Source organism: Rhyacophila brunnea, unplaced genomic scaffold (genome assembly GCF_057557595.1).
Source record: "Rhyacophila brunnea isolate RB1 unplaced genomic scaffold, BYU_Rbru_1.0 scaffold_22, whole genome shotgun sequence".
NCBI classification, from domain to species: domain Eukaryota; kingdom Metazoa; phylum Arthropoda; class Insecta; order Trichoptera; family Rhyacophilidae; genus Rhyacophila; species Rhyacophila brunnea.
The window spans coordinates 7,464,147-7,536,235 of record NW_028232882.1 but is presented as its reverse complement, the minus strand read 5'-3'; the positions used below and the strand labels follow the sequence as shown (position 1 = coordinate 7,536,235).

Below are 72,089 nucleotides of genomic sequence, written 5' to 3'. Positions count from 1 at the left end.
AGATAGGAATGGGACGATTTGGCACCGCGAATTGGCCTCCGGCGATTGGCCTCCGGTAATTGGCTGCCGGCCCAATTGGACGCCGACCTAATTCCGAAAATGGCCGAAATGTTATTTTCATTCTAACATCTAACATTATTTTTAATATTTGTTGTAAATATAAATAAGTACCCATGTATAGACAATAAATTAATTGATTATGCACATCTTTAAGTTTTAGCGAGGGAAGAATTATTTTCTTTTAATAAACATCATAAGGCATAATAATTATTCTCAATCTATATTAAAAATGTGTCAAGCGCGAAATATATAAGTTACAACTACTGAGAAGATAGAAGCATATTAAACTGACTTGCTTATTTACTCCAACAAATCGTAACATACGTCTATTCCTTTGCGCATTTAATTCAACTGTGCGGCGTCCAATCCTCCCGGAGGCCAATTGGGTCGGCGTCGAATTGGGTCGGCGTCCAATTGGGCCGGCGTCCGATTGTACTGGCGGCCAATTACCGGAGGCCAGTTCGAGGTGCCAAATCGTCCTAGACCCGTTAAGATTCGTTATAAATAAAGCACACTAAACTTTGTCAGTCATACTTATGTTGCTTTCATTGAACTAAGAATATAATTTGCAGATGGTACTGGTTAGTTTTTAAAGTTCAAATAAACCCTGCCTAAACCAAACCATAATAGTTTAGGTGTGCTATGGGCGATCCAACAAAAAAGTGCATACTTTTCCAGTCATATTTATTTGTTTTCGTTGAATTAAGAATACATATTATTACAGATGGTGTTGATTAGTTTTTATCTAATGCATTAAGCTCTGTCTAACCAAACCATAATCTATAAATATCTATTTATAAAATATCTAAAATTATGCATGGTTTAATGCAATATTTTTAAACTATTATTCACAATTGCTTGGATTAGGCAAGATTTAATTGAATTTTAAAAACTATCAAATGCTATCTATACATTGAAGTCTTAGTTCAATGAAAACAAAATTCGTTTGACTGAAAAAGTTTAGATGGCAGATTTAATAGATATTAACAGATAGACAGTATTAATGGACAACGCACTCAGTGCAGTAGCTAGCTAGATTCGTGCATATCGACATTCGCACATGTATAGGTAGACGTCACGCAATATCCATCATGCAATATCTTGCATCGGAAATTTATAGCAATATCACCTTTATTGTAATGGCGTTAGAACAGTGTTTCTAGTGTCAATGTTCATTTGAGCGAATCCTTTCGATCCGAAACATTCGGCAGACCCGACAAAACATCGCTGTAGGATTGGTTTGCCGAATAGACCAAATGTCAAATGTTCAGGAGACGAAAAACAAATTTGATTATCCTATATTTAAATACATGAAAGTATTTAAATTGTTATTTTTACAGCATATGAATACTGTTTTTTTTATTACAAAGCAATTTAAAGAAAAGGATCGTTCTGGTCTATTTACATACAAAAAATCATTCTGCATTAAAAGGTCGATTTCGACAAAAACGGATATTCGACAAACCAATCCTATAGCGAAGAAAAAGCATCGAGAATTTATATCAATATCACCCTTATTGTAAATGGCGTTAGAACAGATTATGCCATTCGGCAGACCCGACAAAAAAGTGAGTTTCAATTTTATTTCCAGATGCTTCGTCCATATTAATGTCATTGGGAATGTAGCCCTCAGCGTGTTTAATGATCCGAGTGGCGCTTGGTTTTTATGGGGCGATCCAGGTCCTTATTTCAATGAGACGAAAATAAGAATGTACATATAACAATGCTCGGTATTATGGCGTATTACAAACTACCGGTGTATTTGCTAAAGGAAGAAAGTGAAACGAGAATCATCTGATAAGTTCACGTGACTGGTGTTAACTAGGTGAGTAAAATTAACACGTTGTCTAAATCAGTATAAGTGCGTGTAATCAGAGCCATGTTACAACAAATAATATCACGAGATTTCAAAGAAACAGGGCGTCGATTGACGTACTTTCAATTGGTGACAAATTAAGTTTTTCAATTTAAGCTTATTTAATCTTTAAGCAGAATTGAATTCATTTTCAGTTAATTCTGTTGTGTATGGAAAGCTATTTCAGAAAAATCCGTAAAAAGTAATAGGCTATTATCGGTTTCTAAAGGGGTGGTCCTAGCAACAAAATTATTAATATATACGTGCGTTACTATGGAAATCAAAATGAAATGTCAAAATGACATTTCAGTATTCTATATTTGTTTGCTTTTTTATTTACTTCATAATATCAAGTACAAGTTTGAGCATACTGAGCATAATAATTCAACAGAAAATTTAAAAACGTTATTTATAAAAAGTTCTTTCTATCTTGTAATTATTTATCTCATAAATCAATCACTGTTCTGGCAGATAACACTAATTCGAAAAAATGACATATTGAGTTAGTACCAAAATGTTCCTCATTTCTTTACCGTCTGAAAACCTTCTTAATAAATAAACAGTCTTTATTTTAAAGTCATCCTTTTTACGATTACTTAATAAACTCACATGATAGACCATTATTTCAAACATTTTAACAACTTCAAAGTCAAATTACTCAAAACTAGTATTCTCCAGTTAGTGTGTTCTGCCAGAGCAGAGACGATATGTAAACTTACTTGATTTGGTTTAAAACATTTACACACGATTGGGAGACTTACCTTCTAACCAAGTATAACGAAATGAAATCACGTGAATTTTAAAAACATATTATTGCACATTCACTTCGCGCCATTGTTTGCATTTGGCAACATTGGCGTCCAATCTTTATGGACTCGAGAGCTAATAATAATTTAACGTTACTTTGCATCTGTAATTTTCATTTCAACAGCACCCACAGCAGTGTTGCCATCTTTTTCTATGCTGATTATAGTACAAAGGCGTAAAAATTATAGTATTTCTAAAAAATATATAGTACAGGAACATTTTTCGTCTTGAATCCTTTAAAATTATAGTATTTTGGTATATTTGGCGTAAAATTATAGTATTTTACATTTTTCGCAGAATTAAAATTATAGTTTGTACTATAATTATAGTACGGTTGGCATCACTGACCCACAGTGAAGTTATGGTAGAACCTATAATTTTAAAGCTGTGAGTCACTGGTTTGAATCATGTGTGTGTTAGGCGTTAAGTCTAAAATCGCTACTTTTCAGGACAGCCAAAAGAAGATTAATTTATATGCCATTTTGTATGGAAACTCCAATGTGTTTATGTATGGAATTTAGTGATTAAGAGGTGTTGATTTGAGTTATCCTTTAAGACTTTGGGCGTCCTTAACTGGAGGGAAGCAGTTCTGGACAGACCTAGATGGAGACGGATAATGGAGGATGATAAAACCCACATAAGGTTGTAGCGCCAGGAAGAAGAATAATGTGAAGATATTCTAATATTTGTTTGATTCGTAGTATTCATATAAGGAAAGTCAAGCGTCGTGGGTCTCAGGTTCGAATCCTAAGTCTGGCAAGTACATAATATATTGTTTTTCAATTTGTGTATGTCAGAGTATTGACCTAATAGGTTGAGCAAGTGGCTGACATCCATTTCTCGTAAAAACATAATCTGTTAATACAAACCTCCACCCTGTGGAGGCCCATAATATGATCTTATTAGGATCGGACATAGTCGAAAAACATGTGATAAATTTGTACGAACATGGTTTATTGACAAATGTACAAATAGAATGGTGGTTAACGAGGGTATGTTTATTTTTCAGCTATTACGTCCAAGTAAAAAACTGTTTTTATGATTCTCACCTGGTTGAAGAACACCTGAAAATGGTTTCGCGATCTACCGATTGGACACTCGTATTCCAAGCCACAATATTGTGAAGTAACACATCCGAACAATATAACATAACGAAATTAACATGTCTAAGCCACTTGTAACGTGAAGATCTTATCTTTTCTTAAAATACCTACTAATCTTCCATTACTGGTTGTATAACAAAATAATGAATTGCAATATATGTTGTAGCTAATTGATCAGAATCTAAATTTGTGTGTAAGATTTATATGATAAATTATTTTTTAAGTGATTTACTACACGAAATAATTATATTAACTAAGATTGAGCAAATTTTGCATATTTTTAATAATATCTTCGTAAGTCAATATTTTTTTTAAATACTAAATATTGCAAAATTTTCTATATTTAATACATAAGTTGATTTAGGAATTAATTGGCAGGAACTATGTCATTATTTAATAGAAGATTTATATGCATATATTTGAATGGGTATGTTTTTATTTACGTATTATCAATGCCTTAAACATACCAAAAAAGTCGATGATTACGATTAATCTTAGGTAAAGATCTTTACAAGAATAGAATAAATTTAAAATGTTGAATTGGACTTTATTATAGTACAGTAAAGTGTATTTACTACTTATTTAATTGCCATTTTTACTACAGACCATCGGCAACAGTTTTGATTAGGGAATCCAATCCCGAGCCAAAATTTTGATCTCCGGATTTCGGGATTACAATTTGACGATCCCGAGATTGGCGTTTTTTTCGATAGTTAATATTTTTACCACAAGATATGTAGTTAATGTTTTTATAAGCTCGTATTTTTATTTGTCCGGTGGTCGTTTATCCAGTACAAATCTCGCAATTGATTTTAACTAACTTCCCGACTAGCTAGACATTTTAAACTTTTAAAATATATCAGAACACGATGCCAATGCATTCTTTTAATACTTTTAGCCATCTTTAAGTAGAATTGAATTCATTTTCAGTTAATTCTGTTTTGTATGAAAAGTTATTTTGGAAGAAATCCGTAATCCAATCCACTATTATTGGTTGCTAAGTGGGTGGTCCTAGCAACTAAATTATTAATATATACTTGCGTTACTATGGAAATCAAAATGACATTTCAGTATTTTATATTTGTTTGTTTTTTATTTATTTCATATCAAGTACAAGTTTGAGCAAATAGAGCATAATAATTCAACAGAAAATTTAAAAACGTTGTATATAAAAAGTTCTTTTTATCTTGTAATTATTTATTTTTATTTACCGTTCAAAAATGTTTAGTATGATTTATACTATTTAATACATTTAATGTTAATATTGCGTACGTTCAATCTTGGAAATACATGGGTTTAATGGAGTAAATAATAATTTAATATCAATAATAATGTGAAAGTTAAACAGTTCTTTTATTTATTTAAGAAAAGATAACATTCATAAAATTCGGCGTATAAACAAGTGCCTGCCAACACGTCCGTGGCACTGGCGGTTAGACGCCGTTAGCGTGCCAGAACGTCAGTGGCGTCTGGTTAAATGAACGAGTTGATTATTTTTCTGATGTTTTTACGATTGCGTATGACAACAAAAAATTGTTATTGATTATCTGTGAGTATCCGGCGATTCCCTCTGTGACATGGGCAGGTACACTTTACTAACATAAATATACAGACACTAATTGATTGTGGTTGATAAAAAAATCAATCCCGAAGGTTTCGGGACTATGTTTACTAATCCCGGGATTCGTAGGTATCGAAATTTATCCGGGATCCCGGGATTGGATTCCCTAGCTCCGATTATTTTTTCTTTCTGTCCGTTACTATTGTGCTATCCAAGTTTTGGTACGAAATTATTTTTTTTTTTTAATAAAATACACAGTTAACTTTTTGCAAATATATTTATTTAGATCGATATTTTGGTTTTTGCAATTGCACACGGAATAATATATCATTTAAATGACCACCCAGGCCATCTTGCAGCTCACGATCCGCGAACTCCATTTTTTGATGACTTTTTTACACATTTCGGGGTATAGCAGCTCTAAATGAAAATTTACCTTTTTACTGAAGATAATTTTCCGTGAAAAATTGCATGTTCTTTCAAGACCTAATCGACGAATCTGCGACACTCCCCTTGGTCCGTTGGCTTTAATTTTTACGTAAACCTGTTCTTATATGGGTGTTAACTGTATATAAAGGCATTTTTCCTTCTTAAAGTAATATTTTTTTGCAAAATTCGTCATAAAGAGCTGTATCAGAGGCAAAGATGATGTAATCTTCTTGGAATCGACATTTATGGCTCTTTGGCAACACATTTGCGTATAGCAGCAATATTGTGTGAACGGGCAAGAAAAACATAAATACAGATGTCAGGCAATTTACAACACTACCAGTTTCTTTAATATTTTTAATCAGCTTGCAAATACAGCCTTCAATTAGACGACAATTTCTTCCGAATTCTGACGTTAATTTTCGAAGTACGACCCTCGAAAACTTGCTATTTTATTATTTTTATTACAACGTTTTTCTTAGCTCGTATTCTTATTTGTCCGGTGGTTGTTTGTCCGGTACAAATCTTGTAATCGATTTTTAACTAACTTTCCGAATAGCTAGACATTTGAAACTTTTAGAATATTATATCAGAACACGGTGTCAATGCATTTTTTAATACTTTTAGCCATCTTTAAGTAGAATTCATTTCATTTTCACTTAATTCTGTTTTGCGTGAAAAGTAATTTCGGAAGAAATCCGTAAAAAGTAAAACTATTATTGGTTGCTAAGTGGGTCCTAGCAACTAAATTATTAATATTAATATATACGTGCATTACTATGGAAATCAATATGACATTTCAGTATTATTTCTATCAAGTACAAATTTTTTTAATCGTTTAAGTTAGTCAAGTCAAGTTTATATGATTCAACAGAAAATTTAAAAACGTCGTAAGTATATAAAAAGTTCTTTTTATCTTGTAAATATTCGTAGTATGATTGTACGATTTTTATGCGATGTGCAGTGGACAATTAATAGGAAACTTTCAAACGACAATATGTCAAAAAATACGCGCCAAATATTTGACAAGACTGTCAGATTCATACCACAAGTTAGATAACTCTGTATTTTTAAGAGTATTGAGCTGAAACCAGTCGAAGAATGTTGTACTTGCATGATCTACTTCTACCAGGGATCTCGCTAAAAATATCCCCTTGTTGACACTTCTCAAGATGTCACGTCACGTGGTCAAAGTATGATTGCTTAATTAACTATATTTTACTTAGCATATAAGGGAATGGGACAACTGGGCGACAGGACAATTAAGCGTCGCACTGTCAAATTAAATAAATAGACATTCATTACTTTTTTATACATAAAGTAGACGAGGAATTTTATCCACTATTTAATCGTTTTAATTCATTTTGCTCTTAATATAATGTTTTTTTTATTGCGGATTGAAAATTACCATGCCTGAGGCTTTATATAAAAGTGAAAATAACCCTCTTCTCACTGGAACAAACATATGCACAATTAAATCATTATCTACGTGTCCATATTTAAATTCTCACCAAGTATTAAATAATTATTTAAATATAAATATTAAATATATATTTTAATAGTACCTATTATAGTTCACGAGCGTCTATTTATTTTCGAAATTCATTCGATTGCGTGGCGCCCAGTTGTCCCGGCGCTAAATCATTCTAGACTTGCATATAAATAGAGTTGTGTTGGAATGGTTACAGTTAAGATTTCAAGCTTTCTTTTCCTTTTTCTTTTATTTTGTTAACTGTCAATTCATGGTGGAACTGCATTGTATTGTTGTTTTAATTTAATAAAACGCATTTTTTTTTTGTAGTAATTATTCCACTTTTCATCAATAAATTACGGAATTTGTTATTGGGGAGGTATTATTGGATGGATAATTTATGTACCTATTGTTATATTATTTCTGTCGTTTTGGATTTTGTTTGATAAATATTGTTTTAAAAAAAATGTATTCCGTTGAAAATGTCCCTCTGAGGCGGACAAAACCGGTCCTAATTTATTGATTAAAAGTGGAATAAGCTCAATTCAAGCTTTCTGATAAAACGAGTGTCGTTTGTGCTTAATGTAAAACCGCATCTGTACATTGGATCATATTGACGTAAAATAAAAAACATAAACACCATCAAACCACTCAAGGATGAAGTTTCCAGGATGTACAATTTATTTGCAAGTAAATCATATTTACCTTCATCTCTTTCAAGTTAATATTATACATAACCGGTTTGTTCTCGCAATATGTATTTAAAGAAACAAAAATAAAATCGATATAATATCATAATAACCGAGAGTTATATTAAACGGAAAAACAAATTTTAATTAAAGTCTTCAATAACAGTCAAAGATATTATTTTTATGTCTGATAAAATCACAATTTATTAAAAACGCCACAGTCAAGGTTTTAAGGATAAGTTTATTGCTACAAGATTAGATTAGCGTCCAGCGACAAAATACAAAGTATGTATTCAAGTACAACTTACTGATAATTTACATTACCTAAAAACAAAATAAAAATAGTGAACATACATAATTTGAAACCACCTCAGATATATATATACCTACTAAAAAAATGGAAACACCACACATTAAAAGTAAGACAGAATATCAGTGGCGAGGGGTGGAGGTAGGCTGTCAAAAAAATAAATTCGACATAAACAGTCAACACAAAACTTTGTCAGTCATACTTATTTTCATTGGATTGAGAATACAATTTGCATATTATGATGCTGGTTAGTTTATAAAATCCATCCAACTAAACCCTATCTAAACCAAACTATAGTACTTTATATATGTTATTAGTGATCCAACAAGAATAGTGCATACTTTTTCAGCCGTACTTATTTTGTTTTAGTTGAATTAAGAATATATTTTACAGATGGTGTGCCTGAATATACTTTATGTTTTGACTATTCATTTAAATTGATACATGTACTATCAAAATGTGGTAAGTATATACAGTGAAAACATTTCTGAATTTTAGAAAAGGAGTTTTAACTTTTGATCCAAATACCTCAGGATCCATTTTGATGGACTTGATCCATATTGTGAACCACATATATATATATATATATATATATATATATATATATATATGTTATGTAATATCTATAAGACTTAAGATGATGAAGAAACCCTTTTTGTGTAGAGATGGAACTTAAACGTATGCAAGTTACGGCAAAAATGAATGATTAATTTTCATACTCACTCTGAAAAGAAGAAGATAGCTTTATATAGTTTTATATAGAGAAGAATTTACAAATAAAACGTAGTTTATACGTCTTATATACGAGTACCATCCAAATTAATTATTATCATGCATACAATGACTTGGTGAATTATTAGGGGAATAGTAGAAAATACAATCCCAATAAAATAATATTATTGATTTATATATTAGTAGGTATGTACATTAATATGCTGTTATCACCATTTGCGATGATTTGGTATTATTTATTTATAATGTCCTCGGTAACATTATAATTATTATTTTACTTGTTTGTGTTATTATGGCATATTGAGATATAAACATACGGAGAAACGTAATTGATAACCACATGCACTTTGATAATAACATTAAAAAACAGTTGATCTTGTAGACATTACTATATCATCGAGCAATAATATTATTAAGAGCAATGCGGAGAAGACAAATATATACGTGAAGTTAGTAAGTTAAATTAAATAAACTATTAAGTACAAGTTTTTTCTATCGGCTTAGTTCTGGTTGAGTTGGAAACAGAGCGTTGGAGCGGACCCTTTTTTGGGTTGCTCCGCTCCGGGACCTAATACTTGCTCCGTCTCCGCTCCAGGGTCTGCTCTGCTCCAGATAAAAAGTTTTAATAAGTATTATATCAATACAAATGTTAAAAAAAATAAAAAATAAGTAGTTTTAAAATAATCGTCATTTTCATCATTAATTCTATTAAACAAAATCCGATAGCAAATCGTCTCTCATTGCTTGCCTTTTCTGTCAAAAAAGTGAGGTTATTTATCACTTGGCAGTGTTGCCATATTTTAAATAATTCATGTGTTGCAAAGTGTCAAAATATACTATTTTCATTGGATTTTAGGACAAAAATTTAATAATAAAAAAAACATCCGGAGCAGTGGAGCACTACAAATGTTCGGTGTTCCAGCTCCGCTCCTGCTCCGAGTAAAATCCCATTGCTCCAGTGCCCCGTGCTTCTGCTACGAGCTCCGCTCTAACGCTCTGGTTGGAATCACATCTTGGAGGATATTAAAAAATCGGTCCTCCTGGATACAATGATTATGTAACCCGGATAACACATCTAAACTCGTCTCAACTGCTCACTTCAATTATGTCGATATGATTTTGATAGTATTCACAAAATACACGTAACTTCATAAAAATAACAAAATGTCGCATCGGCATATGTGCCGAATTTAATTTTTTATTCGTGTCCGCCAGACGCGTGACGTCACTGTCCCGGAATGTACTCGCTTATGCGCACGGAAAACAGTTACAACATTGCGCCCGATTTTCATTTATGATCATATCCCAGTCGAGACGATTTTCATTGTGCGACCGGGCTAAAGTCACCTGGAGATTCATGGCGCAATAAATATAGGCCTCCACGGCGTGGATCTTGTATTAACCGATATTTTTACGAATAATAGTTGTTAACCATTCACTAAAACAGATAATATTTTAGTCAGCTTAAGGTCAGCACTTACCGAGATATGTCACTGTATAATGCTTAACGTCACTATTCTGTAATGTATACGACGTACCATTTGGTCTTAATGTATGTCATTCAGGAACAAGTTTTAAGGAAGTTTAAACAAAATTCTTTGATCACAGTGTCATTATTCGTTAGTCTTCGAGAGACAAAGCATCCGTTTTAGTTACTCTAACGAAACTAATCTTATTCAAAATGAAGTTTTTGTATTTGTTCTTATTTTTTGTAATGTGTTGCTTAGAAATAAATGCATTAAACAGACAACGTCGTCATTGGGACAGTAAGTGGTTTTACTATCTAGTATACGTTACTATCTATATAACGTCAATATTCTGTAATGTATACGACGTACCATTTGATCTTAATGTATGTCGGTCAGGAAGGGGTTCCGCGAGATTTTATAAAATATCTTAAGAGTTCCACCATACAAAAATGTTTGGGAATCTATGACATTCTATGGAAATCATTCTAATAAAATTTGTTTGAAGGATTTTGGGAAAAGATGTGTCAATTTACAATGCAAAAGATTATCCATATCAGACGTGTAAAATATTGTACATAATTCAAAAAAAAAAAAAAATTTACGTTAAGTAGAAGTAATTTATTAATAGGTATCTAATCTTAAAATTTATATTATTTAATTTAATGAATTAAAAAAAGGTAGTTGTGGGTATCGGCGGCTGGTCTAACATCATACAAGTGCACTGCACTGCTTGCATTGCTATGAAACATCGTTCAACATCGTAAATCATATTTTTTCTTTATAGGTTTTTAATATTATCGCTCACTTATTGTAATGCAAACCATAAACCGATGTGTTCATATTGCCAATAGGCAATAATACAGGCACCATGCACCGTATACGTCATTCGCACTGAAGTCATTTGCGCCCCGGCAATATATTATTTAGTTTAATTAAAATAAACCCAAAGCTTATTATGAACCACAGCTATTATAAAATAACTTAAACCATGCTAATCGTTTTAGCTATGCATATGTTCCAGAATATCGTGCGCTGACCGGGTAAAATGATATCATATTGGTCTGAGTAGAGAGCAATTACAGATTTGAACTATGGTTTGTTATTATAGACGCTGCAGCTTTTTGTTGACGCTCAAATTATGTTTAGTATCATATTTAGCAATCTCGTATGTAAAATGCCTGTAAAACTAAAAACAATAGAATTCATTATTTTCTAAATTTAAAATCGGTAAGAAATACAATGTCGGTAAGATATTTTGAGTTATGTGTAGGTACTCCAATTTAAATCAGTGAAGATAAAAATAATTTTGCTACCTACCGCATTTCTGGGAAATTAATATTTCCATATCCTGTGTGTTGACTAAACGCGAAATGATGTCGGTTATGTATAATATAGAAAATTATTAATTCATGATTTCTAGTGATAAACTAATAAATCTTAATACTATTTCACAAAGTGCAGTTTCATAATAATCATTATTCATACAGTGTACAAATTGCTAAAGATACCTAATGACTTATATAGAATAAGATGGCTTCCATTAAAAGTAAGAGGTATTTATCTACTATAAGAGATACAATCGTTTCTTAAAAGTAATCCAATAAAAATTTAAGTAACTCGCATCATGTTTTATTAAAAATATAAAATAAACATGTAATTTCCCAATTTTCAATAACGTTTTGTCAAATCAAAAACAACGCCGAATTGATTTCATTTTTCAATGAGGTGAGTTTCCAGCGCACCCTCAAAAATTACAATCCAAAATCTCACCGGCCGCCACTGGTTGTGGGACAGGATATATATCTAGGTACGAGGGTGGGTCAATAATTCCTTAGAAAAAAGCATTAAAACAGGTTTTATTTTTGTATTTTTTTTTTATTTCTCAACATAATTTCCTTGGAGCTCAATACACTTGGTTAGACGTTTCTCAATTTTTTTTAAACCGTCAGAAAAATAAGTTTTCGGAAGGTCCTCAAAATAAGCATTTGTCCGATCGATGACTTCTTCATTTGAAAAAAAACGTTGTCCACTTAGCCATTTTTTTAAGTTTGGGAAAAGGAAAAAGTCACTGGGGGCTAAATCTGGCGAATACGGTGGGTGGTCGACCAATTCGAACTTCAATTCTTCAATTTTAGCCATTGATCGTAAACATGTGTGAACACGGGCATTGTCCTGATGAAAGAGGATTTTTTTCCTGTTTAAATGAGGCCGTTTTTCTTCAATTTTGTTTTTTAGCTGGTCCAATAAAGATGCATAATAATCCCCTGTTATTGTTTTTCCTTTTTCCAAATAGTCAACGAAAATAATTTCACGTGCATCCCAAAATACAGTAGCCATAACCTTACCAGCTGATTTTACGGTTTTCGCCTTCTTTGGACATGGTTTGCCTTCGCAATCCACTGCTTTGACTGTTTTTTCGTCTCGGGAGTATAGTGGTGTATCCATGTTTCATCTACAGTCACAAAGCGACGAAAAAATTCATCCGGATTGCGTTGCATGAGCGACAACAGGGCTTTAGAGGCCACCACCCTATTGCGTTTATTGTCGACTGTGAGCAAACGCGGCACCCATCTTGCAGAAATATTTTTCATGCCCAATTTGTCATGTAAAATAGAAATGACACTACCTTTTGAGATCCCTGTATCCTCAATTATCTCACTCAACTTTAATCTTCGGTCACTTAACACCATATCGTGGATTTTATTGATCATTTCTGGTGTAGTCACCTCTACAGGACGTCCTGAGCGTGGTTCATCCTTTGTTGATGTACGACCACGTTTAAATTCATTTAACCAGTTATAAATAGTTGCAAGTGAAGGAGCAGATATGCCGTGAACTAAATCCAACTCATTTTTTATTTCCTTTGCTGTCAACCCTTTTATATTAAAATGTTTAATAACAACTCTAAACTCAATTTTCTCCATTTTCCATTTTTCCATTTTCCACAAGCAAATTTTTTTTTTAAATGTACGAGAAACACACAACAACCCGACCAATCTGATTGAAACTTCGCAGCATACTGAATCGGTAGTGCCGCTGCATGAAAACAAACCGCTTGCAGTACTAGTCGCGCCACCTGTCGGCTTTTCTAAGGACTTATTGACCCACCCTCGTATTATAAATCATATTGAATGATATTATTGACGGGTAAGTATACTATTTTATGATACTCGTAGTATAATATTTTAAACAAAATTCTTTGATCACAGTGTCATTATTCGTTAGTCTTCGAGAGACAAAGCATCCGTTTTAGTTACTCTAACGAAACTAATCTTATTCAAAATGAAGTTTTTGTATTAATTTGTTCTTATTTTTTGTAATGTGTTTCTTAGAAATAAATGCATTAAACAGACAACGTCGTCATTTTGAGAGTAAGTGGTTTTACTATCTATTATAATTCTATTCATAATATTAAGGGCGGACGTGCTCAGCGTGAGTCAAAGTGGAGTTTTTATTCTATTTTCAAAGCATGATCCTGGACATTCCTTAAACGTTGTAGATAATCTATTTATATAATTTTGAAGCCTTATTATCCGTTATATATTTATTTTAAACATTTGATGACTGCATAAAGTATTTTTATTACATATAATAGTATTCTTTTAAACCTCTCGCTCTAATGTTTTAGAATATAGTCATATTTCAGTACATAAATGTGCAGTGGTGTTAAGATTTTTTACATTTATTAATTTTTAAACGCATTTATAAAACCATCAGTATAATTTATACTGACATTAATATAGTGAAATATTTACGATAAAAAATTATATTGATAATCTCTGTGACCCCAAATTTGACAAGAATTAGGCATTTTATTCTTCAAAAAATGGGCAAGATTAACACATTTGAAGATAATTCTAAAGATACTCATTATAAGCTATGTCTTTGACCATTCAAGTGTGATAAACATCCAAGACGAAATTTCTGCATTTATTATTTTTAAGTTTAAATATAAATAAGTTATTATTTATTATTGTAGGGGGGCTTTAAATCAGTCTCCGTGTTGAGCTTTTACGTCACTAAGTGCGCCATTGTCGGTTGCTTCTGGTATCGTGGTATCTGTCGCAAATTTGATCCGAAACTGGGCAAGAAAAAGCCATTTTTGTGTTTCAATGTATATTAGATCCAATGCAAAGTCTCAATGGAGTATGTGAATGGCTAACAACCATTCCTTCTAAGACAATTCTGTTAATAGTATTACTTCTACTCAGTAAAGGCCTCAATATTATCCACTTAAGAGCAAACATATTCTCAACAAAAATATTTTTCAGGTTTTTAAGGAATTAATAAATTAAACCATGTACGTTTCAGGGATCCCAGACTGTCCAGAAGGACAGCACGTCTATTTCAGTCCATGCAGTTATACTGTGCCTACTTTGAGTGAGCATACATGCGAATCACCAGTGCCGCGTGAAATACATCCTATGTGTGATGCAATGGACTGCCGTTGTGATTCTCCAAAAGTTAAAGACATGTCCACTGGAAAATGTGTGGCTATCATAGATTGTCCAAAAAAAGAATAAAACAATTAAATTGAATCAGTCTCTTACATATATATATTTTGTGTAGTAAACCTTACAATACAATATGTTATAACTATATCTATCACGAATTAACACTAAAGAATAATAACTACTGGCGCTCAGTAACAAAAAGTTACTAAAACAATTAGTAATATTATGTCGGTGTATATGGACATTTTTAATGTATTAAGTTTGCTATGTACCTACATAAATGTATAATTATGGTGGTAAAAATATTTTACATTACACTTCATAAAATAAAATTAAATATTTAGAGCAGAACCATGATTAGAACTGTAAGCAAAAATTATAAAACTTTTTTTGAATTTCTACTAAAACGTTTTAATAAGAATATTATACTTTTTCTTTCTTAAACTAAGTTGCCGATTTTTATATCCTAAGTTTGAGGTATATATTTTGGTTCTGCGTTCACTAGCTGATTGAAGGCATTTTGAAACTAAATTTAATTTTTAATAGTAGGTACAAATTGATTTTCTAGCTGCACTAAGCCTAATATGACATTATTTTAATAGCTACAATTTACCTAAATACCTACTAAAATAAATATCCTTAACGCTAAACAATGTGTCCGTCACCTCATGACGATTATTAAATAAAATTTCATTCGTATTTTTGTCGTTTTCACAAACGTCTCTGGTCTATATCTTATATAAGAAGAAAAATATACATAATATTCAATTACCTAAATCCATGGTTTTAATTTATGTGAAAACAAAATTCCCTCACATTTACCCTCCTATAAGTATCTACCTACTAAGAAGTACCTAAATGTTTTATATTACTACTAGCTATTCTTAAAATATAGTATATTATTTGACTTGAGGACTTATAAAAACCAATGAAGTTGTGGTACAGGTTATAAGTATTATGGATATAATATGTTTTCTAAAATAATATATGTAAAGCTTTAAAAACGTTACTTATATGATTAATTAAAAATCACAGTCCACGTAGGTGCAAAATCGCTGCAAGCACTTGCGTAGATGTTCTGTCTGCATGTCGGATTTCTGAAATATCGACGTCATAATATACATTATGCATTAGTTTGAAAATCAAATTATACGGCTACCTATTGAGAAAAATAATAAATGTTTTCATCTCTAATGGACAACATATTTTATATTTTTAAATTTTTAAACACCATGACATGCCACGATACTCAATTCAGTAACAGAACACATCATTGAACCACTCAGACTTGTGGTGTTATCATTTGCTACATATTTCATTGGGCGTTGATCTTTCCTAGAATAATTTGCTGGAGAATGGTATACTTTTTGTCTCTAATTATGTGGCCAATGTACTGTTATTTTATAGTTTTAATGCTACGAAGAATTTTTCAGCCATTTCCTATTCGTTTAAGGACATTGTCTGTGACAATTCTGTCAGTACGAGAGATTTTGAGAAAGTATTTTCTAATGTTACCTATCTATTTTACTTTGTTATTTCGTATTTTAATAACTAAATAAATATCATAAACGTTTAATATAAATCAAATACTCTAAAAACATGATAGCAACATTGACAATATTTCTTTAGTAAATTACCTTACATAAACAGAAATATTTTGTCACTAGTAAAATATTGTATTTTGAACAGAGAGCAGTCGTCATGATGGTAATTTTTGATGTTAATTTATTGGTAATTTTGAATGTTTTGTTTGTAAACATTTATACCTACGCATGATTGTTCAATCAATATGGCTCCGATACTGAGATGAAATATGGCAAAATGAAAAAGCCATGAACATGCATAACATTGAATAAGTACCTGTTTCACGAGTACATATTAATATTCATGACTATGGCTTATTAATAAGAATATGTTTGTAAATAAAAGTGAAATATTCAGACATTTAAAAATCTATATTAAGGTAATTTAAAAACAATAACCTGCGAAATGACGGCGATATCCACTAAAAACGTTAAAGAAAAAAAAATTAAAAAAAACAAAAAAATATTTGGAATATTTAGGGGCAAGTTGTGTTCCTCTGGACAATATCCAGTTTTAAGCTTTCCTGATTTTATTTCTCAAAAACTATAAAAAAAAATAGAAAAAAAGATTAAACTATTTCGAGCTCAGATAAAATAATGATGCATCACTTTTTATTTTTTGTTTCATTGAATTTTTTTCAATAAGCGTGATATAGACACTTTTATAAAAACCCCTAAATTGTCCCGAAGAACATGTCCATGTATGTTCCTCTGGACATAGGGTCATGTTCTTCTGGACAGTATTGTTCCTCTGAACGGCACATAATCAATCATTTTTAACATAGGAATAACCTATATATCAAACGATATTTATTACTAAAAATGCTTTTTTAAATTGACAATACTCACTACTAACAGATTTGTCCGATTCATTATTTCAAATATAACACTTTTCACACACAAAACAACCTTCACATCACTCCCTGGTATGTTTTCTCTATGATTCTTAGCAATATATGACTTGTGAACGTATTACTGGCATGTATCAATCACATTTTATTAGGTACGCTAGCTTCAGTACCCAACCTTTTACAAATGCCACAAATAACCATTAACTCATTACTTAAGATCTCTCGACGCATGTTTTGTGGCATTTGACTGATACCGAGATCGACAGAATCAATAATTGTATCCTTTTTTTCAGTTTTAGTTTTGGCTTAATATATCCCGTAGAATTTTGTTTTTAGATTCATTTTTTATGTTTCTTTTCAATGTCACTGATATTAATGCATTTTTCTATGGTGTGTTAGTCAATATCCGGGATTTACCTGGTTTACTACCATGGACGATTTTCTTTGGGGGTGCTTTTAGGAAAGGACTAACTATTTCAGGTAATTTGCTTGTATGCACCATTTTCCTGCAACTCGAGGTAAGAAGAAAATGTGTCGTGCACCTGCTCAGTTGGCATCTGAGCAACTTCGATTGGCTCAGAATTCTTCGTTTCCATGACTGAAATAGAGCCGTCCTCCTGTTGGTTTATTATAATTGGTTCAAGATTTTGCGGACGATCTTTAACGTATGCTGATAAAAAATCATCTTCTGTAAAAATACGAGTAGCTATACTTAAATAAATAATAAAAAAAACTAAAATACCTGTTACTTAAAGTTGCTTACGACAGATTGTCAGTAAGTTATGATCCACGAGGTGATCCCTTGTCTTTCCAAGTTTGCTGCGTGGCACTTTAATATGAATTGGGTGGAGATTAAGTTACTTTGTTCATAAAAATATGATGCATTATTCCTCTGGACGTGCCCAGAGGAACAATCAAATATATGTCCAGAGGAACATGACATGGCAATTTTTAACGGTTTTTAATGTAATACTTTTTGGGGTTAAGTTATCAAAGAGTTAATTAGCTCTAAATCATTCTAAAACAATACACTATTATATGACATTAAATAATGCCATATACAAGGCGTCTCTACAATAAAAAAAATTGCTTGATAATAAACAAAAATACTTACTTTTTCATTGAAAAAAAAACAAACACTATGATTGTCTTTCACTTTGAGACATAGACGAAACGTCAGGATAGTTTTGCCTGGTGTAAAAATGTGCATTCGAATGTGAATGGCAATTACATTAATATGGACGAATCATCTAGAAAATAAAATGACACTCACTTTGTGTCGGGTCTGCCGGATGGCAAAATTCATATTTTAATATCGGTATCCTAGGCTCAAATGAAAATTCTGCTTGCAAGCGGTCTGGCGACACCGCTGGGTCTGCCCATACAAAATTTCTGACTGTCAGGTTTCGACTCCACCGTTATTATTGTGTTACAAAATGTCAATGTGCCTAGTTAAAAATTGTAAAAAAAATCTACTAAACACTCCAAGAAAGATGGGATATCACTTTTCATTTGTTAGTATTATTTATTATTTATAAAATGCCATTTTAATGAATGCAATTGAATGACAGAAACCATTGGACAGTCGCCTGTGATGAGCTGGGCTCACTTGCGTCTAATCTCCGAGAAGTCGTAAGTAACCGAGAATCTGTTTCTAACGCAATGAGTCATGACACTAATACGCCATTACAATAAAGGTTATATTACTATAAATTCTCGAAGCTTGTATCGCATAATGGAAACGGATACGTCATATGGTCACGTGACATCTACCTATACATCTGTGAATGACTTTCATGCACAATTTCTCGTGCGCGCCGGGTATGAAGTGAGTTGTCTATTTAATAATGTCATTGGTTGAAGGAAGAAAAATATGATTACCCGTTTACGATGAAACACCACTTTCCAGAGGAACAATCGTCTAGAGGAACACAACTTGCCCCTACCTTTTGTTTAAAGCGATTTTAAAACGACCATTTCATTTTCGCGGACTTTACTAATAACAAAAATTTTATAACAATATAATATCACCCAATGTTAAACGTTCTAATATAAGATTATTTAAAAAAAATAATAATATAATTTTTTTTCACTGTTTACAAAAATAATCAGTAGCTTCAAATTAGGCATATTGTATGTTCTATGGAAATTGGTAGCTTTAAACATGTGTCATTAATTATTCAATAAAAATAGTGCATGAAGGTGTTAAATGTGCATTGTGAATTGTACCAAGTTTCCAGTTTTAACACCGAAAAATGCGTAAATGCAATATGTGAATTGAAATAATCAGTTTTATCTGTCAATAATTGGAATTTTTTAGTGGTTTTATAAATGCGTTTAAAAATTAATAAATGTAAAAAATCTTAACACCACTGCACAGTTATGTACTGAAATATGACTATAATCTAAAACATTAGAGCAAGAGGTTTAAAAGAATACTATTTTATGTAATAAAAATACTTTATGCAGTCATCAAATGTTTAAAATAAATATAAAGGATAATAAGGCTTCAAAATTATATAAATAGATTATCTACAACGTTTAAGGAATGTCCAGGATCATGCTTTGAAAATAGAAAAAAGCTCCATTTTGACCCACGCTGAGCACGTCCGCTTTTTGAAATTAATTGTTTTAAGCAAATTATTTTCCGTGTTTTTGGAAAAGCTATATTTTATATAATAAAATAAACGTAACATAATACCATATATAAGATATTTAAAAAATAAAGCAACTTATGCATATTTGTATCATGGAGCTCTTCATGTCTAAAGATTTTTTCACAGGGCGGTCTATTTTCTTAATCGTTTTTCCATCATCCCTCGGTTAAAAAATGTAGTAAATAGATGACATTATAAAAATCTCACACATAATATTAGAATTGCAAAAAAAAGATACATTTTTAAACAGATTTCGTATATTATTTAAATATTATATAAAGTAATATTTAGAAAAATATTAGTCTACCCTGTATCTTGTCTCCTATAAAATTTGTCACTTAAGCGAAGGAAATTATTTATAGATGCATTCAAAAAGACTGAAAAATGATTATTACGAATAACTACTTAGGTACCTACGTAGAAAATATGGTTTATTTTAAAAAGTTGACATTCACAGAACAGATAATAAATAGAATTCCGATAGGCTATATACAAATACAGTCAATTTTGAAACAGGGTTTTGAACGTGTGAGTGTTCTACGAAAATGAACCACGCATTATATACATGCAATACAGGGGGGGGCAAACTTTTTGGATGGAGGGCCAAATTCAAGAATTCAAAATGAGCGGCGGGCCGCAAGTAAAATACCATTTTAGATATACACTATTTATTATCATGAAAAATAAACATTACAAAAAAATTAATGAGAAGAATGAAACTGCTGTACATTTTTTAACATTTTTTTCAATTCAGGTGTTAATTTTGTAGTTGATATTCTCAAAACTGCTTGTAAATGGGGATCAGAGAAATTTATTTTGTAAAGAATTTTTATTAAGGTGCATGATCGAAAATGTTTGTTCACATAGGTATATAGGTTGATCCAAAAATAACGAACATTTTTCTTGCATAATCTTTATTAAGTTGGTCGAATTTGTCTGAATTAAGGGCATTGTAAAATTTGGAGTTTTCTTCACGACGATGCAATTCTCTTAAATCAGTGTCACACTGCAGATCAATAATCTCAAGTTGTAGCTCTTTTGGTACACTATCAATATCTATTGAAAATGAATCGCGTACTATTGCTAAACAAATTTTAATCTATTGTCAATATTTTTTAAAAAATTATAAAAAAGTTATTCGTAATCAGAAGTACAATTAATGATGGCGGGCCGCAAAAAAATACCCGGCGGGCCACATGCGGCCCGCGGGCCGCAGTTTGCCCCCCCTGCAATAGTGTGTGTAATCAGAGCGTTCGAGCGGATCTTGGAGCAGGAGCGGAGCCGGAGCACCTAAACTTTGGTGCTGGTAAAAAGTGCTCCACTGCTCCGGATGTTTTTTTATTATTAAATTTTTGTCTTAAAATCTAATGAAAATATTTGTAAATATAAATAACAACACTGAAATTGTTTGAAATACGGCAGCACTGCCGAGTGATAAATAATCTCACTTTTTTTGACAGAAGAGACAGATAATGAAAGACGATTTGCTGACGGAACTTTGTTTAATCGAATTAATAATCAAAGGGACGAATAATAAACCTCATTTCAAAACTACTTATTTTTAATTTTGTAACATTTGTATACATAATATAATACATGTTAAATCTTTTTACCCGGAGTATAATATTACAAGTAATTTTTGTCATCATCATCAGCGGGGGTCGATCCAATGCTGGATGAAGGTCTCCCTTAGCTCTTCTCGGTCCCTAGTTATTTACGGTGACGTAAATCCACCGGACTTCAGGAGTACGTCTATACAGCGGGGGTTAGTGCGCCCCTGTAGGCGTTTAGTATCTCATGGAAACCACAGTATGATGGCATTTGCATCCAGCGGTGGTCCAGTTTATTGCCAGTTTATCTGCTTAGCGACCTCAACTACATCACATACCATGGACTGTTTCCTTATTCATTGTTTTCTTTTGTGATCTTTACGCGTTATGCCCATAATTTTTGGATTTTCTTACATTAAGAGTCCATGTTTCCATGTAGAGATGGAACCTAAACGTATAGGTACAAGTTACGGCAAAAAATGCCTAATTTTCATACAAACTCTGTAAAGAAGAAGGTATTTATGCTTACATACATTTACGTCAAACATTAACTAGCTTTAACGAATTTAATAAGAAATCCACAGAAAATTCCACCCGGAATACCTTCAAAATCTTTCAATTTATCGAACTAGTTTTATATAGAGAAGATTTTACAAATAAAAAGTAGTTTATACGTTTTTTTATATAATAACTAAATTAATTATTATCATACATATATCAACTTGGTGAGTTATTAGGGCATTTAAAGTAATACAATCCCAATAAAATAATATATTGTTGACTTATATATGATGACCTCTGTAACATTATACTTATTATATTGTGTTATTCTGGCATATTATTATGTGAACACACAGAGAAAAGTTGATAACCACATGCACTTTGATTGCAACATAAAAAACAGTTTGTCTTGTAGACATTGCTATATCGTTGAGCTATAATATTGTTACGAGTAATGCCTAGAAGACAAATATATAGGGTGAACCACCCAATTATTGGCACTTTAAGGAGGGACATGCTCGTTGAAGGTCAAAATTGAGTTTTTATTGTATTTTCAAACCATGATCCTGGACAATCCTTAAACGTTGTAGATAATCTATTTATAAAATTTTGAAGCTTTATTATCCTTTATAGTTATTTTAAACATTTGATGACTGCATAAAGTATTTTTGTTACATAAAATAGTATTCTTTTAAACCTCTCGCTCTAATGTTTTAGAATATAGTCATATTTCGGTACATAACTGTGCAGTGGTGTTAAGATTTTTTACATTTATTAATTTTTAAACGCATTTATAAAACTATTAGTATAATTTATTACGAGATAATTTTTGTAAAATATTCACGATAAAAAATTATATTGATAATCTCTGCGATCCCAAATTTGACAAGAATTAGGCATTTTATTATTCAAAAAATCGGCAAGACTAACACATTTGAAGATGATTCTAAAGATACTTATTATAAGCTATGTCTTTGACCATTCAAGAGTGATAAACATCTTATGAATAATGATTGCTTTATAATAATTATTGACCTAAGAATAAGGTAGTGTTTTTTTAAAATACGCCATTTCTTTTGTCATTCCCCAGTGGTTAAGCTACAACATACGGCCATAGCCATAAATTGACAAACTATAATTGAAGTAGGGAGTAAAATGATATTGACGCGCGTGTTTGAACATGTACCGTTTAAAAAAAATAAAAAAAAAATCGGTTAGGTACATGTTCAAACACGCGCGTTAACATAATTTTACTCCCTACTTTAATTATAGTTTGTTAATTTATGGCTACGGCCATATGTTGTAGCTTAACCACTGGGGAATGACAAAAGAAATGGCGTATTTCAAAAAAACGTTACCTTATTCTTAGGTCAATAATTATTATAAAGCAATCATTATTCATAAGATGTTTATCACACTTGAATGGTCAAAGACATAGCTTATAATCAGTATCTTTAGAATCATCTTCAAATGTGTTAATCTTGCCGATTTTTTGAATAATAAAATGCCTAATTCTTGTCAAATTTGGGACCACAGAGATTATCAATATAATTTTTTATCGTGAATATTTTACAAAAATTATCTCGTAATAAATTATACTAATGGTTTTATAAATGCGTTTAAAAATTAATAAATGTAAAAAATCTTAACACCACTGCACAGTTATGTACCGAAATATGACTATATTCTAAAACATTAGAGCGAGAGGTTTAAAAGAATACTATTTTATGTAACAAAAATACTTTATGCAGTCATCAAATGTTTAAAATAAATATGAGGAATAATTAGGCTTCAAAATTATATAAATAGATTATCTAAAACGTTTAAGGAGTGTCCAGGATCATGGTTTGAAAATACAATAAAAACTCAATTTTGACCTACGACGAGCATGTCCCCCCTTAAGGGAACTGAGCAGTTCAAGTTCGCATAGTATTCTATAATTTGTCTTTCTAAGTTCCTCAGTTCCTGAAGTTTGAATACTTCCAATAACACTTTTGTATTGTGCTTATGCACACAATTGTGATATTTCCAATTTATGAGTTTGGCCCTTATTAAAATTATTATCATACTTTTTCCTAATATTACCACAACCTTTTCCAAATATTGGCACAGTTAATAGTGATCCAAAAAAATGTATTAATCATGCAAATCAAACACGTTTTACACAAGTATTCATACATTTATTCTTAGGTAACATTATTTTTAAAAAAATCTCAAAAGAAACAATCGTTATATTCGAATAAAAATCTACTTATTGAGATCAAAGAAGAAGATTCTCAAAAAATATTTTGGTATCTAAAATTATTAAATTACGTAAGTTCTTATGATGTTAACCGTTTAAATATTCAATCATAATCTTTTAAAATGGCTTCAAATTCTTTCAGCGTGTATGATTTCTTACGACTGCTTAAAATTTTATCAAAAGGATCTCTAATCCCATCATTTTTCTTGTCTTCATCAACTATGGGATTCGAGACTTGTTGGTTAACTATTGGCACCAGAAGCTTGTTCAATCTTATATCGGCCAGTAGTTTGATTCTTTTCGTTTCGAGTATCATATTCTCTTTTTTTACATTAGGTTCTCTTTCCACTTGACATTCTCTTTTAGTTATATTTTGCATAGGTACGAACTGCACTTTTTTACTCTGTCTATTTGTTAACGTTGTTGCTGTTTTTTTGTAAGGTTTTTCTTTTCTCCTTGTTTAGTTTTCACTTCCTTTTGTTTTTGGATTCTCTCCTTTTTTCTTTTCTTGGCTTGTTCTTTTTTAAGACTTTTTTCTCTCCGTTTCTGAGTTTCCTTGCTTTGCCATTCATCTGAAGTTAAGACAAAGGAAGCCTTTTCTTTGAGGTGTTTTTGGTTTTACTAAAACGTCATTTAATTTCACAGGGGTTAAATATTCTTTCTGCTGACTAATAATATCCATAATCTCGCTTTCTTTAACTACATGATCTTCGCACGTTGCTATTAAATCACTTTATGGAATTTCCATTTCATTTTTATCTAAAGTAACTAAGTCACTTTCAAGCAAAGCTTTGTGTTCTTTTCTTTCAAATTTGTTTTTTCCCATTTCTTCAATAGATTTCTGCACAGTAACAAAATTAAACTGTGAGTTATCAAGGATATCCAAAAATAAAATTGGCATCTCTTCTATGGTGATTTCTTCTGTAAGGTTGTCCTCATGTAACATTTCTGATTCATGGTGCTTTTCATCATGTTGGAAATAGTTCAAAAACTTTTTCAGGATTTTGTCACTGTCTATTAGAAAGTCTTTGGTAAGAGTTTGCAATGCATTCATTTTTTTCTCTCCCACTATGTTATAAAACGTATCTTTCGATAGACTTTTCTTTGGAATTGTCTTTGATCTTCTCTTTAGTATTTGATTCTTCAACAGTTTTCTGACGTCCTAGGCATTTGTTAAAATTGATTGCATAACAATTCCATGGACACAAACCGGTGATTCTAATACCATTTATAATAGTAGAAGACTTAATACCGTTTACGATAGCTTCCTTGAGCACAGGAACAAAATCTGTTTTTATGAGTGCTGCTAAGGGGTTTTCACGCCTCCAATTCAATACACTTTCTTTCCAAGCTTACTTAAGGGGCCTGAATGCTAATACATCGGCTGGCCGCAACAATCTTGTTGCGTTTGGATATAAAACTACCAGAACTATGTCCAAGCTTTTATACAGTTCACTCAATTCCATAGAGAGGTGCGTTTTGTGTCCGTCAACAAAAAGTAAAACGGGGAGTTGTCTTTTTGTTTTCAATAGATAAGGGTGTAAAACGTTTTTTTTTATATAATCATAGAAGACCTCTGCCTTCATCCATCCCGAATCGTTCAAACCAATACCCCAGTCCCCTGGTACATTTAATATTATGTCCTTAGGCAACCTTTTATTCGGAAATATGATCATCGGAGGCGAGGTATCTCCATTGCCAGAAAACGTGAATAGAACTGTTACAGCAGATTTGGCAGATGCATGGTCTACTTCATAAACATCCTTCTCACCTCTCATTGCAATAAACTTTCCGCTTTTTGGGCATAGCTGAAAGTTTGACTCGTCACCGTTGAACACGCGACTTGGATCCGAGAGAATTGTAAGTAACTGTTGTGTTTTAACCCTTAACCAGGCCCCAGGAACCTATTAGAGCAATAATTATAATTTCAATGAAATATACCCTTTATTTATTTGTGAATTATATATACTTTTGGAAATTTCAGTATGTCTAAGAAAACTCCTGAAAAACTATGTGGGAACGATTTTCCCATAGCCTGGTAAGAGAGAGGTGTAACAAGTAGATTGTGGGATGTATATTACCACAGCCTGACATTTTTCAAAATAAAACAAGCAATTTTTTATACATTTATTACAATCAATCAAAACACAGAAAAAGTGGAAAAAATATTAATTATTAATAATTATTGTCTATATGGAAATCTTCCTTGCACGAAGTTACACACAAGGGGACTTTGCAGATTTTGCATTCATATTTGGACCTTTTTTCCACCTGTCTTGTACTACAAAACCTGCATCGTCTGAATGTTCCTTCTTTTGCCTTAGGTTAGGTTCCTTGCTTATGTAATGTTTTTAATTTCCATTTGGCTTGGAGGTAAGTACCTGAAAATTATAATAAATAGGGATTTTTTAGTTTCATGGTAATAAAAATAATAAACGACAACGGGCAAATGTGGTATAATCCCCACATAAGTCCATGCATTATATTTCACAAAATATAAATTATTTTACATAATTGTAATACAAATATAGGAGAATAACTCAAAATCTACCAAATATAAAAAATATTGCGACTTACATTGTGTTTTTTCGACATTATGATATTATTTAACTGCTTTGCTATAGGAATGGACGTACACGTAGAGACATGTAAAACAACTAACCGTCAAACTTGCGGGTGCATTCCTTTTCACACGGCATTATGTTTGATTCATAGGCAATATTATATTCGTTGTTGAATTTTGACAGATAGTGGGTAATATTAAACCATTGCCCGATAAAACACAGCCAAATTGTATGTGGGAAGGATATTACCATTATCTGGTTAAGGGTTTTATGTAGGTTTCAATTCCAATAAACTAGTTTCTTATATCTTGCTCTGACACTGCCGCACTTGATGCTGTGACTGCATCAGGTACCCGTATACTTAATCTGGGATGACGATGAAAAAAGTGATGGTACCATTTATTAACAGGTATTCCATCTTTAAATGGATTCTTTCTATTTGCTTTCTTTATGAAATGTGCAACACTCAATTGAACATCTAGTTTTCTTCTCGGGAATCCTTTGCAGCAACAGTTTTCAATCCATTTCACCAAAGTCTCTTCCTCGTTTTTGGTTAATACTGTACTTGGTCCTGGAAGGTCTTGATGATCTACTTTTTGTAACCTGAACTGGATAGTTCCTCTGGGTACTTGAAATGTTTTTGCGGCCAGTTTTTTTACTCATACCGCGCTTTACAGCCTCAAGTGCTTTTACCAAGTTATCATGGCTATATTTTTTTCTTTTTATTATTGTGTTGTCGAGAGTCTTCTTCTTCTCTTTCCTCTTTTTCACATTAACTGGATCCATTTGGAATTCTTCAGTCAGAAAATAAAGACACAAGCTATAATTTAACCCTATTATTGGCACAAGTCAAAACCAATTATCAGCATGGGGGCTAACATTTGGAAAAAACGAGTGTGATACATTTTTATCAATGGAATTACTTAGAGCCTTAATGATATTATAAGCTATAGAAATTAAAATCTGTTAAAAATAATACTTTATCAAAATAACTAATTACTAGCACATGTGCCAGTAATAGAAAAAGTACTCAATCACGGTACCAAATCTTAGCACCCTTTAAACATAGACAACGAACACTTAACCTTAAAATTAAATTTAAAATTCAAATGCCTGGCTTTATTTCGAAATCATTTAAATCGTCAGTTTCTTGATAAACACTTAGATGTAGACAAAATGGCAAGGCTATTGAAACATTTTATTACCATGGCACAAAGAAAATGGCGGAAAAAATCACAAAACACAACGGAAAACTTTTGACGCACTATTTTCCCGCTATTTTGTTAATCCTGGTGTGATAAATGTTGCTTGTCGTAAACAATATTAATTGCTGAACACATTTTTTATATTTGGAAAACTTAACTAGGCTTACATATCTTATATTCTTATACTGTGCCTACTTTGAGTGAGCATACTTGCGAATCCCCAGTGGCACGTAAAATACATCCCATTTGTGATTTAATCGACTGCCGTTGTGATTCTCCAAAAGTTAAAGATAAGTCCACTGGAAAATGTGTGGCTGTCATAGATTGTCCAAAAATAGAATAAAACAAATAAAATTGAATCACTTTCCTACATATATATATATATATTGTATTTACACTTTTCTACTGTTTAAGGGGGGACATGCTCGGCGTAGGTCAAAATTGAGTTTTTATTGAATTTCAAACCATGATCCTGGACACTCCTTAAACGTTGTAGATAATCTATTTATATAATTTTGAAGCCTTATTATCCTTTATATTTATTTTAAACATTTTATGACTGCATAAAGTATTTTTGTTACATAAAATAGTATTCTTTTAAACCTCTCGCTCTAATGTTTTAGAATATAGTCATATTTCGGTACATGAATGTGCAGTGGTGTTAAAATTTTTTACATTTATTAATTTTTAATCGCATTTATAAAACAATTAATATAATTTATGACGAGATAATTTTAGTAAAATATTTACGATAAAAAATTATATTGATAATCTCTGTGATCCCAAATTTGACAAGAATTAGGCATTTTATTATTCAAAAAATCGGCAAGATTAACACATTATTTGAAGATGATTCTAAAGATACTAATTATAAGCTATGTCTTTGACCATTCAAGTTTGATAAACATTACACGAATATTGATTGCTTTATATTAATTATTGACCTAAGAATAAGGTAGTGTTTTTTTGAAATACGCCATTTCTTTTGTCATTCCCCAGTGGTTAAGCTACAACATACGGCCGTAGCCATAGATTGACGAACTATAATTAAAGAAGGGAGTGTACGACATGTACGACTACGGTTCATTTTTTTACGATTAGTTATAATATTTTATATCGCTCTCAGAATGGGTGTACAATAATTTCGATATGGCTGTATCAATGGGTACCGTATTGCGGCCGCCTTCTGTCTCTATGGATTGAAAGTTCAAATACTTAGGTACGAGTTAATACATATTATTATCGATGAAAAGGGAAATCCGGTCAGCCTCGAACGGAGTAAACGACCCGACCCGTCTTCCAAGATTACTCTCAACTCTTTATGTGAGACTATTAAAATACTGAAATCATCTTGGCAATGAATATTAAGTGTAGGTGGATATTTTTCGAAAGTTATTATTATTTAAGGTTCATTTTATCTACCGTTGAGTATTTTTTAGGGTAACCGGACAAAACAGAACGTGACAAAACAGAACAGCCAGGGGAAAAATGAAACATTATTTTTTGTGGAATCTATTTAGGTTAAGTTAGGTTATGCTAGGCAGTAGCGAATGGTGGAGGTAAGCTGTTAAGATCCGCTATAAATAGTGCACAATGAACTTTGTTAGTCATATGCCTTTGTTTTTATTGAAATAATACTACAATTGACCGATGGTGTTGGTTAGTTTTTAAAATTCAACTATACCCTGCGAAAACCAAGCCATAATAGATAATAGTAAAAAAAATACTCGTCTATCTATAAAATATCTAAAATTATGCAATTAAATCATACATAACTTTGGATATTTTATAGATAAAATAATATTTGTTATCTATTGTAGTTTGGTTTAGGCAGGGCTTAGTGAATTTAAAAAAATGATCCCACAATATGTGTAATATGTATTCTTAATCCGACTAAAACAAATAAGTATGAATGAAAAAGTGTGTACAATTTTGTCGTGTCACCCAAATTATACCAAAACTATTATGGTTTGGTTAGGTAGGGTTTAATTGTTTTTTTTTAAACTAACCAACACCATCTGTAAATTGTGGTTTTAGTTCAATAAAAACAAATGCGTGTGACTAACAAATTCCAGTGTGCACTATTTATGGCGGATCTTAACAGCTTACCTCCACCCTTCACTACTGATGCTAGGATAGGTTAGGTTAGGTCAGGTCATTATTTCGTTGTTCCTAGTCACCCATTTTGAACATATTATATTGACTAAGATGAGACATCCTAAGCTTGCCGGCAAAGTCCCGTTTATTTGAGGCTTTCTAGCGATTAGGAATGCAGAAATTAGGTATATAATTTGATTTATTATGGCGTATTGAAAATCTGTGCTATTAAAAATCTATCAACATAATAGAGATAGGACAATTTCAATATTAAATTTATATTTTTCCTGAAAGGTCATAGTTATATTTATCATTGTTCTGTTTTGTCACTGTTCTGTTTTATCATGTTCTGTTTTGTCATATTCTGTTTTGTAATGTTCTGTTTTGTCATGTTCTGTTTTGTCATATTGTTATGTTTTATCATGGAACCCTTATAAAGATAACGTTTCCCGTCGAGTCCAATTTGTGCTATAGTAGCTATGTATAAATATAACTTATACTTTTTATAGAGCTACAAGACTTTTTTAGCTTTACATTTTATACACTGTTATTACATTTGTAAATATATATTATTTATAATAAATAGGTACATAATAGTAAAATTTAACTTTAATCATGTACAATATAATAGTAGTTTAAGGTGACTCTCTCAGAAACAGTTATTTGGTTACACAGAAATGCTTTGATATTTGGCTGAGCTAAAAACATCGCAAGATTTAGTGGTAATTGGTATTTTTGTCTACTTAAGGGCGGACGTGCTCAGCGTGGGTCATAACAAAGCTTTTTTCTATTTTCAATCCATTTCTTTTGGCATTCCCCAGTGGTTAAGCTACAACATACGGCCGTAGCCATAAATTGACAAACTATAATTGAAGTAGGGAGTAAAATGATGTTAACGCGCGTGTTTGAACATATAAATTATACTGATGGTTTTATAAATGCGTTTAAAAATTAATAAATGTAAAAAATCTTAACACCACTGCACAATTATGTACTGAAATATGACTATATTCTAAAACATTAGAGCGAGAGGCTTAAAAGAATACTATATTATGTAATAAAAATACTTTATGCAGTCATCAAATGTTTAAAATAATTATAAAGGATAATAAGGCTTCAAAATTATATAAATAGATTATCTACAACGTTTAAGGAATGTCCAGGATCATGCTTTGAAAATAGAATAAAAGCTTCATTTTGACCTACGCTGAGCATGTCCCCCCTTAATAATAAAGAATCATTTGCCCTTGGGCATCATAATAGATTATGGAGGATATCGTCGTTATCATTTCCACACTGACACTTAGGGTCATACACCCAAGTAAAAGTAAGACGGCATATTTTATTTTTGTCTGTAAACTGAACCTGAAGAATCTATGGTCGAAAAGCTCAGTGCGATATGACCAATAACACAAAAAGTACAGATGAGTAGCTTGGGTAATATCGCCGTATAACGACCATATCTAAATGACACACTCGCCCTTTTTTCTCGTTAAAATTAAATGAAAACAAAATAAAATTAAAGAATCTTCAGTATTTGATCGCATTGTATTTAGGTGAAGTGCACTCCGCACTAAGTGTGGACTTTGCGACCGTTTCATTGTTTCTATCTTACGAGAATAATTTCGAAAAGTTCAAAGAATTCGGACTGTAAATTGAAGGATTCATGCACGTTATTTTTTACAACGTTTTTATTAGCTCGTATTCTTATTTATACTGTGGTTCTTTGTCCGGTACAAATCTTGCAATCGATGTTTAACTAACCTCTCCGACTAGCTAGATATTTGAAACTTTTAGAATACATCAGAACACGATGCCAATGCATTCTTTTAATACTTTTAGCCATCTTTAAGCAGAATTGAAATCATTTTCAGCTAATTCTGTTTGTATGGAAAGTTATTTCTGAAAAATCCGTAAAAAGTAAAAGACTATTATTGGTTGCTAAGGAGGTGGTCCTAGCAACTAAATTATTAATATATACGTGCGTTACTATGGACATCAAAATGAAATGTCAAAATGACATTTCAGTATTCTATATTTGTTTGTTTGTTTGTTTTTTATTTAGGCACTTCATATCAAGCATTTGAGTATGTAGCGGCATTACGCATAATAATTCAACAGAAAATTTAAAAACGTTGTATATAAAAAAGTCTTTTTATCTTGTAATTTTTGTTATGATATTTGAAATTATTTTGCAAGCAGTTAAGTCGGTAAACTCTACAAATTTAATGTTAAGATCCCTTGGTTGCCATTCCGATTCTGCAATGCGAAGATCCATGTAGCTTACTTAATCAGTAAACTAGTGGTTTTCATAAATTTCATACATTTATGCACCATCTATATATTTAGTAGAAGGTTTCTTTAAAATCTTTGGAAAAGTCAGAATTTTGAGTACCTATGCGAAGGATCGAATTTCAAGCTTTGAATTTAAATACAAGTATGGGCAACTCATGTTGAGCATTTGACATTATATAACTATCACTAATAGGTTTAGATATTTTTTAATTTATTTTTAAACCTTTAGTTAACTCTATAAAATTGTAATCTGTCCTAAGCCTGACTCATGACAAAATTACAATAATCGGTAGATTTAGATAAGAAAAACATTCCTTTGCCAACGATTTTACGTTATAATTATTTTTCCAAAATTATTATATATTTTAGCGCTCATGGACGTAAAAATATAACACGTTTTTATTCAAATCTGAAAAGGTTAGATGTCACAGTTTAACATCAAATTAATGTCAATGCTACGACATAATACAATAATATATTTAACAAGATTGTTATTCTTAAACTAGTATCTGAGCGCCATTAGAATTGTTGAAAAAGGTAATCTTACTCTACAATTTTATATAAAAACGTTCGTTAACCTTCATACATCGTTATTATCTCTTATTTTCAATCGAAAAAGAGGTCCGGAAATGTAATATTCATCCTCATCGTTACCCTCCTAACTAAGGGTCTTTATGATCACTCTAGTGGTGAAGGGTGAAGGTAGGCTCTTAAGATCCACTATAAATAGTGCACACAAAACTTTGTCAGTCATGAGTATGTGTTTTTATTGAAATAAGACTACAATTTATAGATCGACAGTGTTTAGGAAAAGGGGCGTAACCCTCACAGAACAAATTTTACAGGAGGAGCAAAAACGTTTTTTGAATGATTTTGGTTTAATATTAAATAAAAACAGGCACAAACATTGGTTGCATGATGATTGATGATTTGGTGTAATATTTTTTTCGATCTAATAATAATTAAAGAAGTTATTACAGAAAAATCATTAAAAATGAGGGTAAATGCCTTTTTCCTCAAATTAAAACTCAATTAAAACCTGAATTTAGATAATAATTTAGTATTTGCGGCTTTTTTCCTTTTTAATGAATGTGTATTTAGTTGTATGCATCTAATAAAAGCAGTTTTCGAAAAATCGAGGGTTACTCCCTTGTTCCTAAACACAGTCGAGATGATTTTGGTTAGTTTTTAAAATTCAATTAAGCCTTAAGAAAACCAAACCATAATAGATAATAGTCAAAAAATACTCGTATATCTGTAAAATATCTAAAATTATGTAATTAAATCATAAATAAGTTCTAAAAGATATTTTTTTTATAGACAGAATAATATTTTTTATCTATTATAATTTGGTTTAGGCAGGGCTTAATGAATTTAAAAAAATGTATCAACAATATGTGTAATAATAATAATATGTACCTATTCTTAATTCAACGAAAACAAATAAGTATGAATAAAAAAGTGTGCAAAATTTTGTCGTATCGCCCAAAATATACCAACAGTATTATGGTTTAGTTTTAGGGACTGCTTCATTAATTGTTAAAAACTAACACCATCTGTAATTTATTATAGTCTTAGTTCAATAAATACTAACTAACAAAGTTTAATGTGCACTATTTATGGCGGATCTTAATAGCCTACCTCCACCCTTCGCTACAGGATCACTCTTTCAATATAAATGACAGGTAATATTTAAATTATTGTTTACATCAAGCTCGACATGCCGTTCTATAAGCCGGATTCGAATACAAAAAATAGAGCAGTACAATTTAATACTGCAGTATATCAATATTTTCTACAAATGACTTGGCACTCTAGAGATGTATTGTTATGATTTTTTTAAATCAATTAATAGTAGAACTTACTATCACAACATGATATCGTTACGTATCTTCTAGCCCTATTTTGGCAGTGGCCCACTTTTTTCTAAGGTCACACGCGATAGTTTTGTTTAGTCATATAATCATAACAACAAAATAACCTATTGTCATAGATTTGGTACTAACCTATACTTTTTTGTAGTATAAACTAAATAAATTTGTTATATAGATTATATTAAACACTTCCTATTAAATATTTATATTCTGACGTCGTGGCTTACTCTGCCTGATCCTAAACAGCAATGTCATGTCATGTTGTGAGCGTCGTGAATTTGTAATTTGTAGAGTAACCTATATGTTAATAAATAAATTTTAATCTTGTCAATTATTCGTTGAATAAAATAATAGTTTATTAAATTAAATAACTTTTTTTATTCAACGAGTAATTTACAAGATTTAAGAATGTAGCCTTCTTTTATTGAACAATGCAGAATAACGCAATTTAGAAAGTGCTTCAGATAGTATTGTAAGAACCATGGCCCACGATGGCCGCGTGGCTTAAGCGTCGGTATATAGTGTCCTGGGTCCCGGGTTCGAATGCTGGGTCTGGCAAGTACACATATTGTTTTTCGATTTGTGTGTCAGTCAGAGTATGAGCCTAATACGTTGAGCAAGTGGCTGATATCTATTTCTCATAAAAACAAAATCTGTTAATACAAACTTCCACGCTGTGGAGGCCCATATTATGATCTTATTAGGATCGGACATATTCGGAACATTAGTTAAAATTCGTCGCAATTAGATATGATAGATACCTGTGCATAGTGGTCAGTGTAGATGATTTTCCATGAGAGTGCTTTGTTCTTTAGAAGCTTTTGGAGACCAAAATAACACCTGTTGGCGAGGTGATCCGTAGTTTTATTTTGTCGCTCGTATTATCGGTGCTTGTGAAAAAGGACGCTAGATAAACAAATAAATCCACAGTTTCAAAAGCATCGCCACCAGTGATAAATGTGTTTTTAACACCATCGTGTTATATATTGTGGGTGTCGTGTGGATGAAGAGGTCGAGATTTGGTGGTTGCTCCGATGGATGATGTAGTGCAGTGTTTCCCAAACTTTCGACATCAGTGTACCCATTCTATAATTTTCGTAACACTGAGTATCCCTCGTCAAAAAAAAAATGCATTTAAGTACTTTAATAACAATCAAAATATATTGATTTTTTCCCTTTTTAGTACATAAACAAATTAATATTAAACGAAAAATAAAATTCATTTATAATAAAATATAAATTAAATAAATAAAAGTTATATTATAAATAACATTCACTATAATCAATGAGAAAAATGAAATTGTTTATGTTGAGACGACAGCTCATCATAATTTGGTTCTCTGGTTGTTAATTTTATTCATAGATGCGGTTCCACATCCAAAGCATGTTTCTTTTTTTGACTTAATGTCTACAAAATGCTGAAAAAGCAACTTCATATAGATATGAAGTTGGAAAAGGCAAGATGTATTTCAGGACTTCCTCTTTAAAACTGAATACACATGTTGCATTTGCAAACAGAATGATATTAAAGTACACTCCTTATATATTATATTTTTCAAGAATCCGTCTGAAGTTAATTCCAACAATTGCTCTTATTCCACATAAAATAAACCTTCTAGCACGGATATTGTATTGATGTCGTATTAATGCTTGTTGCACCAGGCGCAACCAAAGCCCGGTGCAGCGCGTATCCCCATCAAACTCTTCCCGTACCCCCGGGGATACGAGACCACACTTTGGGAAACACTGGTGTAGTGAGTTTTATTTGCAGCGTAAACGTACAAGAGTATGTTACAGTAGTTATGTTACAATACTATGATACTGTACCGAGGTCCGAATCTCAGTAGAATGAGATGTTGTGCGGAGCTATCCAGAGACTGAGATACTAACAGACCGGGAACTTATATGCGAGTGACATGTCCAATGAATTATGATCCGCTATTTATTAACGTACTCACAATCAAAATAATATCTTGAAAAGCATATTTAGGAAATAATTATTATAATTGAGTCAGCTACTCTACTCTATATGGAGTTACGTCATTGGATATGGCTGACTATGTGGAACAATGTATATTGCAGAAATTATAATTGCAGTAAGGCTATTTATTGAGTTTGCCATAATTGAACACTACGGGAAATGGATATTAAGGAATTGATAATTGCGTTTAGTTATTTAATATCGTTGATTAATATACTGATAGTGATTGAGTTGTTTACCTCCGCAATATAATAGATACACTGTACAATTTTCATCGATATTAACAGTGACGTCCCGTGGGGGTAGGCAGATTGAGCATCGCTTGGGGGCGGCAGTTGCTCAAGGGCGGCAAATGATGAGAATCATTTGGTATATATAGAAATAGCTACCTAAACTTAGTAATAACGAAAATATCTTAAATTAAAAACTGGCTCACTGGTTGGAAACAAAATGTACTAATTAACATAAAAGGTTTAAGTTTAGTTTTATTGTCGAGTTCGCGATGTGTAGTTTACTTCCGTTGCCCTTCGACGTCTTTGGTAACCGGAAACGACATGTGCAGATTTGCGAATTATTAAAGTCTTACTTATTAACCAGCGTGAACGGAAGTTACGTTGGCTGTCGAAACTAAAGGTGCATCCCCCTCTTACTGAGCGTCCGACCTAACGCTCACGATCCACTATTTTAGTCTGTATTGAAGCGTCGCGCCGTCATTATACGGTGTTGCCAAGTTTTGTGAAGAAGAAACGCGTCACGGATCTCCCTTAATTCCTCAAGATATAGTAATTAATCTATCGTAAAAAATGACATGTAAGAAGCCACTGTATTACCAACGTCAAAAAAATCCCCACTTTTGGGGAAAAAATAATTATAAATGTAATTTTGTATGTTTTTGTGGTATATACCTATTTGGTTAGTAATCCATGTAATGTAAGTATCCAAGCTATATCTTTTTAAGATACTGTACTTATAATAAAAATATAAGTAGGTATAGTAAAATATGAACTGTATAAAAATGGTGCGACATTTTGTCGCTGGATATTAAGATAGTAGTTTATCAAATTATAACCAAATAAACGGGCATATGTGGGTCTATTCTATACTTATCGAACACTAAATTGATAAATAGTATCAAACTTAGGGTAGGTTTGTATCAAAATATTAGCACTTATTGTAACAATTACACGAAGCCGGTTTTTATTGTTGCAATAAGTGCGATATTTTAACAGCAGCAAGATAGGTGCTGTTAAAATATAGCACTTATTGCAACAATAAAAACCGGCTTCGTGTAATTGTTACAATAAGTGCTAATATTTTGATACAAACCTACCCTAAGTTTGATAATATTTTTCACTTTATCACTTTAGCGGTCGATAAGCATAGAATAGACCCAATGGACAGACACTCGTTTGATTATTAATATAGTTAGGTGCTGTAATAGTAGAAAAAGAGAACAATACTGATCAACCGACATACTTACCCACACACTTGAAATATTCAATAAAATAATAATTACACGTCTAATATCTATGTCAAGCATTCTGAAGAGCTTTTTGTGGCTAGGTACTTTTAGTTCTGACATCAACTTCACTTTCCCTGATTGATATCTCCTTTGATATTCATATGAACGTATTAAGCACACAAGAAAATAGCAGTACTATAACCATTTTCACTAAAAAAATAATATGTTGAATTAACCAAAATGGTATTTTACAGGAGGAGGTTTTTTAACTTTTAAATGTCTAACAAGTTTATAATAAAGCTTAGAAAGAATACTGTCTTTATGATATGCTTAATAATATAATATTTTAAAAGGCCTAATATTATGTCATATTCGCTTTTTATTCGTAATACTAAGTGGATGTTCGCCCTAACGATTATCGTTTTTAAGTACTTACCCGTGAAGATAGAAATTTGCTCTTTTTACACAACAAATCTAGTAAGGTACATATTGTTTTTTCATTAAAATCTCGATTTCGCCAAAATGGTTGATTCACCTTATTACAAAACACCGACGATATGATTAAAAAAAACTGTGAGTGGATAGCGCGGCGCTGATTGGTGGGTGGGGAACACCTCTGTATCCTCGTTGAAAATGATCGATTTCGAAACAATTTTCACAGTATTTTATTATGATAAAAAATATGTTTTCTTCCCCCTTCCCTCCATGTTGCAAATCATCCCCCTTTTATGCTGTGACGTCATAGCAGCGATGAAGTGGTGAGATGAGTTGCTGGTAGAATCGCACGCATCTAGGTACATCCAGTCGGAGCTATTAATAATATTAAACCACGAGTAGGCAAAATCGTCAGATAGCCGCGGTGGAATGGTGAGGTGAGCTCCTGGTAGAGGTGCACGCACCTAGATGGAACTGTTGTATATAATGTCAATGCAGAATAATATCGTAAAAATAAAAAATAGTTCATGAAAATAAGTTTTTAAAATTTAATTTAATCCTGAATAAAAACTTATAAGAGATAAATATTTGTTTATTTTTTTTAATATTCATAACTATACATGATTTAATGGCGTTGGATTACTTTTTGAAATGATTTTCTTGATGGCTGATAAGGAAAAGCCGTTAAGGATCTATAGTGTAATTTTCTGATCTGTTACAATAATTTGACACTAGATGTCATGATATTCTATACAAAAATAGTATTACAACCTTTGAACGCACGAGTAGGTATTGGTGGTAAATATACGATGCAGCACATCTGTGTGTATATATACTGTAACAACGACTATTAGGTACATTATATTAGAATTATAGTATATTACGCTTTTTAAGTATTACTAGAGTTTTGGAGCAGAGCTCGGAGCATAAGCATGGAGTAGTGAATCAATGGTGTTTTGTCCGAGCAGGAGCAGAGCCGGAGCACCGAAAATGTAGGTATAGTGCTCTACTGCTCCGGATATTTTTTTTATTATTAAATTTTCGTCCTTAAATTAAATTAAAATATTATATTTGACACTTCTTAATACTTGAATTATTATTTTAAATACGGCAACCTCACTTTTTTTAACAGAAGGGGCAAATAATGAAAGACAATTTGCTGTCGGAATTTTAACAATGAAAAAGACGAACAATAAATATTATTTCAAAAATATTTATTGTTTTTATTTTTTTACATGTGTATGCATACAATACATATTAAAACTTGTTTCCTGGAACGGAGCTGGAGCAAGTATTACGTCCAGGAGTAGAGCTGGAGCGAAGCAACTCAAAAAAGGTCCGCTCCAACCCTCTGTATAACTTCTCACTTATTACTATACTAATGCCTAATTTCCTCGTATAAAATTAGAATAAATGATATTCACTTGTATTGATAAATATAGTAAGAAATAAATTAATAGATAATATATGTAAAAAAACAGTTACACCAATGTCATCCTAGAGCCGGAGTCCGAAGCTATGAAGTGGAAACTCTATGGACCAACGCCTCTGTTGGTCTGTTTCTGATATAATGTAATATAAAATGTATTTTTAGTAAGGGGTCTTTGCCACTGATAAATGCATAACGCGGTCCAATCGTGTCAATGGGACAGCGTATTGCTGAGGCAAAATGATGATCAATAATTATTAATAATGCGTCCATGTGCCGAGAGTCACGAGGCAATGATCTTGACCCTGTTACGAAAAAAATGTAGCCCAGAAATAAAATGCGCCGAGCTGAAAAAAGTGAAAGCTCATATTTAATCATCGACTATTTTTAAAAGTGAAAGATAACCAAACAAGAGAAATCAAATAAATTTATTATATATCACGTGTATATGTACACAAAACAAAGCTCCTTCTTAATAATATTTAAAATAATAACTTTTAATATACAACGTTTTTAAATGTTCTGTTGAATTATTATGCTCAATATACTCAAACTTGTACTTGATATGAAGTAAATAAATAACAAACAAACAAATATAGAATACTGATATGTCATTTTGACATTTCATTTTGATTTACATAGTAACGCACGTATATATTAATAATTTAGTTGCTAGGACCACCACCTTAGCAACCAATAATAGTTTTTTACTTTTTACGGATTTTTCTGAAATAACTTTCTATACAAAACAGAATTAACTGAAAATAAATTCAATTCTGCTTAACGGCCCACGTGCAAAATTGAGTTTTTATTGTATTTTCAAACCATGATCCTGGACACTCCTTAAACGTTGTAGATAATCTATTTATATGGTTTTGAAGTCTTATTATCCTTTATAGTTATTTTATACATTTGATGACTGCATAAAGTATTTTTGTTACATAAAATAGTATTCTTTTAAACCTCTCGCTCTAATGTTTTAGAATATAGTCATATTTCGGTACATAACTGTGCAATGGTGTTAAGATTTTTTACATTTATTAATTTTTAAATGCATTTATAAAACTATTAGTATAATTTATTACGAGATAATTTTTGTAAAATATTCACGATAAAAAATTATATTGATAATCTCTGTGATCCCAAATTTGACAAGAATTAGGCATTTTATTATTCAAAATATCGGCAAGATTAACCCATTTGAAGATGATTCTAAAGATACTTATTATAAGCTATGTTTTTGACCATTCAAGTGTGATAAACATCTTATGAATAATGATTGCTTGATAATAATTATTGAATAAGAATAAGGTAGTGTTTTTTTGAAATACGCCATTTCTTTTGTCATTCCCCAGTGGTTAAGCTACAACATACGGCCGTAGCCATAAATTGACAAACTATAATTGAAGTAGGGAGTAAAATGATATTTGATAAACGTAACAAAAATACTTTATGCAGTCATCAAATGTTTAAAATAACTATTAGGAATAATAAGGCTTCAAAATTATATCAATAGATTATCTACAACGTTTAAGGATTATCCAGGATCATGGTTTGAAAATACAATAAAAACTCAATTTTGACCTTCGATGAGCATGTCCCCCCTTATGATGGTTAAAAGTATCAAAAGAATGCATTGGCATCGTGATCTGATATATTCAAAAAGTTTCAAATGTCTAGCTAGTCGGGAAGTTAGTTAAAAATTGATTGCAAGATTTGTACTGGACAAACAACGAATACGAGCTAATAAAAATGTTGTAAAAAGACTAATATTCCTATTAAAAAGAAAAACATTGCGATAATAATATACACGATGACAATACACCCACGATGGTCGAGCGGTAACGTATTAGCTTATAATGTCGTAGGTCCTGGGTTCGAATACAGTCTCTGGTTAATTCATATGTCGCATTTCAATATGTGATTTGTTACTGAGCAAGTAAAAACCAAAATCTTTTAATCCAACCTCCACTCTGTGGATATTTCTAGGATTGAACATGACGATGTAAATTAAATGCCCTCACTTAAATGGTGATAAATATACTTCAGTTAAAAGGAGTTAAACCATTAAAATAAACTTCACCTAGAGCAGTGTTTCTCAACATTTGTTGACCTACGGTCCTTTTTTGAGTCTAATATTTTTCGGACGTCACACAATTTTCTTCCCCCCTTCAAGTTATCAACACACTTACTTACAATTTTTTTTAGCCTCGGCTGTTTTAATTGCGTCACATATTTTTAATCCTCTTCATTAAAATATTAATTTGTTTTAAATAATCGTATGTTGTATTCTGTGAAAAAAAACTCCGTTAAAATTTTATTGGTTTTGTGACGCCAAATTTTCTATAATTCCAACCACCGCATTAGGTAATGACGTCATAGTATTGAATATATGCGGGCAGGGTCGCACACGCTTACATCCTACCGTTACCGACAGCACAGGTTTACTCAGAACTAATAATCACACAAGATGGCCGCGCGCCGTAGGCGTCGGCCTATAGCGTTGTGAGTCCCAGGTTCGAATCCTGAGTCTGGAAAGTACACAAATTGTTTTTCAATTTGTGTATGAGTCAGAGTATGCACCTAATAAGTTAATCAAGTAGCTGACATTCATTTCTAGTAAAAACAAAATCTGTTAATACAAACCTCCACTCTGTGGAGGCCCATATGATCGGACATAGTCGGGAAAAAATATAATTAAATCATGAATAGGTAAATTAGTTAGATAGCAGCGGTGAGGTGAGGTTCTGGTGGAGGCATGTGCGCATAGATCCATCCATTTTTTTTTCATATCGACTTTAAAATAGTCTTAACTCCGCATCTCGCCCCGACGAAGTCGCGGACTATCGTTATTTTTATTTTATAAAACTTAAGAGCATACTTCAGTGAAACAGCAAATAATTTTTAATTATAGGTACGACGAAATTTCGGACTCGCTGGCAATCAGAGAGCGAAAGTCGAGCTGTGAAGTCGTCAATTTGTTTCGTGATGGCGACGGGGGTATTAATTCTTAAATCGTGTCGTAAGATGACTAAAAAACGTTACCAAATTACTTGAAAAAGAAAACATGTCAATGAATATATTATTATTGTTACTAATAGAACAATAAACAGAACATTAAACAGACGCATGTTTAATTTTGATGACAAATTATATTTCGTTCGGCACGCGTCATTTATATTTATACAATCCGCGCATCGCCTAGTCACGATCTTTTTAGACCGTGCCCCAGCTGAGGTATAGCCTTAAGACCGCAAAATAAAATAAAGAAATCTGTCGGAAGACATTTTATTAGTGTCAGCCAATCGAATATTTTTTTCGCGCATGTCACTTTATTAGCATACCATTTTTTGAGTTATTTATTTACAACAAAGATATTCAAAGTGCCGTCAAAATTTTCCATCTAATCAAAATGTCGACTGTCTGATCGAGAGGCGTTTGAAGATGACACTTTCTTTGGTGTCAATAAAAATGTTCTGCTTATAAAATATTCAAGAATATATACCTATATTTAGTTTAAATTTTCATAGACACGAGTAATATAAAAGCCAGTATAAAACATAGAACCAGTTCAGAATAGTTGTTACCTACCGATATCAGCTCAGAATTATTTCAAGTTGTATTTTTAAATACGAGATAAAATACTAAAAATACATAATAAATATAGTTCTTGATACAAAAATTTGGATCTAAAAAATATCTAAGAACGACATATGAAATAAAAATAGAATTTTAATTATATTAAACAATATTAATATATTAAACCTACGTTGACTTCTTTTTCGTGTAGTCTTTAAGCGAAACAGGATATACAGTGGTGCGTATAGTGACGCCACCTCAGACTAATAATATATAGAGAGAGCCTATTTTTCGGCAAAATAAAGCCGTGTTTCTTGCGTATAACGCACAGTAGAACCTTCATTTTATTATTATCAACTTAACTATGAAACGTTATAACATCGTGTTGATTGACGGTAGGGCTACCAAATTTAAACACAACATAGTTAACCATATTATGTAGTACTAAAATAACTAAAAATAATTACCACTAACTTTATATTTAACATAAAAATAATAAATTTTAGCAACACGTGCTTGCAGTTTTTAAATGAATGTAAATCATTCAAATACATATTTACCGGTGACGTTTTAAAAAAATATTTAATTTAGCCGTAGAAATTCTATCTTATTATTATAAGCGCATTAAACTGTTTCAAGGCCCCTTTATAAATATGTTGACGAATCGATTGCGTCATCAGCTGCATCAAAGAAAATTGCTTCTGAGGATATATTAATCAATGTATAAATAAGATATCATTCCGTCTAATTCTATGAGTTTGGAGTAGACATGTCGTTTATTTTTGTAGTCTTGATAATAATAATTGTGTTCCGACCAAAATAGCTATCAACTATAAAACCATCCTGTAGAATTTTTTGTAATGTAGGTATATATTATATATTTTTTTCACCATGTCCGATCCTATTAAGATCATACACAGAGTGGTTTTTATTAACGGATTTTTGTTTTTACGAGAAATGAATGTTAGCCACTTGCTCAACCTATTAGGTCCGTACTCTGATTTCATAAAAACAAACCTCCGCTCTATATAGGCCAATATAATCTCATTAGAATCTTACATGGTGTAAAATACATATATTATATATAATATTTATTACCCACAATAAACACAGTCTACAATAAAGCGAATGGTATACCTATAATTGTTGTAAAATTGTTGCAAAATTAATTCCAAAAAAAATAGTGGCGTTGCTTTTTAGTGGACTGTAATTTGGGATGATTGTGGATGTGGATGCTGGGGGAAGGTGGTTTAAACGGGAGTTGATCCAAGCACTTTCATTGGTTTTGTTCGGCTTTATGGCCGGAAAAGAGCCCAGGACATGCACTCACGCACTATATGCAAAATGTTCTGTTTATCACTCGAACGGTACACTGGAGTTTTGAGGTTAATGATGACACTCGAAAGAATACTCGTCTAATGAGTAACTCTATATGCGTTTACGGTTTTTAAGACACAAAAGCCGGTATCACAGCTTGCCTGGGGTTTTAGTTAACGAGGTTGGTAATACTCGAATTGAATTATTGCTTGGACGACGGTCACACTGTAACAAGTTGACATCGTTGTGGTCTACGAATAACTGCGTGTGTATCAATTACGCGCGATTGATGACTCGTTAAATAGTTAAGCGCCTGGATAACAACAATAAATGAGCATAGTAGGTATGAGATATTTGTGCGGGCTTAAGGATTGGATTGGGATCATAATCAGCCCAACCAGGTAGAGTTTTTTTATTTAACTATTCATAATTTGTTTGTTATATTTTTCATTGTGACTCTTGACTTAATAAGTAGGTGATAAAGTGTTTAGTTACTTGTATTAATTTATTATATAAATTAGAATCAACTGTATTTATTATCAGTAGTGAGTGCGCATAGTGCTTGAAGATGTCGAAAGGCAAACCCTGGGTCGCGAAAAATGGCTCTAATGAAATATTACAAAACATAAATCCATTAGAATTTAAAGATACTTCAATAAATAATAACGGAGACTTTGACAAAACTTTATATTTGACAACAATGATATCAAAACTTTTTGGATTTCATATCTACTATGACAAAACAAATGACATTAAATCATACTTGAAAACAAATGGATTATTTCTATTCAGTTGTCTGATCATTATATCAGTAATACTGGCAGAAATTTGCTACATTATAAAAGCCGCTACTGATGGCACTGGCTTAATGGATATATCCTATCTTGCACCATGTTTGGACTTTTCGCTCCTCAGTCTAACAAAAATGGTCACAATATACCGAGGAAGGTTCATCCTGACGGACATATTCAGAACTCTTAAGGCGCTATATCCTAAAGGAAGAATAGACTCTGTGAAGAAAGCCATTATGGATGATACACTTATAGATTTAAGACGTATCATCAAGTTTTATTTCTGTCTTCATTCGATTTCTATTGTACTCTTCAACTGCTTTGTGCTTTTTAAAATGATTTATGAAAAAGTCACCACAGGATCTACAGAACTATACTTGCCTTACTTTGCTGTTTATCCCTTTGATGTGAATGTGGTCAAGTATTGGATCATTGCTCTGATTCACCAGATTTGGGCAGGTAAGTAAAAATAATAAAAATAAAATTATCTACTCTATACTGCAGTGGTTTCCAAACTTTATGTTACTACGCCTCCCTTTAAAAAAAATATCATCTAGGCGCCTCCCCCCAATCCAAATCCATCATCGTTCATTGACAAATGGATTCTATCATGGGCCCCACATCCTTAAGCGGGCCTCCAGGCCAGGATCTTTCAACCACATATTCAAAATATTTAATAGCCCTAAAACAAAGCAACGCCTTTTATTACTATTAATACATTCACTGCTGACCAGTTGATTATTTTTTAATTAATTTAAATATGATGTTAATAATATCTAATGGCCAACTACTGCAAATGCGTCAGTCGCGTTGTTAACACTAAATGAGTTAACTCATTTAGTTAATTAATGTGAAAAGTGCATTAGCAAACTAACCAAGAACTCAGTCAATAGATTTTTGTTTGCTTCCATATATCTGGCGTAGAAATCATTTAAAAGTGGAGACATGGCGAATTTTATTTTTTTTTGTAATTTTGATTTCCAAAGCTCCAATTATTTATTAATGCCCTTCACTTTGTCTTTTTTAATCAGTGAATGCATTAGTGGTCCTTGCATTGATTTATTTACTCATTTTTTTTTTAATTTCAACCAAATATAGGCAAGTTTAATAACAAAATTATCGTCCCTAAACAAATTTGCCTCAAATTTCAACATTATGATTTGACCCTTTTATTTCATTTTTTTCACGAGATAGCCAGCGCGCTTCACAATAGTATAGCAGTGAGGTATTATAAAATTAGTCTCCATATTTTCAGACAGGTTTGCAAACAACCTTTTATATGACTGTTTTTTGTGTAGTTTATAACTAACGGCCGTTTTATAAACTATGCATTTGCAAACTGTAGACCTGTGGTTGCATTAATAATTGTGTTAAACTTGTCGCGCCTCCCTTTGCAACACTCCGCTCCTTCCCAGGGAGGCGCGCTTCCCAGTTTTAAATCGCTGCTATTGATATAACTAGAGATTGCAATATCTAATGAATATATCAATACCGATATTTGTCAAAGCATATTATATTTAAAAGAACTACCTTTGAATAAATACAAGTATTAAAATCTATTTGAAACACTATTTTATAGCAACCTAAAGTACCTACCCACATTTATTATGTCGACCATTGTAAATATGTATAGATAATAATATTTTAGAACTGCTAATTTTTACAAATAGGTACTATAAGTCCTAGGTACAGAAAAATCTCTGTGAAATTCAACTTTACTGGATGTTCTATCAACGGTGGATCAATAGTAATTATAGAATAATTGGAAATATTTGCCACGAATGTTTTATTTTTCTAAATATTCTAATATACGAGTATAAGTATATTTGAGGAATTTCGTTTTAATGTTATTTAACTTTTGTTTCTTTTAGTAAATGTATTTGCGTTTTGACAGCATAAAACTTATACACTAAATTTAATATACAATAGAGTATTACCTAAATAATGAAATAATAACATATACGTGTATGTTTCCTTAATGCCGAAAATACCGGTATTTTGGATTTTTTAAACCGATCTTTCGGTATCAATAAATAATTTAATACCGGTATTGCAATCCCTAGATATAACTGTTATTTTGTTTAGTTATTTTAATCACTGCTAAATTATTATTTTTTTAACCTTGTTCGATGAAGGATTTTGAAATTACTATTAATAAATAAATCATTTTCAATTACCTAGATGATTTAAAAATTCTGAAAAGTCGTTACTTTTTAGGCATCTAATAATATGTACATTAAATCTAATATTAAATCACGTTAAGTTTTTCCGATGTAGATACGGTAGCAGTCATTGCATATTTATTCATAAATACTAAAGCTATCTTAAGGTTCAACTTAACTTATAAGGGTTAAATTTATAATATCACCAGTATTTCAAATACCTACATTTTTATGTGTGGTTCAATCTCGGGCCCGTCTAAACTGATGAAATTATAAGAGGCAACTATTTTTTTAGGAACAATTGTGTCGATGACATTTGATGTCTGTGATTGGATCTATTTCACTGCGACTGCGCACATCTGCATGCATTTCAAGCTGCTAGCATTTGATATTGAGCGACTCATAAGTGATGCCTACTTTGAGGAAACTGGTATTCAATTATCACACATGAACAGTGCATGCGATGCTGATTACGATCACTCCATCTATGATTGGAAGACGAAAGATGTCGCACTTAACTACGAGTCTATCAATGCTAAATTGGATTCTATTATCGAAAGACATCAGGAATTAATACGGTGCATATTCCAATCGGCATTGCCAAACCCAAATATCATAAGTGACAATTTGAAACTTTGCAGGAGAGAAATTTAAAATAAGAACTTTATTAATTTATTATTATTATTTATGTTTCACTACTAAAGTCCCGTTTACATGATACACTTTTGATGATCATCGCGGAGTTATTATCCGCAGTGCACATTCATCAACGAATCATCGAAAGTGATCATCCGGAATTAAAAGTGAATGAAGTTCAACTTGTTCTACTTTTGGATCATTTTGTGTTCACTGCGGATGATTCTAAAAGTCCTACGCATGCACACTGCGCCTCTGAGTACTGGCATCATATTCCGCATGATATTAAGTCACATTACCCATGTTTATTAGTCTATGATTTTGTCTACCAACGACTTTTTTTGATATTCTTCTTTCTCTCGATGATCATCGCGGATGAATCATCGGCAGTGAATTGAATGCAGACATTCATTTTTTGTTTACATGTGTCACTGAAAGTAAAATACACAATTCATCCAAAATGGCGTCAAGTGTGATTGTTTGTTATATGAATGGAGAATTTTCATCGAGAGAAAGACGAATAGGAAAAAGAGTCGTTGGCGGATGAAACCATAGACTAATAGACTAATTATATAAGATAATAGACTAAGGATCGGGGAATTTCGATTGCCATGCTGTGATTTTGTGATTGTGCATTGATGCTTGTGCAAACATTAGTGTTCTCGATATTTCTATACGGAGTCGAGTCTTGGACCCAGAAGGCAAGAGAACGGAAGGCAATTGATGCCTTTGAGATGTGGTGTTGGCGCCGAATGCTTCGCATTTCTTAGATGGAGCACAGGATGAACCAGTCAATCATCCAGAGACTGAAGATAAAGGAACGGCTTTCGACGATATGTCTGAGAAGAATTCTGCAGTTTTTTGGACATATTGTCAGGCGCGGACCTGACAACCTGGAGAAACTGGTAGTTTTGGGTAGCATCCAGAGAAGGCGAACCAGAAGAAGAGCGTCTGCGCGATGGAGTGACCAAGTGAAAGAGCTGACTGGGGGCACCATCCATTCTTCCCTAAGAGAAGCGGAAGATCGAGAAGGATGGAAAGTCTTGGTCGCTCAAAGGATGGTGAAATTTAAATGTGGTAACGATCCTCAGCCATGAGTGCACGACCAAGAAGAAGAGAAAGAATAGACTAATATACTAATAATATATGGGTAATGCGACGTAATACTATGGGGATATGATGCCAGTACTCAGGGGCGCAGTGCGCATGCGCAGGACTTTTAGAATCATCCGCAGTGAACACAAAATGATCCAAAAGTAAAACAAGTTGAACTTCATTCGCTTTTAATTCCGGATGATCACTTTTTATGAATGTGCGTTTACACGGGTCACTGGGAATGAATCATCCGCGATGATCGTCAAAAGTGAATCATGTAAACGGAACTTTAGATCCAGTTGGTACAGGAAATAAAGCAACGAGCCCTTCATAATATGCATCGTTCTTTCGCCGATTGGTTTCTAACCCTCCTTTCACATCATAAGGTTTTGACTGTACGGAAAAAAATCCGAATCGGCAACAAGCTCACGCTCTTTTCTTACTATACAGTTTATGCACAAGCTCAGTTTGTGGTGCTGTTTGGTTATAATACGACTTACGAGCGTGCAGGTCAAGTACACCACTGAGTAATCAGTGACCGTCCGGCCGACGTTCGTACGGTGCCGTTTCGGTTTTTAACTGTCGTAGTGTAATGTGAAAAGGGCAACGCTCTTCTTCACGCCACTAAAAGAATATCACCGTTCGATTCTTCCCGTACGGTCAAAACCGTATAATGTGAAAGGAGTGTTAAGCAGTTGGGAGCTAACCTGTCGTTTTATCGCAAAATTGCATTCAGAGACTTGGCTCATTTATGCTTAACGTGTACGTTAATTAGCAAAAAAATAATTAAAAATATCATATTATATCATATTACAATATATTGATAACCTTCCTCTATTTTACCACGTTTTTATTAGCTCGTATTCTTGTTTGTCCGGTGGTTGTTTATCCAGTACAAATTTTGCAATCGATTTTTAACTAATTTCCCGACTAGCTAGACATTTGATACTTTTAGAATATATCTGAACACGCTGCCAATGCATTATTTTAATACTTTTAGCCATCTCTAAGTAAAATTGAATTTATTTTCAGTTAATTCTGTTTTTATGAAAAGTTATTTCGGAAGAAATCCGTAAAAAGTAAAATACTGTTACTATACTATACTGTGGGTCCTAGCAACTAAATTATTAATATGTACGTGCGTTACTATGGAAATCAATATGAAATTTCAAAATGACATTTCTGTATTTTATAATATTTATTCAGTATTTCTATCAAGTACAAAAAACGTTTTTATGAATACATAGAATTGTCAAGTTTATATTATTCAACAGAAAATTTAAAAACGTGGTATATAAAAAGTTCTTTTCATCTTGTAATTATTTAAAGCCTGTTGTTACGTGAACCCATTTATGTTGTAAACCCAGTTGTATTATGAATCCAATTGCATATAATTTAACTATTACGATACCATCTTGTATTGCAGCCTCACCGAGAGTATGGAGAAAGTTTTTTCGGCTGCAACTCTAATCAATCTGGTGGACAGCTCAATACTCATCTGTTTGGTTGGATTCAATATGACGGTTGTATAATATTGGAATATAATAGCTTATTTAATATAGAGTCTTCTTGAATAATACCTATGTTTTTTTTATTATATTATATTTATCTTTCAGGCAATGACTGCAGTGCTTTTGGTTATGTTCTTATTATTTTTAATATCCACATTGATTCAAATATTTTTTCTCTGCTGGTTCGGAAATAATTTAATCCAAACGGTATGTAAAAATATCCTACTTATTAGTTAAAATTTAATTATTTAAAACTGAATGATATTCAAGATTTAATAACATAATAATATTCTTCATAGTACGTACATACATTTATTAAATAACCTCAGAAATACATAGTATATATTTTTAAATCCTAAATAAAATACATATTTTTTTATAAATATTAAAAATTTATACTTATAATTTAATCAATAATTCTGCCATTTCGAGATATTTCTTTTAAGTAGTAAAGAATATTTATTTGTGCATAGATATATCTAGTTTAAATATATAGCTTAATCGGTAAAGCTAATCACTTGCATTGCAAATGGTGTGAGATGGCGTCTCATTCAGCCAATTTTCTTCAAGGTTTATTCTGAGGTTGTATATATCTCATATAATAAAAATACATTATGTTTATAACATAATAAAATCTATAAAAATTTAATATCTAATGATGTAACATTACTAACGTCACTCACAAAAATAAACTATGCACTTTTTCCTCATTTTTATCTACAAAATTTAATTATTTTAAATCTATTTTGGTCGTAATGAACTTAAAATATCAAACAATTTGAGGTAAACTGCATTTTAAAATTATTAAACGTTTTTTCCGGTTACTGTGTTTTTATTTTATCAATATGAGTATAAATATTTATTTTTTGATGACAAATGAAAAAATATACGCCTTCTTCTTTTTCTTTGAGTATCTTGTACGATCGAAGGTTTGCTACCATGGGACCATGTTTCGCATAACTATGAATATCGGTGTGGAGCTTTTAAAAGCTCACTTGTAGTATTTTTTTAATCATAAAAGAGAAACAAAAAAAACTGCTATATACATACAAATATTAGGGTACTCCCGGTACACTGAATCTTTGGATAATTTAATTCATTAAATTAACAGGTAATGAGGTGCTTGTTATCACTGAGTTCTGTTATAGCTCTGATGTGAAGACTGAATATTAAAATGAGACATGTTACATACATCATAGGTTTATATTATTTTTAATTAAATATTATTTTGATGGTATATAGAAGGGTTTACTAAACTATTAGACAATGCCCGATCCTAATAATATCATATAGGTCTCCACATATTTTTGTTTTTACGAGAAATGGATGTTAGCCACGCTCTCAACCTATTTGGTCCATACTCAAACACAAACTGTCTGTTATAAATATACTGTAAGTATATAAAAAAACAATATGTTTATTTGCTCTGACCCTTGATTCGAACCCGGGACCTTTCACTTACCAAACAGATACGTTACCACTCGGCCATCGCGGGCGTCTACAGTGCAAATAAACTCTTTATATTTAATAATTTATAAGATTCTACGGATTTAAAACTGGGACCCACGATATTATAAGCCGACGCGTTAGTCGCTTGGCCATTGTGGGCGTTAACTAAACTATTTGGTCTAAAATATAAATGAACAGAAAATGTATAAATAAACATTTTAATAACTTTCTCACATCTGAGATTTTAGCAGCTGAAATTCAGTACATTTTCTATCTTCATGACATTACCTCTAGGTATTGCAATTTACTATTGAATAATATTCGTAAAATGTTTGGAAAAAAACAGAATAAATATAATATATTACGTAAAAAACTTATAATATGTAATATTAATATTTTATAGCATGTGTCATTCATTGCTGGTCACAAAGGATGATGAAAGGTCATAGAAGTAACCCGACAAAAACATAGTCATATTAAACCTTTTATGTTATATAATAAATTTTGTTTCCACTTGCAATTTCTTCTTTCGACCATGTCCGATCCTGATAGGATCATATGGGCCTCCACAGAGTGGAGATTTGTATTAACAGATTTTATTTTTACGAGAAATGGATGTCAGCCACTATCTCAACCTATTAGGTCCATACTCTGACTCATACACAAATTGAAAAACAATATGTGTACTTGCCAGACCCAGGATACGAACCTAGGACCCTCGACTCTATAGACCGGCGTTTAAGCCACGCAGCCATCGTGGGTGGGCCACTTGCAATACCTACGGAATATCGGTACTGTCTGATTTTTAATATCGGTATTTCGGAATCGAAAAATATTGGAATACCGATTTTGAAATAAGTACCGGTAGGTATTGCAACCCCAAATTACCACGTGCCTTCTGGGTACTAATGGATGACTGAATTAGTGCAACTAATATTAATTTGTTTTCGAGAAAAATGTTTGACCAATCATTTTCAACTGTTTTACTTTATCAGACGACATACTATTCTTATACATTCCATTACTAAATAAAATAAAACACAATATATAGTACTTACTCCATTTAATTAATACTCCATTTAACGATTTTATCCGATAACAAAATAAACCTACAATATCACAGATATTATATACTACCAATTTTTAAAGCTAATGTCGCATTTCTGATCTACCTGGTGAGTGGTTTCGGGAAGCCTGTTTAGTGAATATATTGTTATTTTTCAGTCACGCATTCATTAAAGCGACTTATTACCAATGACACTAAAAACACTATAATACACAAATCAAACCAGTTAGGCTTAATACCACTGTATTTTTATTATACTTTCTACATTAATTTAGTTTATTATTTACATTACATATATTATTGTATTCTAATAAAATAATAAGACGTATTTTTTCAGAGTTTGGAAGTAAGTTCAGCTGCATATTACTGTCACTGGTATTTGGCCAATCCAAAAATCAAGCAATCTCTTCAAATAGTAATATTGAGGTTGGTATTATTTTATTAATTGAATTCGCATTTACTTGATAATATCCTTCAATAATTAACTTTTTAGTCCAGCGAAAAATCTAACGATTTGTGCACTTTTGTGATTTTTTGAATCATAACTTTTTTTTACAAATTTAACAAATTTTGAACTACTATTCATCACCCACGATGGCCACGCGACTTAAGTGTTGGCCTTTGGCGTCGTGGGTCCCAGGTTCGAATCCTGGGTCTGGCAAGTACACATATTGTTTTTCAATTTGTGTATGATCCAGAGTATGAACCTACTAGATTGAGCAAGTGGCTGACATCCATTTCTCGTAAAAAAAAAAAACAAAATCTGTTAATACAGACCTTCACTATGTCGAGGCCCGTAATATGATCCTATTAGGATCGGACATGGTCGGAAAAAAATTCATCACCACGAAAACTGCGCTGGATTGGCTACGTATAAAATTAATTTATGTTGAAAATAATCGATCTACAGAGCTTATTATTAATATTTTAATTGGGAAATTCCAGTCAAATGGTAATATTTGTGATGTCAAGACTCCAACCTATCAAAAATGTAAACGTACTACTGAAAATATCGATGTTGTGAATCAAACTGTGGATGAAAATCCAATACAATCAATTACCCGTCTTTCTCAAGAACTTGGACTTTCTTATGGCACATATCCTTCATAAAGATTTGCATTTGAAGGTACACCCGATCCTCTTTTTGCACGGGGGATACTTACCAAAGACTACCGTGCAAAACAAAACCGTGTAAAAAACGATAAGGTGCCCATACAAAAATGGTAGATAGGTTCCATTACTTAAAATCAACTCAAAATACGAAATTCTTGAACTAAAAAGTAAATCGAATTTATTTATTATTTATACATAAAAATACATAGTTTTCGATTTAAATTAAATTTACCAAAATATATTCATTCAGTGTCGCTACTTGACAATAAACGTGCCCATTTACTGCTGTTTTTTGCTGGCAAAAAATCACTCTTGTCGCTGGAAATATTTAATGACGCTGACGCCGAAGCACGTGGTGCATCTCTCGTATCGAACTTGAAGTGACTGACTAGTGGCGCCATCTATGTACATATGTATGTCTAGGCGGCATCCGATGACAGCATATGTGTATCAATTTTTTGATAAATATGTACATAAATACGTAGTTTTATTCTTTTTAGTTTTTTTAAACCATGTTAAAGCAAAAAAATCAGTGTAAATAAAAAATAATCGGTACTTTTTTAAACCGTGTTATTTCGAAACCGTGCAAAAAAGGCCGTGTAAAAAGAGGATCGGGTGTATATAAAATACACTAAAGACAAGAATTTAAATGGAATGACCGTTTGATGCATCGACATTTTGCTGATTAGGCTTTAGAACAACTTGAAGCAGACCCATGATTTCGTAAATAAGCACGATTGTCGTATTTGGAATAATGAAAACCCACAAGCTATTCTTGAAACACCTTTACATTCACAAAAATTAACAGTGGTTGAGTTTATGGTCTGGATGTATAATTGGACGTATAATTAAAAACGTAAATTGTAATGCAGCTACTTTTCAATGGAGAATGCTAAAGAAACATGATTACTGATCTGGGCGATATGTGGTTCCAACAAAATGGTGCAATATGCCATGCAGTTCGTGACACAATCAACCTATTGAGAGACAATACGTGTAGTATATTATAATACATTATCACTTATTTGACAACTTTATATATTTTTTGAGGTGTTTTTAAACTATGTATTTTTTTTATAGTTTCAGACATGGTTATTTAAATTTTGTTTTGATAACGACAATAATATCATTACCTCCAATTAAGCACGTACACAATTTCAAATTATTGTTATATTTTCAAAAATATAGCCGATAAATGTGAAATATTTAGACACTTCAATCGATTTTTTATTTAAATAGTTCACCAACGAACTTCGGTATTCGAATATCTAAAATGGCTTGCGTCATCTGTAAAAGAATAATTTGTTAAACTATTTTTTTTCAAAAATCAAGTTATTCTAGATTACTGTTTTCATTACATTATTAAACATTTTTTAAGTATTTATTTTTTATTTTGAAGTCTATTCAATATATAGTAATAATATGCTAATAATATTGTTTTTCTCAGCGCGGTAACAAGATATCTTTACAATATGGATTTAACATAATAATATCAAATGCATGCGAAAATAATATGACGTGTTATAAATTCAAAATCTTGAGATGGACAATTGATCAGGCAATATGGTTTTTACACAAATAGTAATAAAAACAATCACTTCTTTACAATTCTCGGGTATTACAACCGTTACCTGTAATTGGAAATATAATAATACCTGTATTCAAAGCCTTCGAAGAAAAGTTCCTTCTATATCAAATGTGTGATGAAAGACATCCACTACATGGACATATACGGACGCAATCACGTCTAAAATCTAAGAAGAGCTTTCTTCGGTCATCCAAAAGTGGAGAGATGGAGTGATAAATGGGTGGCTCACAATAATTATGGATCAAGTCCAATTTTCATTGCAGTGGCTAGATAAAACAGATTTCTATATTGTGTGTTAATACCACAATCGTATCTCTACATTTTTTTGCATAAATGGCAATACTAGTATTGGTAAGACATCAAATTGAATGTGAACGATGTCCATTTTGACAGTTCCGACAGCATTATAAATAGGTTTTTGCTAATATTAATAAAGCCTGAATATACTTTATGTATTGACTATTTATTTAAATTGATCCATGTACTATCAAAACATGGTAAGTATATACCACAGAACAGATAATAAATAGAATACCGATAGGCCATATTCAATACGCCGCATGGTGAAGCCGGATTTTGAATGTGTGAGTGTCCTACGAAAATGAAGCACGCATTATGCACGTGCAATGATGTGTGTAATACACCAACATTCAATGAGCGTACATGCATAAACCGAGAGCAGTTTTCAGTATTAGACGTAAAATGTATTATTGACACGTGTGTAAGTTTAACCCGGATTCTTCCTTACTCGAGTCGGTTACCTGCTCTTGCCTTACCCATTATTTCTGAGTTCCCTGGTATATACAGTGAAAACATTTCTGAATTTTACAAAAGGAGTTTTTACTTTAGGTCCAAATATTTCAGGATCCATTTTGATAGACTTGATCTATAATTATTGTAAACTACCCAAATGTGACTACGCAGCCTTGTCAATGGTACCCGATGAGTAGCTTCTACCTAGAAATAAGCAGGACTTCGTAATTTGAAGGAAAATTAATCGACTGACTAAATCGAAAACTATAACCAAGGATAATATAAAAAATTGAGATACTCATATGATACTTCAAACTGCGCAAGTGGCGCTGAGAAAATGCGGAATATCGTATGTTCTTTCTGGTCATTCCAACCAGCTGCACCATTGTTGATATCTTCGAAGTCAATGGTTGGGAAGAATCTAGGTAGATCTCCTGCACAGAAACGAGAGAAGAAGAACCAGATTGAAGATTGCCTCCAGTAAGAACCTTCACTTATCAGCCGTTCCTTTATGTCAAGTCTCCGATTATTGACTGTTACGTGTCCAAGAAATATGAAGCATTTAGCCCGAATTTCCAATCCTTGCCATGCTTTCTGTGTATTTATTTTCTCATTTAGTTATACGCTGTGGAAGATGGTTACTTTTTTTTCAAAATAAGACTTGACATCACTACAGATATCAATACTTTTTCAGATCAGCTCTTTGTAAAATTACTTCTTGGTGACTATATTAATCGTCCTGTCGTGTCCTTGCAAATGCGCCTGGACTCTTCTTAACTATTCTTTGGTCACTGTAACATAATATCATTGATAATGCAACTGGTTGCAATGAGCGAACCGACCATCACTTGTTTCGCAGTTTCCTCAGCGCCACATAAAAATGGGCTCTCTTCTTCATAATGTTTTTGGTTCTAGTTACTCCGGTTCATGTCCCATTAAACGTCTTGCGTATCCACGGTTGGCAGTTCCTCGCCAGTGAAATCCCCAGAGGTACAAAATTAAGAAAATGGCGACACAAAACAAAATGTTTCGTGTGATCCCTACACACACATGTTTTATATTATTATCTTCTGCTAAGTTATGAATAAATAATAAAAATATTTCATAATACATTATTTGTTTGTTTTTTCAGGGCCCAACGTCCACAGATGCTAACTGCTTATAAATTCTCAATAGTCTCATTACAGGCATTCACAACTGTAAGATATTATTTGATTCATTTTAATATTCGAATTTCAAATATTTTCATAATAATACTATTACGAAGGGGGGACATGCGCAGCGTACGTCAAAATGGAGCTTTTAGGCTATTTTCAAAGCAAGACCGCTTTAAAAGCAGAACCGTTTTAAAAAAATCGGTTAGGTACATGTTCAAACACGCGCGTTAACATGATTTTACTCCCTACTTCATTTATCGTTTGTCAATTTATGGCTACGGCCGTATGTTGTAGCTTAGCCACTGGGAAATGCCAATAGAAATGGCGTATTTCAAAAAAATACTACCTTATTCTTAGGTCAATAATTATTATAAAGCAAACATTATTCGTAGAATGTTTATCACATTTGAATGGTCAAAGACATAGATTATAATCAGTATCTTTAAAATTATCTTTAAACGTATAAATCTTGCCCATTTTTTTAAAAATAAAATGCCTAATTCTTGTCAAATTTGGGATCACAGAGATTATCAATATAATTTGTTATCGTAAATATTTCACTATAATAATGTCGACATAAATTTTACTAATGGTTTTATAAATGCTTTTAAAAATAATAAATATAAAAAATCTTAACACCACTTCACATGGACGTACTGAAATATGACTATATTCTAAAACATTTGAGCGAGAGGTTTAAAAGAATACTATTTTATGTAATAAAAATACTTTATGCAGTCATCAAATGTTTAAAATAAATATAAAGGATAATAACGCTTCAAAATTATATAAATAGATTATCTACAACGCTTAAGGAATGTCCAGCTGCTATGCTTTGAAAATAGCATAAACGTTCCATTTTGACGTACGCTGAGCATGTGGGCCGTTAAACATTATAATTATAAGATAAAAATAACTTTTTATATACCACGTTTTTAAATTTTCTGTTGAATCATATAAACTTGACAATTCTATGTATTAATAATTTAGGACAAATAAGGCATTTATCAACAAATCATTTTATTTTTCTATTTTGCAACAAACAAATATATAATACTTACTGAAATGTCATTTTGATTTCCATAGTAACGCACGTATATATTTATAATTTAGTCGCTAGGACCACCCCTTAGCAACCAATACTAGTGGATTGGATTACGGATTTCTTCCAAAATAACTTTTCATACAAAACAGAATTAACTGAAAATGAATTCAATTCTACTTAAAGATGGCTAAAAGTATTAAAAGAATGCATTGGCATCGTGTTCTGATATATTCTAAAAGTTTTAAGCTTAGAAGGTTTAAAAGGTTTAAAAGGTTTAAGCTAAGAAAAACGTGGTAAAATATTATACTTAGTGTTACTGAAAAATCATTTACATAATGTTTCTATTGCAGTTTTAAAACTGGTAGGTAATACTGCTCTATCGTCTATAGAATCTAATACTCTTTTATTCCTATTTTTAAAATTTACCTTCTTTTGTTTCTTTAATCAATAGATTGTTTCTTCTTTCTCACAAATTCACACGTGCCTATCTAAAGCATCAATGACATTGAGCTACTTCAAAAGCTGCTTGTTGGCGAATTTAAATCGGGCGAGTCAGAAAACACACAAAACTTTCCACTCGCTCTGAAGCCAATAAGCTAGCGAGTTGAAACCGTCATTTTCGGTACTATTTTGACAGGACGTATTCAGTAGTTTTTGTTTGGAGGTCGCTACCATCGCTCTACTGCGCAGACCCAGTAGGCACACACGCCAGCGTGTCGCCCGTAAAGTTGATCGGCTTTCAACTTTTCTCGGTATATTGTTTACCATCTGCGTGTTAGCTTGATCGATGATGTCACAGGGCGAGTTTACAAGCAGATTGTAAATTCACCAACAAGCAGCTGTAAAGTAGCTAAATTTCATTGAGGCTTAATGCATTCTCGTCTAATAAAATGGTAATGAAAGCATATTTATCTGTAATAAACCTCAATATTTATTATTTTTTTTAACACTAACTATAGGTATATTTATTATTTGCAGGTGATAAGTACATCATGGTCGTACTTTACTCTACTGAAAACAATGTATGACTAGTAATATCTCAATTATGAGAGAAATGCTATGTTTAACAAGCACGTCTATTTTTAAATAATTGTTGTATTGTAATGTAATTGGCATTTTTATTTACACTTAAATATACAAAATAATTTTCTTAAATGTGCCGCAGAGGTGGACATGAGATTTTACAACTTTCATTTTAGACCAAACCAAACCTAACCTAACCTAACCTAACCTAACCTAACCTAACCTAACCTAACCTAACCTAACCTAACCTAACCTAACCTAACCTAATCTAACCTACCCCAACCTAATATTACCTCATATAATCTTAGTTTGTGATAATGGTGTATCAAAATTAATAAAAATTTCAAATTTCAAAAAATACAAAATAATTTTCTTCGGTAAATGTGCCGCAGAGGTGGACATGAGATTTTACAACTTTATTTTTAGACCAAACCAAACCTAACCTAACCTAAACTAACATAACCTAATCTAACCTACCCCAACCTAATATTACCTCATATAATCTTAGTTTGTGATAATGGTGTATCAAAATTAATGAAAATTTCAAATATTCAATTAACGATTATTGGATCGAAAAGTCGATGCGCCGACAGAAAAACGTATTTATTATAATTTTCTACATGGAATAAAATGTTTTCGTAAAAAAAATATATATATAAAAGCTCGTGTCCACCTCTGCGGCACAATTACCTTTTCTTCTTTAAAACATAACAATTATGATATTGCCATCTGTTAATACACTCCAAACTAGTAATATAAATTTAAAAAATCAATAACTTATTAGTTTGTGTCTAAGATTTTAGATTTGGTTCTCTAATGGTAATTGTTTGTCATATTTTAGCGATCAAAGCTAAGATCAGAATGTAGTTATTTTAATTTCTATAAAAACAATGAGGATTGTCCAATATGTTTATATTAATTACTAGCTGACCCGGCAAATTTCGTACCGCCTCAGAATCAATAATCTTGTGTTAACTTATTAGCTGAATTAAATTCAGTTTTTTATTAAGTTAAAATGAATACTCAAAATGAATAATGTCAATAAATGTGCAAAAATCAAATCAAAATGAAAAGTATTTTAATTATATTGAACTGTACACACTGTGCACACATGATGACCACGTGGATTAAGCGCCGGTATATAGTGTCGAGGGTCCCATGTTCGAATCCTGGGTCTGGTAAGTTCACATATTGTAATTCAATTTCAATTCATTGATGACTACCGAGCCAACCTTCAGTCGTTAATTGTGCGGTGGCAACCCAGGCAGATCCAATGAGTTTCAAAATTCAGTTGGATAGTTGGTTGCTTCGTCTTCGTTTGTTACACAGTCGATAGATTTGAAGGAATGCAGTGGACCAACGATTTGATTTTGAATTGTGAAGTTTAAGTGATCCACATCTTTGTTCTTTACCGCAAGAATGCTCGTTCATTCAACCAATTGTCATGTTTGTGATTAGCAATGATGTTCGGTAACACTTTGTTGATGAGTTCGTCCTTAGTTGAGACGAAATTAGAAAACTTCAGCGGAAACGAAATCAATCCGCTCAATTCATCGACAGGAACACGGCCGTTACCGATAGTCAGCAATTGCTTGGAGAAATCTTCGGCAGAGGGATCGTTTAGCAATCCAACTCGCATGTTTGTCGTCAGCTGAAGTGTCTTCACATAGCACCACAGAGTCGATGATTTGAGGCAAGCATTTATTTCATCAGCAGCGGTCGATCTTGGAATGACTGGTAGTGTTTGGCGAAAATCGCCAGATAGTAGAATCATTGCGCCTCTAAAACTTCTTGAGTCATTGCGCAGATCTTTCATAGTTCGATTGAGTGCTTTCAATGCGCGTTTGTGCGCCATTGTGCATTCATCCCAGGTGATGATTTTACTTCCTAACAAAACTTTGGCCATTGCTGAGTATTTCGCAATGTTGCATGTAGGTTTTTCAGTCGGCAATTTCAACGTTGAATGAGGCGTTCGGCATCCTTCTAAAAACGTGGCCACTATCCCAGAAGAAGCAACTGCTACAGCATTTTCGGATCTCACACAAACAGTAGCCAAAATCAATGACATGAGGAATGTCTTCCCAGTTCCATCGGGCGCGTCGAGGAAAAATAAGCCACCATTTCCATCATCAATTGCCTTCATTAACGTATCGTACACTTCCTTCTGTTGAAGGTTCAACAGTGGTACATTCGTTCGAACTGATTGGTTCAATGCATCTCGATCATATTCACAATCACTTTCCAATTCTCGATTGAAAGCGTCGTTCATTCCACGATGTGGTGTTGGCATTCCTAACTTGACTAAAAAACTGCCGCACATGAGGTAACACATGTATTCGATCAAAAACAAAGCCTGGTTATGTATCTCCTCATTCACCTCGAGATCGGGATTCGCTGAAATGACACTAATTCGATGTAAAATGTATTCTGACATGTCATCCTTTTACTTGTTCCACAGTTCAGGTGTATTCGATGGGAAGCATGTCGAAATAATGATATCAAAAAATGTGCGTATCTGACTTGGAGATGCAGAAACAATTGCTTCAGCGATTGTCATATCCCAATGAGTATCTTTTTCAAGCAAATTGAGCTGTTGACATGAAGCACGAAATGTTGGGCACACTACACCATTGACAGTTAGACATTTCGACTATCATTCTTTCTTTTGTTTATTTGTTTCTTCTTTATTGTTTCTGTCATGTATCAGAGATGGCGTTGTATACGGATTTAAATTTTTTGTGATTTTCTTTTATTTTCGAATGCGCGAGGTTTTCATCGTTCAAATTCATCGATGTCAGTCAAAAGCCTTTCCATACAAAATGTATGAGAAAATTAATTTTCTTCATAATTTATTTTTTCCGTGATTTATCCGATATTTTAATAGTTATTCTGCTATTCGGGGCGGAGACAAATCCAACAAATCAAAGATCATAAAAATCGGTCCAGCCGTTCTTGAGTTATAAATGGTGTAACTAACCCGACTTTGTTTTAAATATATAGATAACGAAACTTTTTTTTTTATTACATGATATTTTTTAACCATGTTTCTTTCTAAGATCATAATTAGGGCGAAGGTTGTATTAACGAATTTTCATTTTTACGAGAAATGGATAATATCCACTTGCTCAGCCTCTTTGGTCCATACTCTGAATCCAAACAAACATTTACAAACAATAAGTGAATCCCTTGAAATTATAGGCCGATGCGCTACCACTTGGACATCGTGACATCAAATAAATGATGTACCTATACATTATAAATAAATGTACTAATTTAATAGATTATGTATAAAATATATGTCTGAAAAGTCGGTATTATTAATATTATGTACCTATCGGGTTCTAATATACACAAAACTGTAAAACCAGACAATTTGCTGACGTATATAGATTTACAAGCCTTTTCAGAAATGAATACCCGGTATTCAAGAAAATAAGTAACTCTATGACATGAAAAATAATAATATTACGTGTTTACCTATTTACCGTTTTCTTTCAACAAACAGTGTCAATATAATAAACAATTTCTTTTATTCAACGAATAATTCACAAGATTTGAGAATGTAACATTCTGTATTATATTAAACATAAATACTTTGAAAACACCTCAGATATAATACCTACTACATACTAAAAAAAATGAAAAAACAATATGACACCCGACGGGACTTGAACATGTAATCACCGAATTCGCGCCAATGTGCTTTACCAATTAAGCCCGTTGATGCCCGTTCCTGCTTAATTACGACGAATTTAACTAGTAGTTCTTACACAAAATGCTTATTCTTCTTCTTATTGTGCCATCCCCTAGCGGAGGTCGGCCACCATCAAGGCGATCTATCTTTGTCGTCTGCTACCCGGAACAGTTCGGTGGAGCTGTACTCGTACCAATCACGGAGGTTCTTAAGCCACGAAATGGCGGCGCCGTCCTCTGCTACACTTCCCATTGATCTTTCCTTGAATGACAAGTTTGGGAATGCTGTATTTTTGTCCTCTCATAATGTGGCCGAGGTACTGTAGTTTCCTGGTTTTGATACTACGTAGAACTTTTCGTTCCTTCTCCATTCGATTGAGAACTTCAACATTTGTCACCCGGTCAGTACAAGGAATTTTGAGGATGCGTCTATACAGCCACATCTCGAAAGCTTCAAGTCTCCGTGACATCTCTTGGTTTAGCGTCCATTACGTTAATAATACTGGCTATCGGTGTTAGTATATTAAATCAAGGTAGGTATAATTTAAATGCCTAAATTACTAATCGACATCCGGATCACTCCGAATCAAGTGGTAATAGGTTCATGTCCCGTTGGGTATCGTATTTTCTTCAAAAAAGATTTTTTGAAGTGGGTACTTATATAAATATAAATTAGATGTTTTAAAATTATGCATAACATATTATTACGTCTAATAATAATATCACATTTATGTAGCCACATTTTTTTAATAATGTAAGTTTACAGCCAAGTAAATGAGTTATATCAGTGTATTTTAAGTTTACGGGCACTATAAAAAGTGTCCTTTGTCTGAAAATAGCGTTTTAAGTTTTATTCGCTTTTTTATATTAATTGTTTGTGCATGTTCTCTAAAAATGTCAGCTTTCTAGCGTAAATAATTACAAGATAAAAATAACTTTTTATATACAACATTTTTAAATTTTCTGTTGAATCATATAAACTTGACTAGCTTAAACGATCAAAAAAAAAATGTAGTTGATAGAAATAATACTGAAATGACATATTGATTTCCATAGTAACGCACGTATATATTAATATTTTAATAATTAAGTTGCTAGGACCCACTTAGCAACCAATAATAGTTTTATTTTTTACGGATTTCTTCCGAAATAACTTTTCACTTAAAGATTACTTAACTAGATACTTAAAGATGGTTAAAAGTATTAAAAGAATGCATTGGCATCGTGTTCTGATATATTCTAAAAGTTTCAAACGTCTAGCTAGTCGGAAAGTTAGTTAAAAATCAATTGCAAGATTTGTACCGGACAAACAACCACCGGACAAATAAGAATACGAGCTAAGAAAAACGTTGTAAAAATGACGAAGTTAGGTTGGTGCTATATAATATTATGTATGCCTGATGGATAAAGGATATAGAGCAGACATATAGTGAACAAAACAATCTTTTTCGTCTTCATTCAAATTCTTATTATTTACAAACCGTAATATGACGTATAAACCGCAAAGTGCAATTTTAATGATCACGTGTTGAAATCAACCAATTAATGTTGATCTTTAATGATGAGAAAATATATTAAATTGACACTTTCAAAAGTAATTAAGTAAGTGGGCTCAACATTTTAATTGCATTTTTATTAGGATGGCAATCAATAGAAAAATGTTGATAGAGATTCCGATGCAACTTTGTTCGTGGGTCATTTTAAATAAAAATCAATTTAATATAACCAAATGATTTTACATAATTACTTGTTTTACATAATTATTATAGTCTGTAAAAATTGTAAATATAAACAATTTCGATAACTACTATCGAGGTTAGTTCACATAACAAATATATACGAAATAGCGAAGATAAAATAACGGAAACATAAAAATTATATAGGAATGTGAGTCGAATGCTATAAATAGTGCACTTGGGTGCAATTCTCTCTAAAGTATAATATATATATATATATATATATATATATTATCATATTGGTAAGGAATGGGGTTACGTTGTTAAGAACAAAACTTACTTGTTATACTTATTTGTTTTCATTGAACTAAGAATACAAATTGCAGATGGTGCTGGTTATTTTTTTTAAATTCAATTCAACCTTGCCTAAACCAAATCATATTAGTTTAAGTATGCTATGCAGCTTACGTGTCGGTTTATAATGTCGTGGGTTTGAATCCTGGATCTGGCATATACCTACATATAGTGTTTTTCAATTTGTGTTTAGAGTCAGAGTATGGACCTAATAGGTTCGACAAGCGGCCATTTTTGTAATAAAAAAATCTTTTAATACAAACCTCCCCTCTGTGGAAGCTTTTATGATGCTTTTATGCTTCCATTAGTAGGAGTCGATCCACTGCTGGAATAATGCATCCATTAGCTCTGGCACCCCTTATCAATCCAGCAAGCTGTAGGGCGCCCTTGTGGGAATTTAGTACCACGTATTATGACTGCATTTTTCATGACATTGTCCACTCGACAAGTGCTATTTCACCTCATTGGGGTGTCCGTTGGTTTGTTTTGTGATCTTTCTGCATCATACCCAACATATATCGACGCCACATTGCGCTACTTGTAGTTTTTGGTATAAATATATGTACTCACACCGCCAAAAGGTATCATCCCTTAGGGATCAAATTCTATGAAACCCTAAAAAGGCCGGAACTACTATCGGACAGACTCATAGAAATATGTAAATCGTTGACTATGCAAGAAATCAGGTCAAAATAAAACTAAAACTAATCGTTAATAATAATGTTCAATTCTTGTTTCGTATCCGCAATATGTTAAGATGGCGCGGATATATCACATTACCCAACTCGTTGCTAATTGGCTGAAGTGAGATACTTTTTTTCTATTTTTAGACGAGCCGCGTTAACACTTTAGTTTTCAAAAATTAACAGAGACAGAGGCAGCCGTAAATCCTAACAAGCAATCAATGTAATATCATAATGTTACCACAGTGTTCTATGTCAAAATTAAATCTCGCTATTTTCTCTCCTTCAACCATGTTTCCATTATCACTTGAAATATACCAATAACAGGCGACGCCATTCATTTAACAGCAAACCAAACGAGAGGGAGAACCAAAAACTCTCTCCCGTTCCTTCGGAAGTGATAGTACAGTATGACTAGTATTAATATCATCATCATCAGCCGGAGTCAATCCACTGCTGGATGAAGGCCTCCCCAAGCCTCCTCCAACTCTCTCGGTCCTGTGTCGTTCGCTTTCACCGAACTTTATCAGTTCGTCAATCCGGCGGCTTTTAGGGCTACCCTGTGGCCGTTTCGTGCCCCTTGGGTACCATTGGATGACGGCATTTGTCTAGCGGCTGTCATTTCGGCGAGCAATGTGCCCCGCTCATCTCCATTTCAGCTGTTTGGCAACGTTGATTACATCGCGTACTCCTGTCTGCTTCCTAACCCATTCGTTTCTCTTACGGTCCTTTCGCGTGATGCCCAAAATACACCTCTCCATGCCTCGCTGTGCGACTCTTAGCCTTTGGACATCTCTCGTATTGAGGGTTCACGTCTCGCTGCCATACGTGAGCACGGGCAGCACACATTGGCTGAACACCCTACGCTTAAGACATAATGGTAGGTTATTTTTGAGGATACTATTCAGACGTCCGAAAGCACTCCATTCCAGCTTTGTTCTGCGAGCAATTTCATCGTGCATGCTTCCGTCTATAGGCACCTGCTGTCCGAGATACACGTAGCTGCTGACTTGCTCGAGTTGGATGCCATTAATGCAGATAATCGCAGGGTCCAAAAAGCAGTTCCTCATCACTTTTGTCTTTGAGACATTTATCTTTAGGCCGACCGTTTAACTGACATCTGCGAGTTCTTGCATTCTACCTTTTAGGTCCTTCGGGTCTTGTGAGAATATTATTAAAATACATTATATACATTCACATATTCCAATAACAATGAGTTAATAACTATTAAAGTACTATTTAAATTAAAAGGTAAGTATATGTAGTTTCATAAATTGGCGTAAATTACAGGCTCTCGATATGATAAATAAAAAATGGTTGGGTGACTGACACTGCATCACGACAATGTAGAAAATAAACTCCTCTTGTCATAAATTTACGATTGATTTATATGACCTTACCTCTCGCGTACATCCTTCTTTGAAAAATACTATTAATTACACCGCATTTCTCTAAATAAATAAAATCGTTCCCACGAACTTTGTTTGTAAAATAACTCAATGTACAAATAATTGTACCAACCAAATATTAATGGAGAAAAGATATCTTAATCTTAAAAATAACGTTCTAATAGCACCAATAGATTGATACATTGCTGCTCAGTTGACGTATTTGGACAGCATACGGGACCTTCAAGAATTTCTATCGCCTTCGCATCTCGTAACTCCAGTGACATCCCGTGGGAGTAGGCCGTTTTAGCGTCGCTTGTGGGTGGCAGTTACTCGAAGGGTGGCAAATCGAGGAAAAATCATTATAAATATTTAGAAATAGCTACATAAACTTAGTAATAACGGAAAAATATATTTCCATTAAAAAAAACGGTTAACTGCTTGGAAACAAAATGTAGGTATTAATTATTAACATACAAGGCTTAACAGGACTACATTTTTTGTCATATTCGCAATGTCTAGTTTACTTCCGATGTCCTTGGAGGTTACATCATTAATAACCAGCAATAACACGTGCAGATTTTTGAATTATAGGTAGGTACATGTTTACCTAAATTAAAATCCATCCAAATATTTTTTCCAGGTGAAATTTTAAATGTATTTGAAACCGTGGACTCGCAATATTCTCTATTGAAGCAGAGATGGCATTTAAATTAGATTTAGTGGTATATATTTTATTGGTAATGTATCTATACAACACATTTCTAAGATATTTTAGTCATGAAAGGATGATAAAAAATACTGTATAAAAATGGGACGGCATTTTGTTAAGGGGCGTCACTGCGTTACTCCGCCGTATACATGATGTGAATGTCATTTAAAAGGCTTCCAGGGGCCTAATGTTATAACTTTCGAGTTGAAGTTGCCCGGTCGACATGACGTCATATGACATCATTGTGACGTACTACCGTAGTGATAATAGCATTCGATAAATTAACGCTACTCAAACACTGGCGTTATCCATTGTCCCCATACACAAATAGGTGTTTCAGCATAATAATATCTATGGTGAGCCGTGTGCGTGGGGCGGTTTGCCTCGAGCGTGTATTGGCTTACGTCACAATTACGTCCTGTCGTCGGGTGACACACGAGTCGATAGTTAGGAAATCGCAGGCCAGAACACCATAATCTTGGTTGGTTTAAATACTTGAGGAACCCGTAGCACATCGCTTAGAAAAGTTTAACATTGCTTCTTTACTTTCAGTAAAATGAGAGGCTACCTTAGAGTAATGATGTATAGAGAGCGCTCATTTTTCAGCAAAATGAAGACGTGTTTCTTGCGTATAACGCAAAGTAGAACCTCGATTTTATTATTATCAGATTAACTATGAAACGGTATAACATAGTGTTGCTTCTTAGTACGGCTACCAAATTTAAACACAACATAGTTAACCATTTATTATGTTCTACTAAAATAACTAAAAATAATTACTACTTACTTTATATTTAACGCAAAAACAATAAATTTCAGCAGCACGTGCTCGCAGTTTTTAAATTAATGTAATCAGTCAAATACATATTTACCGGTGACGTTTAAAAAAAATATTTAATTTAGCCGTAGAAATTCTATTTTATTCTTACGCATAGAGCGGAGATATAAGCGTGCCGAATGCTTACTCACTCGCACTTATGGTTCGTTTTTGTTCAGGCCTTGGACGCGACGCATTAAAATAACATTGAAGATGTTGGTATAATTTAAGATTAATTGTATGACTGGTTTAAACTGTTTCAAGGCCCCTTTATAAATATATTGGCGAATCAATTGGGTCATCAGATGCAACAAAGAAAATCGCTTCTGATAATATATTAATCAATGTATAAATAAGATATGATTCCGTCTAATTCTATGAGTTTGGAGTAGACATGTCGTTTATTTTTGTAGTCTTGATAATAATTGTGTTCCGACCGAAATAGCTATTAGCAAAAACAATAAATTTCAGCAGCACGTGCTCGCAGTTTTTGAATGAATGTAATCATTCAAATCACTCTTTACCGTTGACGTTTGCAAAAAAAAAAATATTTAAGTCAGCCGCAGAAATTCTATCTTAGACCCGTTTCAGACGGGACACCGAAAGACCTGAAGAAAACAAACCATAAGTGCGAGTGCACGCTTATATCTCCGCAAGATGCATTAGAGTAAGGTCCGTTTCAGACGGGACACCGGTGTCACGCTCGATATAGGAGGCCTTTGTATTCGAATAAAGGGGCATTTGTATTATATTTATGAACGCCCCAGAGCTAATGAGTCAACGCGTGCCCGGTACACTTTTTCGTCGGCCGCTACATTTTCAAGCCGCCGATACACTTATTTTTATTACCGCAGCCAGTTTTATGTTCTATTTTATAACGCAAAATTATGCGTTGACTCATTAGCTCTAGGGCATTCATAAATATAACACAAAGGCTCCTTTATTCGAATGCAAAGGCTTCCTATATTATATCGAGCGCAACACCGGTGTCCCGTCTGGTATCTTGCGGAGATATAGCGATAGTGCCCATAGAACGCGTCGAGCGGGCGAGTCGGTGTATGAAGCGTTTATTCATAACCATAATCACTCGTCTCTTGCCGCGCATTACCCTTCACCTATGTAATAAGCGGCCCAAGCAGCACAAAATAATTATTATTACAGCGTCTCTATAACAAAGCAATAAAAATATTATATTATTTCGGGGCTTGTAATTAATATTTACGACCATTGACCAAACCATAAAATTAAATAAAATTAAACAAAGAGTTATTAAATAATTGCTTCTCGCCCGTCGATCGACGACGCCTCGAGCAGCGTGATTTTGGTAGCCGTGTTCAATGAATGGACTTCTTTGTATTTTCATTAAATCGTATCACCGAGAAGCGAAAAACGGTGACTCATGCGGCAGGCGGGGCGCAAGGCATCGTCAAGTCCAGTGTGCGCTGGCGTATTTGGTTACGTTGTATTTTTGTTGATTTACGCGCCACTTGTAGAAATTTTGCGCGAGCGCCGCACTCGCTGCGTAAATGGGCTTTATGCCATAAGCGTGCCAAATGCTTTCTCACTCGCACTTATGGTTTGTTTTTCTTCAGGTCTTAGGTTGCACAGATTTACAGCTATGCATCGATGAGGTGGTATTGACTTCATACAATTCACACTGTAAACGTACTTGCTAAAAACCGTTTTAATAGTGACTTAATTAATGTAAATTAAAAACCTAAAACAGCCATTAGTATACTAAAAACATGTTTATAATTTTCATTTCTATTTTGAGATAAGGATACATTAAGCAATAATAATTGGGGGAGTCTGTAACCCCTAGAGAGCGCGTCTCCAGGTGGCGGATAGGAGAATGCCCTAATCAAGGGTAGGAGAAAAATAAAATATCTCCCGCGGACCAACAGACCTGGCCCTCCAGGTTGGGGGTTGGGCAGAGGGTTAACCACTCTCTCCCGTGAAATCACCAAAGGTTACTAATACTACACAATGCCTCGGACATATGGCAACCGCTTATAGACGACCCGGACCGAAAAATGGACTACGAATAGGATTTTGGAACGTACTTAGCCTATACCGAGCTGGCGCAGCTCAAAACCTAGTGGAAGAACTGTCAAAATATAAGGTCCAAATTACCGCCATCCAGGAAACCCGTTGGCCGGATAGCGGAGAACTTATAGTCGGACAGCATGTTATCTACTATAGCGGAAACACAGAGGGGAAACATGTTTTCGGAACAGGTTTTGTGGTCGCCAGAGAAGTAGCAGATGCTATACTTTCTTTTGAACCCGTAAACGAGCGCATATGTGTGCTCAGAATCAAAGGAAGATGGTTTAATATATCACTTGTGAATGTACATGCCCCGACAGAGACTTCAGAAGAGGCCGAAAAGGATAATTTCTATGATCTCCTTGAAGCGACTTTTGACAGGCTACCGGGACATGATATTAAATGTGTGCTAGGAGACTTCAATGCGAAAATAGGGAAGGAAGCTGTATTCAGACCCTTTATTGGAAAAGAGAGCCTACATGATCATTCTAACGAAAATGGTAAAAAAGTGGCTCTCTTCTGCAGCGCCAAAAACTTAATCGCCCGAAGTACCACTTTTCCTCGTAAAAATATACATAAAGTGACTTGGAATTCAAGGGACAGGAAGACCTTTAACCAGATTGACCATTTTCTAATTGATAGACGACACCAAAAAGCTATTGAAAACATTCGAAGCTACAGAGGCGCTGACTGTGATACGGACCACAACTTATCGATAGCAACCTTTAGGGAAAAACTTAAAAAGACAGCGCACGCAAATGCGAAGACA

At 32.8% G+C, this 72,089-nt stretch overlaps 2 protein-coding genes across 2 annotated transcripts in view; both read left to right on the top strand.

Moving 5' to 3' along the window:
* The first annotated feature begins 45,430 nt into the window (after nucleotides 1–45,430).
* LOC147070001 (odorant receptor 4-like) lies at nucleotides 45,431–59,960 on the top strand. Its single transcript, XM_085949894.1, has 7 exons — nucleotides 45,431–45,812; nucleotides 47,811–48,093; nucleotides 50,673–50,772; nucleotides 50,863–50,964; nucleotides 53,610–53,698; nucleotides 57,859–57,925; nucleotides 59,907–59,960. The coding sequence occupies exons 1-7, from the start codon at nucleotides 45,431–45,433 to the stop codon at nucleotides 59,958–59,960; spliced, it is 1,077 nt and encodes a 358-aa protein (XP_085806020.1).
* An 11,313-nt stretch (nucleotides 59,961–71,273) lies between these two features.
* Nucleotides 71,274–72,089, top strand: part of LOC147070000 (uncharacterized) — an 8,152-nt gene continuing 7,336 nt past the window's right edge. Inside the window, exon 1 of the mRNA XM_085949893.1 lies at nucleotides 71,274–72,089. This exon is cut by the window's right edge and continues 931 nt beyond it. Within this exon, the coding sequence (XP_085806019.1) occupies nucleotides 71,274–72,089 (816 nt within the window).

Excerpts from the sequence above, each read along its gene's own strand:
- LOC147070001 (XM_085949894.1), top strand. The coding sequence starts at position 45,431 with ATGGATATATCCTATCTTGCACCATGTTTGGACTTTTCGCTCCTCAGT. Across the intron at positions 45,813-47,810 it reads GATTCACCAGATTTGGGCAG|GAACAATTGTGTCGATGACA; the intron begins GTAAGTAAAAAT and ends CTATTTTTTTAG. Across the intron at positions 48,094-50,672 it reads AGACATCAGGAATTAATACG|CCTCACCGAGAGTATGGAGA; the intron begins GTGCATATTCCA and ends CTTGTATTGCAG.